Raw genomic sequence first — 60948 nt, forward strand, 5'->3', positions numbered from 1 at the left:
TCTCCCAAATCATTTTCCAAAACCACTTATGTGCACCTTCCATGTGGCCATTTTGGGTTGTTGTTGTGTCAACTGTCCTCCAGCCAGGAGGGGGCGTCCACATTGGGGTTGTTGAGGTGGTTGCTGGCCTGCCGGATGTTTTGCTCCAGGAAGCTGTGACATGATAGACTGTGAGCGGCGACGGCGCTGTGGAGCAGCCACAGCTGGTTGTGGAGGACTTTGACCTGGAAATGAAATTGTAAACTGTGATATTTAGGCCCGAGCATCAAACATCAGTAACGAGATATCTTCATGGCTCTCACCCTGTTCTCCTCCAGCATCTTGACTTTGACAGACAGGTCGTCTCTGATGTTCTGGTACCGCTCCCTCTGGCCCTGAAAGTCTTTCTGGGCCCGCTCCAGTTTGGGCACGGTGACGGCGTCCCGAGGTCCCAGGTTCAGCTCCTCCATGTCGACTCGGTACGCATCATACTCGATCCTGGAAGTTAAAGAAGTTTTCTGATCGTCAACACTGTGGAGCATTTTTGTGGTCGGGTGTCATAACTGAAATGGACGTCAGATTTGATGACTAATGATTTGATGGACCTGGTAGCAGCTCCACTGATCAAACAGCAGAATTTATTGGCAAAACTTTAAGGACTTGAAGTCTCTGTTGACTGTAAAATGTTGAAATAATGAAAATGATCTTTGTTGTGACTGGCTGACCTCCCAGCTGACAGGAAACAGGAAGTGTGTTTTCCACGCACCTGGCAGCCTCGTACTTCTTGGCGTTGAGCATGGTGTCCTCGATGGTTTTGTTGACCAGAGTGTTCATGTCGGCCGTGAAGGTAATAATGGCCTCCGACAGAGTTTTTCCACTCTTAGACAGAAACTTCTGAGCCTCTGCATTCAGACCAAACTCCACCTGACAGAGACCAAACGAGAGAGCACCACCGTTTTATGTGCAAGTACGTCCTGGATCTTGGACAAACAACACACAGAACTGAGTAAAAGCAGAAATTTGTGAAGTTTGTGAAGACGATCTCCAAACTAAAATTAAGAACCAAGCCATAGCTACAGTTGCTAAGCTCTGATTGGCCAGTCTCAGTTTGGGGGAGGGTCTTAGCAAACAGTCAGTAGCAGCAGTGACAGTACAGCCGAGACTCACATGCAGCGTTGGTGTTTTGAGGCTGAGCTCGCTGAAGGCGTCCCCCAGGGTCTTCTGGGTTTCTGTGAACTGAGCCAGCTGAGTGGCCAGCGTCTGAGCCAGCTTGGTCATGTTCTCGTAGCGCTGTCGGTCGTCTTTGAGCAGCTCGAGGCGAGGCTCCAGGTCCAGATCCACCGTACGAGATCCACGACCGAGCTTCTCTGACAGAGCCTGCCTGGTGCACTGCAGGGAGAGAGAGAGTGCTGCTATTGATCGGACTGATCGTTTTTGATTATATCATCTAATTAACAACAATTAAAATGAAAACCAGTCTCACTTTGTAGGTGGTGATGCTCCACTTGCGGACTCTCTCTATCTTCTCACTGGCTGCGTTCTTGTTGCTGCCTTGAACAACCACAGGTCCACTTGCTGGTTTCTGTGGTGTCATGGGAAGGTCTGGAGCTGGGGTCAAAGGTCAGTGGAGGGTTACCACGACGACATAAATTCAAATGTAGTGTACAAATACAAATACATTTTTGGTATTAATGTATTACGTATTCAGATTCACACAAATAAAGTGAAAGTTAGCTTCACGTTCAGTTTTAAAGCACCTTCACTACTTTACCTTTACTCTGCCCCGTTTCCGTGGTGACCTCCGGCGTGGCCTCAGCCGGACAGGAAGTGACACTGTTGCTGACGTGGTTGCGGTTGCTGTTTTCTTCCTGTAAAGAAATAAAAGCATATAAACTTGTCAGATCTTTTGTTTGTCCCATTTACGAGATTAAGTGATCGTAAGAGTCCAGTTCAGGTTTTTCGCGGCTCTGTTTTGGATCTGAAGCCCTCTACAGAACCTGTGACGTCTCCACGAAAGAGCTTGACAGTAGCAGGCTGGATAAGCTGGTTCTGATTGCAGGTTCAAATCCAGCTCTCCTTCACTCGTCTGCTGCTGCCAAGAAGCACTTAAACAAGTGATGTGGATCACAAACAACTTTTAAGAAGTTGAGATTTCCGGACGAGCTTCAGGGGCTTTCTAGACACATTTTTCCAAGTTGTAATTTCAAATTTCCAACAGTCCTTGAATGCAGCACGTGCCTAAATACCACTAACCGACAGTAAAGAGGTCAAAGGTCAGGAGTCAAAGCACCGTGAAAACACTCGGACGGATCGCCGTGGGAAACGGAGCTTACGGGGGCCAATCAGAACCCGGATCAAAAGGTTGTGAGGTTGCCACGGAGATGATGGCTCCCTGTTGTGATTGGCGGCAGGTAGAGAGGTCGGAGGTCACCGGAACACTCAAGACAGGAAGCAGCCACCTGACGCAGACGAGCCGTAACGACACACACACACCGACACACACGGATACGACTGTCGTCCTCCATTAAGTGAGACTACAGCCAGGAGACGTCAACAGGTGTGTGTGTGCGTGCGTGTGTGCGTGCGTTACATCCCCCTCTCTGTCACTCTTCCTCAATGTTTTCATTTTGTTTTCTAGGAAGTGAACACACACACACACACACACACACACACACGCAGACACACACACCTGTGGAGGGCTCACCGGACCGGAGGAATTTGGCTCAAAGTTGTTGTGTCGCATTAAAGAGACAGCGAGGCATGTAGTGACGCAAAGCAGACACACACACACACACACACACACACACACACACACACGCACACACACACACACACACACACACACACACATACACACAGTATCCACCTTTGCCCTCTCCAAAGGTTAGGGAAGCTGGTGTGTGACAGGAAGGCTGCTGGTTTGTTCACTGAGCTCATAAAAAGGACAATCTGCTTTATAAACACTGATTTATTTGTTGATTTTGCGTCTGTAAATGAGTTCAGTGTCAGTTTTTGAAGTTTGCTTCAGATGAAACCAAACCTGAAGTCCAGAAGAGGAGGAGGTCTGATCCTCTCCTGCACTGAAGCGATGTTCGGCTGCCTGAACTACTTCTGTTGGACGATAAATTGTCCCAGAAAAATGATATTCTCCTTTTAAAGACCACTTTCTGTCTCTGATATGATGAAATAAAATACTCACTCAGTCATTATCAAACTTTATGTTCTCTGTGTTTATGCTCTTAATCTGAAGGCTGACTGGACTAAACCTTCTGTCCTCTTTATTGCTGCTCTGCACGCAGGTGAGTCACCTGATGACATCACCGCTCCTGTTACCTGCCGTCACTCGATCACCTTTCTACTAAAACAATGGGCGTCTTATCAGACAAACACTGCAGCGTCCGTTTCATCTGCGTGTGTCACACCGGTTCTCTATTGTTGTCGTGACAACAGCTGATAACATTGTCGAGGCTGTTAGCTCGCCGCCGCTCTTTCTCTTTTATTTAGCCGGTTACGTAATGTGTGTTTGTGTGAGGAGTCCCTGTAAAGGACAAATAAATCAAACGTCTGTTTTATAATAAACTGATAACGCGCTCGGTCAGTCGATGACGCGGACACGCAGCAGGAACAAGGAGCTTGTAATGCTACACGGCTAACTGCTGGTTAGCTGCACCGACTGAATGAACACTGTTTTGTACTTCCTGAAGTTTAAATGAGGTTCAGTTTGAAAGATTTTGTACGTTAAGTAGTGAAAATCAAACACCTGGTGCTTTATAAGCAGATAATTACAGAGCTTCAATTAGAGCTGCAGCTAATGATTATTTTAATGATCAATTAATCTGCCATTTACGTCAGAAATGACAAAGAGAAGCAGCACATCCTCACATTTAAGAGGCTGAAACAGACGATGTTTCACATTTCTGCTTGAAAAATGACTCAAACTATAAAGTTATTATCAGAAAAGTTGAGGATTGATAACACATCGTTGCAGCTCTAGTTAAAATCGTGAGATTGTATTTCCTGGTCACACAGCTGACAGTAATAATCAGCATGTTTCTGTCTGCAGCTGATGAAGCAGCCACATCAGATGAACAGTAACTGGTCGTCTCACCGTGGGCGGAGTCTCCTCCTCTGTGACGTCTCCTCTCTGCCCCGCCCCCTCCATCCTCTGGCTCCGCCCTCAGCTCTTCTTCTACTTCCTGCGATGGAGAAAAACAGGAAACATCAATGTACAACTTTTCTCTGTGTTTTCATGTGAGATCATAGAGAGAAGTAGAGTTCAGGTGTTCAGCTGCTGCAAGGATCAACAGAGATCAAGTGACGACATCATTTATGTTTCTTGATTCATTAGATTTGTGTCGTTTATATGTGTCGGGAAAAGCAACAAATTCAAGACATTCTCAGCAATTTGTTGGACGGCTTCATCCAGCACAATGTTCACTAACACTGCTGTTTATTCATAATTACCTCAGCTGACATTAGATGGAGTTTCACCTTCACCCTGTCAGGTTTGGTGCCTTTTAACACAGAAGTTAACTTTAAGACTTTAGCAGGTTTTGTTGCATATTAACTCAGTTTTAGAGACACATTTTTGTTTACATGTTTCCTAAAAGCTGCCTGCTCCTGCATGAAACTCATCTGAACCGAGGAGCTCAGTGTTTTGGTTCTTGTTGTGGTTGAACAGCGCCACCTAGTGACAGAAAGGCAGAAGCACAGGGATGTGACAACACAGATTTTTATTTGTTGCTGCTGGATTAAGTTATCCTGAATAACAGTGCGCTCTTATTTTGAAATAAAGGCAAAATGAGCAGCGAGGTGAAACCATGAATAGCTCCGACTGCACCAGTGGACTTTTTACTATGATACAGTTGTTATAACAGTGATAATGATAATAAAATATACAGAGAAATAAAAGGTTGCACACTATAAAAGAACCAAAGGGCTGTAAATGTTAGACGACAATGTTCCCCACAATGAATAATTAACGCGGCCCAGCCCTGTCTTTGTGTTGCATCAGAGGTTGTTTTTAATCATCTGTCTGTTATTCAGCTGATTAATGCCTCAAAATTTAAATAAACACTATTCGACACAACCACGCGAGTCACTGTCAGTCTCCATTATCATAAGAATATTACAGATTTTAAGTTTGTTGTTGCAGAAGTTGAGATTTCTGCTACAACTTCACCACTTTACGGTCACAAGTCGTTAAATCATTTCCTTAAAACTTACTGTCAGTGCAAAGTACAAACGCATCACCTCCAGTTTATGATGCTGTAACACAGACACACTGTGTGAGGCTGAACTTTGACCTCTCACAGTTTAACAAGCAGAGTGAATCACACACACGTCCTCTGATACAAGTTAGAGACGTCTGATATGCGACGCTCGGCCTCCGAACATGACACCATAAGTTTCTCTAAATATTAAAATGTGGTTATCTCAACTTCTGCTTATTGAAGAGGAACATATGTTTCACTTCTGCATAGAAAAGAGTAAACTACAACATATAACATGATGCTGCACCTGAGCTCCAGGAATAAACTCTGTCCACCATCATTTCTGTTGTTCTGTTGTCCAGCTGATGTTAATAACTGCAGACACCAGCTTGATCGTTTTATGTTTACACATTATATTGTGAATAAGTCTGTACTGCAGTGTATTAAAACAAAGGTTGAATGATTTGCATACATGTGCAATATTGTGATTTATATCTATGGCAGTCGAATCTACCGGTAACTTTGTTTAGTGTGTGTTTTGTCTTATTTTTGGGCAAATAAATGACCCTCAAAGTACAAGAGTAGGTTCGTGGAGAGAGTCTGTAACCATTAAAAACATTACACTCAGTTGGTGAAGATGCAACCAGATGAACTCACAAACTAAAGATGCACAAGGCCGAAACATTTAAGTGCTAAAGATCTCGATATTGTGACACAGCACATCATAGGACGGGTCGACAAAATCTAATATCACGATATTTTGTTACCAAATATCTCGATATCAGTATTGTAGTGTTGACTGTTGGTACTTTGACGAAAGATTAACACGATGAGATTATTGATCAATGACCATCTGTAATGTTGACACAATGACTGAGTGAGTAAAGACAAGTATTACAACATGTAGCTCAGTTTGGTAAGTTCAGATAATTACATCACTTCACTGTAATTCAGCCTTTCAAACCAGGAAAAGACACTTATGTCATATCATGATGCGACAATTATATGTTACAGTGTTCAGGACGGGGCGACAAACTCAAACATCACAATATATTTGATCAAATACTTAAATATTGATGTTTAGACAATATTGTAGGATGAGTATCGGTGCTTTGACAAAATACGAACACAATGACATTTTTCATAAACAGGCTCATTAAAGACACTTATGTCATTTAACCACAATGACAATCTAAGACAACACATAGTCTCATATCACAGTTACAGTATAACATCAGCTTTACCTGGCTGATACACCTGTCCTTCAATAAACCCTCCTCCATGAAGGTTATAATGCTCAGCACCAGTTCAATTAATATAAATATATAAATATACAATGAGCTCACAGCTGATATAATGAGCTCTCAGCTGATTAGTTTCAGCTTCATGTTGATAACAAGCTGTTTTAGTGTTCAGATTTAAGCTCACGCACCTGGAGACACTGTGTCCTGTCAGCCAGGTGAACTCTGCTCGTTTCAACACGTAACAAACCGACTCAACTGTGTTTTAAAGTCAATAAATCTGCAGTTTTCTCAGTTTGAAGGCAGATAAACGGTGTTAAAGCGTCTGTTGGTGACATTAAAGAGGTTAAACCAGAGCCCAGAGGTGACAGCTCAGACTGACTTTACCTTCACAGCGTTGAAAACAAACTCCTCCTCCTGCTCGTTTTCTCCTTGTTTCTCCTTCTCCTCCTGAGCGTCAGAAGTTCCTCCTCCTGTCTCTGTCTTCACTCAGCTCCTCATTCAAATGTTAGAAAAACTTTAAACTGAACCAGGCTGTGGTTAAAAGTTGTGAGGCTGCAGCCCGGAAGAGTCAAACACACCCGGAAGTGTTTTCTACACAATTGTTTCTGGAGTGGATGCTCGATTTTCACCCTCGTTCCCGCCGGAGGGGCGGTGACATCTACGAGTCAGACCGGATGTGATCAGAACAGAAGATCGATTAACCAGCTGTTCCAACTTTATAACTGAGGAGTTAAATCTGATTTTTATTGTATTTTGTGGATATGTACAGGCTTGATTTTCAAAATAAAACATTATATAAAAGGCTAACATTAATATTAAAGGAGCAGTTCACTCAAAAGTGTTAATCCAGTCATCGTCTCCTCCCTCCTGATGATATAAAGTCAGGTGAAGTCTGCAACTCTGTTTCACTGTGAAGCTCCAGAAATGTTTGGTGGACGACGACACTTCACCTGATTTTTAGGTGAACTGTTCCTTTAATCATCTTTAGGTCATTTTTCAAGGTTTAAGGTTCAAATTAATCGTCCCCTCCATCACGTCAAACACAGAAGACCTGTCAAGAAGTATTCAATCAGAATACAACAATAAAATAATCAGTTAATAGGACAGAGTTTGTGAAAGTGCACAAAGTAGCAAAAGAGGGGAAACTGTTACACACATGTACACACTGTTAACAAAGTCCCGTCTCTCTTCCATCTCTGTCGTTAACACCAGAGTGTGCTGTTTGCTCAGTTATGATATCTGAGCAGATGCATGTGAAGGGTGCGGTTTCTCACATTAAACTGCCAGTAGACAAGTTTTCTGCTTCTTTGTATCATCATGAAGTAAATCGTGATTGTACATTGTGATGGATACATGTGTGTAACAATGAAACATCAGTGTCTACATTGGTTCCCGTTAAACCTCAAGATTGTCACACAGTCGCTTGAGATAAGGAGGTTATTATAGACTAAATGACTAAATAAAGTCATGTTTTGTGCCGTGTTGTGTTGTTGTATTTGTGATCCAGTTTGTCTTTGCAACACACAGCCAACAATAATACCACATGGAAACACCAGGGGGGAAATTCTGTCTGTTTCCACTTTAAATAAGATATGAATCAGAAAGTTACAGGCCTGTCATGACTGATTAAAATATATATAAATGCAGAAGAGCTGTTTCACATAGATTTCTCTTCAAAGAATCAAAAAGCAGCTTTATTTTATTTTGAAGTGTTCAATCATGACGACTGAAAAGACAAATGACTTATATCGACTGTAACTGGGTCTGGTTTAGTAAAAAAAGGAGAGATACACTTAAATAAAACATTTTAAAGACCATTCACAATCAGATTAAGCTTCACTGGACAGGAAGTTTAATCCGCTTTTAAGTTTTTCTCATTGTTACACAGTTCAGAGAGCAACTGTCAGGAGGATATAAATATATATACAATTATAAACAAGGACATCAAAGCTGAACAGAGATATTAAATGTTTATTGTTTATAAAACAACACAACAACAGGCCAAGTCTCCTGTGAGCTGTCAATCACCAGCACCTCCTTCCTGTTGCCAGGCAGCCGTTGTGGAGGAGGGGTTTGTTTGAATTCTGCCGCCGCGGAGATGATTGGTCACTTCGAATTGTCTTCCTCCAATAGTTGATCAGCTACAGCGCGCGCTTTTCTCCGCCCTGACCAATCAGCGCCGCCGTCGCTCCGGCGCTTCCTTTATAAACCCGCTGCTCGCAGGGGAACTTCACTCCTTCACTGACTCCAGAGAAGAACTTCTGACATGGCCCGAACCAAGCAGACCGCCCGCAAGTCCACCGGAGGAAAAGCTCCCAGGAAGCAGCTGGCCACCAAGGCTGCCCGCAAGAGCGCCCCGGCCACCGGCGGCGTGAAGAAGCCCCACCGCTACAGGCCCGGTACCGTGGCTCTCAGAGAGATCCGTCGCTACCAGAAGTCCACCGAGCTGCTCATCCGCAAGCTGCCCTTCCAGCGCCTGGTCCGGGAGATCGCCCAGGACTTCAAGACCGACCTGCGCTTCCAGAGCTCCGCCGTCATGGCGCTGCAGGAGTCCAGCGAGGCGTATCTGGTCGGCCTGTTCGAGGACACCAACCTGTGCGCCATCCACGCCAAGAGGGTCACCATCATGCCCAAAGACATCCAGCTGGCCCGCCGCATCCGTGGGGAGAGAGCTTAGACTGACCCGCACCTGTTCAACAACACAACGGCTCTTTTAAGAGCCACATACCTGCACTGAGAGCTGCGTGTTCCTGCATCACACCTCCAGAGAACATATACAACATTATTTATAACATTTATAATCTATAGTTTCTGCAGGATCAGGTACAAGACGAGTTCTGAGCCAAAGGTGCTGCTAACTGACACCAGACCCAACATTACACATTAAATATATAAAAGATGGTTAACAGTGAGTAACATACTGTGAATAGTATATTTAACTAGTTTCCCCTAATCTGAGCAATTATAATAGCTTGAGGTGACCTCCACATCACCCAGGTCACACTTGTTTGAGAAACATGGGTGAACATCTTAGCAACAAGATGTTTTACCCTTCACCTCTGAAACACACTATCAGGGTTTGTGTATGTGTCAGGGCAGCGTTTGTACAGAAAACTTGTAAATAAAATAACACATGGTGAAATGTTCTTGTACTGCTTTTGAACAAGCTTTTATTTTGAAGGTTAAACAAACATCTGTATGTACGGTACATACTGTGTGTTTACAGAACAACAAATGTTTCTGTTCATGCCAGCAGTCAACACCAGTGCCCAGGTAATAAACACACTTATAATAAAAGATGCATACGTGTACATGTGTAAAATCTTCATGTGCAAAACCTCCATAGAAAATATACATTTATATACATATCCATTTAAACATCAGAACAATAGACAAATATATGTGTATGCAGCATCTTAATAATGGATCAAATGAAAAGACAGCCTCCAAAAAGTAAAAAAAAATATCCACCCAAAGAAACACTGGTAGGTTTGGTTTATTATTGCTATTTTTTGTTCTATATCATTCTGTAATTAATTTTTCCTGTGAGTTGATTCAATATAATTGTATTTAAAACCACATACTGCTGTGAAGTCTGTGTTTCCCTGTTAGGATCAATGGTCACTCACAGTGAACTGAAATGGCCTGTATGAGTACTTTTGGTACTTTGATGCTCATACTAATACTTCTGCTTCAATTTGACAGCTACACTGTGATGTTACTTAAATCCATTATCATTATTATTATTTTGTGTGTGTTTCAGATGTTGTGACATCATTATGTAGGTTTAGTAGCAGAACAAGGTACAAACGTGTAAACAAAAGGCCAGGAGGAGATCACAAACAAGAGAAAGAGAATAACAAGTTAAACAGGTATGGATCCTCCTGCACTGTCTTTATAGGAGTATAAAACCCGGTCCGACAGGAACAGCTGATCCTCCTGTAGCGTCTGTGGTCCAATCCGTGAGCAGTGACGTCACTGTGTTTACTAACGGCTGAGGGCGTGTCCGTCTGAAGCCGGAAGATGAACCCGCTCCTTTGATCTGAACGCGTCTGTTTGAAAAGTTCACGCGGGACCTTCACATCAACCAGACATTCAAACAAACTTTATTTATAAAACAGCTTCCAAACTAATCTAAATGCATCAGAGTGCTTAACACAGAATTACACAGGGAGACTGATGCACTACTGTTACAATAAGTACAAGCATTTTGGTTGTTTACTCACCTTGTGTTCATGTAGATTAACCAGCCCAGAATTTACATGCATTGTGTTTGTTTACAGGACTACGTGGTATGCAAACATGCTGTTAGTTATTTGTTTATGTATGGATTTTTATCTTGCATTAACTGTACACAAGTGAGTTGTTCTGCATGTAGAGCCACTAGATCACACTAGCTGCGTGTTGACGGGCGCCATGTAAAACTGGTTAAAGTGTTAATAAAGTGACTGTTTACTGGAACAGCTGTCTCCGGATACAACCGGCTCTCATACTAAACTACACGCTGTGTTTCTACTGTAAGTGCGGCAGGAACTCGTCTTTAGATGCTGTGGGTGGCTCTTAAAAGAGCCGTTTTGTGTGAAGGTTTCCGGGTCCGGGTCTTTACTTCTTGGCCTTCTCCGCCTTCTTGGGCAGCAGCACGGCCTGGATGTTGGGCAGCACGCCGCCCTGAGCGATGGTGACTCCGCCGAGCAGCTTGTTGAGCTCCTCGTCGTTGCGGACCGCTAGCTGCAGGTGGCGGGGGATGATCCTGGTCTTCTTGTTGTCGCGGGCAGCGTTTCCGGCCAACTCCAGGATCTCAGCGGTCAGATACTCCAGCACTGCGGCCAGGTACACCGGGGCTCCGGCACCGACACGCTGGGCGTAGTTGCCCTTCCTCAGCAGCCTGTGGACACGACCCACCGGGAACTGGAGCCCGGCTCGGGAGGAGCGGCTCTTCGCCTTGGCCTTCACCTTTCCGGTCTTTCCACGTCCAGACATTTTCTTGCTTGTTTCTCGAGAGAGTCGAAGAAGAATAACTTCTCGACGTCAACATCCGCGCTTATATGGAAACCCTGCCGCTCGTTCATTGGTCCGCTGGAACGTTACTGTGATCGGCCAATCAGATGAGAGCTGCTCTCAGCTTCCTGTATTCACTACAACGCTTCCGCTATGCGCTGTTTGGGAGTTTCAGAATAAGACACGGCAGCTCAAAAGTGTGATTCACTGGCAATTTTTTCATCCCTTTCAAATTAAACTCAACCCACAGTGTGTGTAGAGGAGAAACACACACACACACACACACACACACACACACACACACACACTCCCACACGTACATGTGTTATAATTTTCTGTAATTGAATGTCTTTACTAAGATTATATTAATTAAAATACTATAATAAATCATACATAAATTATCTATAAGAAATAAGAGGGCAACTTCTCTTTTTACAAAATAAGAAAAACATATATTTTTAACTTGAGTTGAGAAAATCAGGACAAAAACGCTGTTCGTCTCACTTATAAGAATTATTTTTATTAACAACATTTCCGTATAAAGACCTTCATCTCAAGATAGCGTTGAGACAGTCACTTTGGTTTGTAGTCAGTATAAAATGGTTGCTTTCATTTTCAATGTGCATAATTGCAATTGTGCTGCTTTTAAACATGTTTTAATTTTGAGGTCAAACACTGACCTCACTATCATTTATTTATTTTAACACAGTGGAGTTGCTTGGTGGTGTAGACATCATACATCTATTCATCTGGAAACAAGTTGTATCTTAAATAAAGATGATATAACTAATAACTTGTTTAAAATGCTTTAATTTTGAAGGTTAAACTCAACCCTGTATGTATGTATATACAGTGAATTTGCTCCCATCACATGAAAGTGGTGTAGATTTCAAACATCTTTGGAAATATGTTTGTTTTTTTTGCTAGTTTTTATGCCGTCATTGAGTGTTTAAAATAAACAACCTTTGTGTTTAAAGCAACATTTTTATTCAGAAACAGTCAAAGGCAACAGAAAACACAACAGACCTAAAACATCTCAGCAGTGTGTTGACCGGCCTCGTTCAGCCTGTTGTCACCTCCAGAGATCTTTCCCTCCAAAACAAACCGTTCAGTGGGTGCGGTGGCAGTTTCATCACAGTCACCACACAACTGCACTTCAGCTGCCATCTTCAACAGGATGTTTGCAAAATCAAGGACAGTTAAAACTTGACCGCATGTGTTTGAGTGTAACATGTCCTGTAGTAACTTGTTCCCTAATTATCAGCACCTTGAAGATAAACATTAAAATATGTAGGAAAATAACTAAAATGACCATGCATGTGTACTAGTAGATGGCTGTAACACACTTTGCAATCTAAAGAGGCATTTTCAGTAAAACTTTTGCTAAAAACAGATCAGATAAAATTAAACCCTGGGACAGTTGGATGATTGTCAGGTAGTTTGACCTGCAGTCAAACAAACATTTAACATGTCTCAGTGATGGATGTGTCATGTAACTTAGTGAGGTAACAGGATCAGAGCTCTCAGAGGAAGTGTGTGGCCCTGAAAAGGACCTTTGTGTTGTTGGTAGTCAGCAGCAGTTTACTTGGAGCTGGTGTACTTGGTCACGGCCTTGGTGCCCTCGGACACGGCGTGCTTGGCCAGCTCCCCGGGCAGCAGCAGGCGGACGGCGGTCTGGATCTCCCTGGAGGTGATGGTGGAGCGCTTGTTGTACTGAGCCAGGCGGGAGGACTCGCCGGCGATGCGCTCGAAGATGTCGCTCACAAAGGAGTTCATGATGCCCATCGCCTTGGAGGAGATGCCGGTGTCGGGGTGGACCTGCTTCAGCACCTTGTAGACGTAGATGGCGTAGCTCTCCTTCCTGGTCCTCCTCCTCTTCTTGCCGGCCTTGGAGACCTTGGTCACGGCCTTCTTGGAGCCCTTCTTCGGCGCTTTTCCTGGTTCAGGCATTTTGCTTCAGTTTGGATTTTCTGAAACGAGTAGTGAGGCGGTGTTGGCACGCTCAGCTTATATGCACACGATTCAAACGGCAGTGTGCTGTTGCGTGCACATGATTGGCCAAGCGCGGCGCCTCGCACAATACAAGCCACGCCCATGGGCGGGGCGAAGCTTTCGGCGCCAAAATGTGAAAGTAACAAAGAGAAAGAGGCGGCAGCAGCACAGGGCCACTTATTGTTAATACACAAATACTACATTCACAAATATAAATAAAGATATAGATACAATTGCTCCAAACTTTATAGCACTACAACAAGACTTTAAAATCTCTCTTTCAATCAAAAAATGACTCTGAATTACTGGAGTTTTATATTGATTAAACCCCCTAATTTAATTCATTTATCATTAACTGTTGTTGTTGTTTATTTGTTGCTGTTTGTTTTTATTTCCTCGTTTAAGCGTGCTGCTTGGAAATACTATGAGGTATGTTCAGCAGTGACAATGAAATGTGGAAATAAAAACAAAAGGCCTGTGATGGAAAATATTTGAATACAAGATATCATGTCACCCATATGAATAGTTTCTTGAGTAAAAGTCTTAAAGTGTCTGATATTAAATGTACTTAAGTATCAAAAGTATGAGTTAAAGTACATTATACATGTCTTTAAATGTACAGTATGATTTTACATGTCTTCGGATTAGCAGAATCAGTGTTTCGAAATAAATTCAATTTAAAAATGTTGCTTCAGCTCTGACACAGATGTAATATGCAAAGTAATTAGTATCTAAAGTTATCAAATAAATGTAGTGGGGTGAAGTCAAATGTACAATATTTGCCTCCAAATTGTTGTAGAGAGGCAGAATAAAGTACAAGTACTTGTACTTTGAGGTACATACTTAGTAAATGTAGTTTTATTCCATCACTGCTAAAAACATCAGAGGACTTTGTCACAAACACTGAACACATCCGCCATCTTGTGGCGCTCCGCGAGCAGCGCAGCCGAGAGGACAGGCAGCTCTCGCGAGACTTGAGTGGCCCAGAGGTTTTCACGCTATGGCTTCCTCTCAGCCCAAACAGCGGTCACAAGTTGGTTTTGAGCCCAGAAACCTGCTTTTTCTGCCGGTAAGAGCCGCCGTTAAACCTCCACAGTGGTGAAAAAGTGTTGGATCATGTTCACTTTATGTCACATGAAGCCGTTTTGTGACGTTTGAGGCTTCACTCGTGTCAACAAACCAGCAGTAACGGGTTGAACGCTAACGGCTGTCAGCACCAGATGAAGTGAGTCTGATTAAAACTTCACTTTATTTAGTTTAAACTCACCGGTATTCAGTTATAATGAGGCTGGTCGTTTCATAATGAATGTTATTGTATGTTACTGACGTGTTTTTGTTTCCTTGCTACGCATTTTAATGTGACAGCTGCTGTAACAAACAGTGACCACATGTCCTCCATGTTGAAATACTCCACAGGCCCAGAATACTGCAGTACACGTGTATTTATACTCCTGTGTGGATGTATTCAGGCCCTGAGGAGGATGATGGTGATGATGAAGGAGCCAGCAGACAGTTGATGTGTCCTGAGGAAGATGCATGAAGATGAGGAGGATGAAGCTGAGGGTGAACCACAGACAGCTGCTGTTTCTGTCCAGAGAGGAAACATCTGGACACTTCCAGAGAGAAGGAGCGCTGCGGGTGGGCCGACAGCAGAGAGGTCAGACAGGTTCTGTTCGGTTCTGTTCACGCTACACGTCCCCGTCTCTTCCCTTTTGTCCTCTATGTCCTCCTCTTCCCTCGCTCTCAGCTGCCTTGCTCCACGGCTCCTCGGCAGCGCTCGTCCTCTCATCATCTCCGTCTATTTCCGTCCCCTGACTCACTCTGACTTTACTTCCTGGAACGTCTGTGTGACCGACAGGAGAACGGCCTCTAATAGAACGTAAAGGTTCCTCTGTGTGTGTTCTAACGTGCTCCTCTGTGTCAGATCTCAGCGAGAAGTTCTGCCGGCTGAGAGGAAACCTGCTGTTCGTCCTCAGCAAACAGGTGAGAGAGACGGAGATGGAGACGAGGGAGGAACCAGTGTTTTTGTTCTGCAACATGAGAGGAGAACGTGGAACATTAACCCAAAGTGTGTGTGTGTGTGTGTGTGTGTGTGTGTGCAGGGTGGCAGGCTCGAGGAGGTTCTGCTGTTGGAGAGATGTGAAGTCATGAAGCTCCCAGATGATGACAGACGACTGGCCGTCAGTGAGTAACACACACCGATACTCTGCTCTGCTGTCTGATGTCTGGTTCTCATGTGTTCCCTTATGTTCTCCTCTGTTCTCGTTTGTGTTCCCTTCAGTTCTGTTTCATTTTGTTGTGTTTCATTCTCTTCTGCTCTCTTGGTTTATTTTCAGTTCAGTGTTCTTTCCTCTGCTCCTTTATTGTTCCCTTCTGTTCCCTTGTGTTCTGTTCTCCTCTCTTATGCTCCTTTATTGTTCCCTTCTGTTCCCTTCTGTTCCCTTGTGTTCTGTTCTCCTCTCTTATGCTCCTTTATTGTTCCCTTATGTTTTCCTCTGTTCCCTTTGGTTTTGTTCTGTGCTATTGTTTCGTTCTGGTTCTTTCTCCTCTCTTTCTCTTTCGCTGTTTTGTTCTACTCTGCTCCTTTATCGTTCTCTTCTGTTCCCCTTTTTGTTCTTTTCGGTTCCCTTTTTTTTGTTTTCTACCGTTCTCTATTGTTTGTAGCTGCTATTAGCTACTTAGCTCAGTTAGCTGTGTAGCTAGTGGTCCTATTAGCTGCCTCGAGTCTGTCCGCACTGTGTGCTAGCATGCTAACTCATAGACATATCTGTCATAACCAAACTGCTATTTCTTCACATTCTGTTGATCATCGCAGTTAATTTTTTAATGTTTTAAAGTAAAATTCTTACATATTGTACTTTTAAGCAAAGGTGTGTGTGTGTGTGTGTCTGTGTGTGTGTCCAGGCTTTGAGAGTGGTGACCCTCGTGTCTTCATCGAGTGCAGCAGCTCTGCAGATTGTGTTTCCTGGCTCGGCGTCCTGAGAGACGCCAACACCGAGATGCTGAGACGACGCATCACACACCTCCGCACACTCATCGACACACACACCTCCCGGCACACACAGCAACAACAGCAACAACACACACACACTACTTCTGTCTGTGGGCGAGACAGAAGCCTGGAGGATGCTGAAGCTGAAGCTGCAGGTCAGTGTCAGTTTGATGATTAGAAACATGTTATATGTTTTATTATTGGTGTCCATCAGCAGATTGTAACGTTAAATATTGTCCTGTTTTCTTCTTTGTTTACAAATAAAACTCTTCTGTAAACATCAATAATGTAGATGTAGTTGTCGTCCAGTCGTAGATCTTTTATTTAAACACCAGTCAGTCAGTTTGGTGACAACCACAGTTTCTAAACAGTTTATTTGGTCATTTAATGATAATATCTGTTTTTATGTGTCAATAATAGACTTAGCAGATAAGATATAGATGATAATAGTCTGGATTATAAGTGTTCTGATCTTGAGGTCTGAGGGTGAAGCAGCTGAACCTCGACTGGAGTTTCTAGAAGTGTAAAAACTGCTGCTGGTATTTTTAGAGTCGTCACAGGAAACACTGCAGTCATTTGTAGAAAACACCCCACATGTGCAGTTGGGGACAAAATCGACTTCCTGTTGAGTTTTGCAGAAGTAAACACACAAAACAAGAAAAGTTAATGTCAACCGAACCCACACACGCACACACACACACACACACACACACACACACACACACACACACAACAAGATATAATCTCTGGAATGAGTTTACAAGATGAATCATACAACAAAATGTCCATCAGCTCCTGACAGCAGGGTTTGAATTAAGGCCACAACATTATAACTGTATGTTCTTCATAACATGTTGAGACAAATACAACCTGACAGGCAGGTTCACACAACAGTTAACAAACATCTTGCACATTTAGTTATAAGTTACAAGATGTTTGAAAGTGACCTTTGTGTCAGGATAGTTTATAACCTTCAGTTGTCGACAGATAAAATGTTTGTGACCGGTCAACACGTTTTATTAGAGTTCAGTGTTTTCAGCCTGCGTGTTGATGTCATGTTGTTTTGTGGCCACAAGGTGGAGCCGGACCTGCTGCTAAAGTCACCCCACTGCACCTGAGAGTGGGTATGTGACAGACACACACACACACACACACACACACACACACACAGTGTGTCAGTTTGTTGTTATCAACAGACTATAAAGATATAACAGCGTTGATGTTGTGCTGAAGACGTCTTTTATTGCATTGCAGAGAAAAATAGCAGTTAGCATGCTAACCAGTTAGCCCCCGGCTAGTTTGTAAGCTAGAAAGTTGGCAGGGTCCGCCAAATACAAACAAAGTGAAACAGGATGAAATTGTGTTTTCCTTTTCCTACACACACAAACACACACACACACACACACACACACACACTTTCCTATGTCAACACACTCTCTCTCTCTCTGTAGGTGTGGTTACCGTGGCAGCCAGAGTCCAGGTTCAAGTGTCAGTGATCGACACACACACACACACACTCAGGAAATACCCCAGTGCTGAGGCAGTTCAGGTACACACACACACACACACACACAAACAAACAAACAAACAAACAAACAAACAAACAAACACAAACAATAGGACGTTGTAAAAACAGATTGTATTTAAAAGTGTGTGTGTGTGTGTGTGTGTGTGTGTGTGTGTTTCAGGGGGCGGATGTTGACGGTGTGTTTCTAACATCAGTGAGTTTCTGTGGCGACTGTCCTCTCCACCATCACAGCAGAATCAAAGTTACCGTTTACCACGCAGAGGAGCCGACAACACACACCGCGGTGAGTGTGTGTGTGTGTGTGTGTGAGTGTGTGTGTCTGAAAAATAGTGTATATAAGAGGATTAGAGCAAAGGATGTGTTCATGTGTAATACCAGTGGTGGTAGCTTTCCAACACACACACTCTCTCTCTCTCAATTCAGTTAATCTCCACACACACACACACACACTCACACACACAAAGAGAGAGAGAGAGAGAGAGAGAGAGAAGGTAAAACGAGGACAGCCACAGAGAGAAAGAGGTTTTAGATAAATGGTTATTTCCGTTTTTTCTTCTTTTTTTCGCCTCTTTTCTTTTCTGTAAATCTGCCCCGAGCTGCCCACCGGGCGCTTCGCTAATCTGCATATTTCCCATGATGCCAGCGGGGGTTTAATCCTGTCGGCCATGACCGAAGAGGAGGAGGAAAAGGTGATGGAGGGAGCAGAGATACTGGGCCGGTGTGTGTTAGTCTTCTGCAGAGGAGACGGCCGGAGGATTTTTCAGCATTAATGGATTATTTTGTCCGGATTCTTCGGTTTCCTCGGTTTTCGCTTTTCTTCTTCTTCGTCTCTCTTTTATTTTCTCTGCATTGTTACTGTCTGTTAATCCGTTATGTGGCAGGAAGAGAGCAAGAGAAATCGTCTTTTAGCTGCAGCTGCCGACAGATTTCACTTCACACTCGGCTGTTGTTTGACTCTCTGAGATCGTAGAGTAAGATTTCATTTCATCGGTGCGTGAAGATTTAGATCTGAGAACTTTTTCTCCTTTTTGTTTAACGAAAAATATTATAATTCACAAGACAAGTGCTGGTGTGGTAGCATTGTGTCTGCAACGGTAATCGTATCCTCTCTCGCTCTGCTCGTAGACCTGTGATCTTCAACATTTTCTAATGTAACTATATGAAAGTGTTTATAACTGCAGGTTAAAAGATGCAGCAGTGAGCGGAGGATTGAACAAACTTTATAGGACAAAGTAGACGTACTTTCACTCTGATGAAGTGTCGTAAACGGATAAAGGAATAAAGTCAGTGTTGATATCGAGTTGCTGCACTTTGTGGGATGATTTTTTTAATGCGTCTTAAACTATTTTAAACTCTCTGACACTTTATTTTCTTAACACACGTCTTAAATATTAAGCTTCAGGTCTGTTTTCCCTTCAGCTCACTTTGTTTTCTATCTAATTGTTACCTGAAGCAGTTTGTGTTTGTTCAAACTTCCTGCGCCTGTTTTTATTTTGTAGGATCGGCTTTGAAACCTGCAGGCAGCACCGTGTGAGCTTTACATTCTCCAGCTGCTATTTAAAAAAAAATATGTGTCAGCTGATGTAAGAAAACAGGAAATACAGCAGGAAGTAAACAGGAAGGAAGTGGGTTTTTTTTTTGTTTCTGAATTTTTCCGGAGATGCAGAAAGCGATGATCTCGTGCACCAAATGTTTCTGTCCACCAGGAGAGAACAGCTCCTCTGCTGGACAGGTAGAGAAGTGTGTGTGTGTGTGTGTGTGTGTGTGTGTGTGTGTGTGTGTGTGTGTGTGTGTGTGTGTGTGTGTGTGTGTGTGTGTGTGCGTGTGTGTGCAGGTTTGTTTGGGATTAACATTTAATCTTAAAGCCTCTTGTTTTGTTCAAGAACTCAGTGAGACAGATTAGCTCACTGTGTGTGTGTGTTACCTAAACCTTCAGCTGCAAACCAGGAAATGTGGCAAGTGTGTGTGTGTGTGTGTGTGTGTGTGTGTGGTGTTAACATCTCAACATCCTGTTTGTTTGTTTCGTGGTTCTGTGTTTGAGGATCTCACGCTGACGCGGCAGCTGAATGTTTCCCCTCCAGGCTGCAGCGAGCTGATCAATGAGCTGATTAACAGATCAGAGAGAAGAAAATCAGCTGCAATCATTTGATGATGAGTTCAACTTCAGCGAACAAAAAGACCCAAAAAGTTGTTGATTTGTTACAAAGGAAGAAATTTGAGGTTGTCACGATGAGTGAAATTCACAGCTGGGACAAATCCTACTGACTCTACCTTTAACTTTAATAGTCTTTGAATTATATTAATATGACGTGAGCTTCAGTTAGCTTTGACCACAAATGTCCTTCAGAGGGAGACTTTTTACTCTGATACTCTTAAATATCAGGATCGTTTAACAGGAATGAAATAAACACAATAGAAATACAAGAGTAAAAGAAGTTGAGTGTGTTTTGGCTCAGTTTGATGAACCGTTGGTGACAACGAGTGAATCTGGTGGCTGATGAGTGCTTTTCACTAACAAGGTTAATCCTCTGAGCTTCTGATTATCCTCATGGCAACAGAGTGATGAGTTTAATGCCTCCACTGTGCCCATCGTCAGCGTGGCCTTGACGAGTCTGTGTGTGTGTGTGTGTGTGTGTGTGTGTGTGTGTGTGTGTGTGTGTGTGTGTGTGTGTGAGAGAGTCGGACAGAATGGGACATTCATTAATTAATATTACAGGACATTAAGAGGAGTTTAAACCTGCGTGACAGCCCTTTATGTAACCTGCAGTTTGATTCCTCCTGCATGTTGTTTGAGGCCGTTCAGTCCGTCAGCGGTGAACTCGTACGTGTTTCTAACAAACAAGGAAACGCAACTGTTTTCCTACGAATGTTCTGATGCGACTCTACGCTGTCTGGATACATCTCATAGCTGGATTATGTCTGGATTAGAGCAGTTAAATGTGCCAAAAACATCAGAATGTCCCCGTTTGATGTGAGATAAAACGTCTCTCTCTTTCTCTTTCTTAGAGGAGCTTTCTGGGCTTCACCTCGTTCTCCATCAGAGATCTGCTCAGGTCCAAGGAGCCTCACATCTCCATGAGCCTCAGGTAACACAGCACCCATCACCACCCATCATCACCCATCACCTTACATCCTTTATCATTTGTTCTTAGCTTTATTCACAGCAGAAACAGCTCCTAGCTCCTCCTCCAAGCTAACATTGTCTACATAGCTTCATCTCTAGGTAAAGTTGTCCAGCAGGTTAGTTTGTGTTTCGGTGTTGTCCTGCTAGTTATCTTGCCTCTAGTTAGCTTTGTCCTGCTGGTTATCTTGTTTAAGAGGAGGCCGCCAACAATACGTCCTGAATGCATATCATGCAACACATACATGTTGACTGTGTGCATCTTCAGCCACCACACATGTCCTGCACGCTCTGTCCTGTAGTGACATGAATGAGAGTCGTGTCACAGAGATTTCACACAGTTGTCAGCGTCACCTGATCGTCTGTTGCTTGGATACCTGTCGCCACATGGGGAAGTGAGATGGGGAGTGTGCTGCTCCACCTCCGCAGAGAGTAGAAAAATCAATCTCTTCCTGCTTTCACATGACAACACCTCCGGAGGATGAGACAGAAGGACGGGGCGGACAGAGAGTGTGAGGTGTCTCTAGCGTCGGTCCGTTGGTGTTTCAGTAGGTGTGTCCGTGCTGGCACGGTTCATCCAGGTGTGTCTGATTGTTAATACATACCTCTGGGACAGGTTGGCAGTTATGGAGCTTCATGCTGCTGCTTGATATGTTCTCAGACAGGATACACGAGGTACTTTTGTCTCTTTTCTTTTCTGATCTTTGACAACATCACAACAGAGTCAGATACCTCAGTGTGCTGGCAGAGGAGTTAAGATGTATGTGAACTTGTTAGTTTGCTCTGCTGGTTATCTGCTCTGTGGTTAATGTGTCTTGCTCGTTATCCTGTTTCTGTTTAACCTCGTCCTACTAGTCATCTTTTCTAGTTAGCATTGTGTTGCTAGTTGTCTTGTTCTTGTTAACTTTGTCCTGTTAGTTACCTCATTTGTAGTTAGCTAAGTTGTTTCTAGTTTTTTTCCACTTGCTAGCTTGTTCTGGTTCGTGTTGTCTTGCTAGTTATCTTTTATCTGTTAGCCTGGTTTTGCAAGTTATGTTGTTTCTAGTTAATAGTGCAGCGATGACCTGCTTTGTCCTACATTTTGTCCCCTGTAATTTGTCTTGCTAGTTGTCTTTTATGTAGTTTGTCAGCTTTTTAGTGATGCTAATAGCTCTCTCTAGTTCTCTCTTCACTAGTGAGACAGCCACTGTCTGAGGTAGCTGGTTATATAGCTGTATTTCTTGTTAGATAGGGTAGTTAGTTTAGCAGTGCTAGTTTATTTTTTAAGTTATATTTTACTTGGATTTTTTTTTGTCTCAGAAGCTTTTTTTTATTTAAAAAGAAAAAAACAAATGGACAGGAAGAGGAAGTGAAAGAGTGAAGTTATTAGATGAATTAACATCAGTCAAACACAGGAGTCAATTCATCGTCCTGCTGAAGGTGAACATCTTCCTCAGCATTCAGCCACGTTTGTGTCTTTTCTGTCTTCTCATCAGGACGATGGACGGAGTGAACGAGGTCGGGGAGGTGAAGGTGTCCCGTCTGCAGATGGAGGGAGAGGGCGAGGACAAGACTCCTCCTGAACACAAGGTGAGACGAGAGGAGAAGTTCGACTGTAGATGACAGGAAACACTGAGCTGAGGGGTAAAGGGGAAGAATGAGGTCAAGAAGAAGGAACTAGAGAAGTATTTCTAAACATTTCACCTACTCTATACGTCTTCCTGTCCTCAGTGTCCTGCGCTGTGCGACAGCCTTCACAGCTCTTTCCACGACAAAGAAAACAGTCCGATGATGAGAGCAGGTGAGACACCAACACACACACACACACACACACACACACACACTGATGCTCTGCAGTGAAGCAACTTTATGAGATGAGTCCATGTTAATGTGTGTGTGTGTGTGTGCGTGCAGTGCTGTGTGCTCAGGTGTGTAAGGTGTACAGGTTTCAGACGGAGGATCAAAGATGGCTGCTGGTCCGGGAACAGATGTCAGAGACGCCGCTGTCGTTCTCTTTACCCAGACAGCTGCTGAGCGCGCTCGTGCACGAGCACACGAGCAGGTTCGTGTTTGTCTTCTCACCAAAGTCGTCTGTTGTCTCAGGTCAAATTCATCTCAAACCAGCCCGTGTTCGTCTCTTCCTCAGGGTCCAGGAAGTGAAGGAGCTCGGCGACCTTTCACCCCACTGGAGCGGGCTCCGCCGTGACGTCATCAATCACTGTAACCACCTGATTGGCTGTTATCAGGAAACACTCGCTGAGCTCGACAAACTCTCAGGTGAGGTTGATTAAAGGGCCACGACATCAGAGCGAGAGGAGCAACGATTAATTGATTGTTTGTTTGTTCATTTGTTTATGTTTACTGATATGTTTGTTTACAGTCTCGTCCTGCTTCAAGTCGAGCAGCAGTAAATCTGACAAACACCTTCAGTTTGTTCCAACCAACCTGCACTCACAGAGGATGGAGGCCACCAGTCCTGACAGCTCAGGTTCAGACTCTCTTCTTCTTCTTCTTCTTCCTCTTCTTCTTCTTCTTCTTCAGTGTTCTTGTCTGTAACTGTAGCAGCGTCTCTCTGCAGGTGTTTGGTACGAGGTGATAACGTTCGGAGCTCCGGCTGATCATCATCAAGCCTTCAAACATGGAGGCCTGAAGAGACTGCTGAGCAAACACACGAACCACAGAGACAGGTGTGTGTGTGTGTGTGTGTGTCACTCTGCAGTGTTTCTCTTCACATCCTCTTCTTCTTCATCCTCTCTTCATACTGTTGCCTGTAGATTATAATCTCTATAATCTCTGTCAGGATTAGTGACGCTGTTGTAGATCAGATCACATGTGACGTTTGTTGAGACGATTTTTATCAGGATCCTCTAAACGTTTAAATACAACAGGAAGATGTTGAAGAGGAAACAGTGATGTCATCAGATGCTCCTTTTAGTGACGATGTAATTAAACTCCCCTCCCCTCTCTCTCCCCCCCTCCCCCTCAGCTCTGTCTCTTACTCCCGGGACGAGAGCTCCAGGGCGAGGGAGGTTCTGTCCAGCGTGGCCCAGCTGCAGCCTCTGGTGTTCGGCCTGGCTGAGGAGCTGCTGTCGGTCTCTCTGGAGCTGAACGTGTCCCGGCTGCAGCAGGTTCTGGACGGCCTGACGCAGCAGGTGAGGAGAGAAGAAGAAGAACACAGGTGACGTCCTGAAGAGACGGAGATGTGACGCAAAGTGTTTCCCTCCCTCTCACTCAGACAGAGCTGTTTGTTCACGCGCTCAAAGACGAGCTGGTGAAAAGCGCCCTGGTGCTGATCCACAACCAGCGCTCGGACGACAGCAGCAGCCACGTGCACAGCAACGGGTCGCTGTGTGACAGCACGACAGCCAATCAGGAGGGACAGACCTCGCTACGGCAACAGGACGAGTACGACGAGGAGGAGTGGGCAAGTTGGAGTGTTTGTTGATGATGTTCTCGTATCGGACCCAAAGATCAGTCAGAGTTTGGTTTTAACACGTGTGTGTTTGTGTAGGACAGGGCGTGGGCGAACGTCGCCATGAGCCTCAACTGCATCATCGCCATGGGCGACCGGCTGCAGGGGCGGGAGGAGCACCCGCAGGTGATGACATCATCATCATCAGAGCAGCAGGAAACCACCGGGGACACAAACTCTCAGAACACCGGTGAGACTTTATTGTTGTGTGTTATAATAAAATGACGCTGACTGGATTGAACCTGGTAATGAACCGGTCGTCTCCTGCAGCCTCCCCGTCCTCCTCCTCTGCCTCCTCCTGGCAGGAGCAGCTGCTCCCCCTGGTGGTCACTCTCAGGGACTGTGTGCGCGAGGCGGTGGATAAGGCCCGGACCGCCATGACCTTCGTGGTCCTGCAGGGGGCGGCGACGGGGACTGTCGCTCAGGGACCTGCACACATCGTGCAGAGACGCCACGCCGTCTTCAGCCAGGCGGTGAGAGAGAGTTACTGGCATAACTGTCTTTGATAGATTATTTACATGAGGCATCTTTTTCACAGGCCGGAGGAAAAACTCTGTTTATCTGCTTGAATCAACTCCTGACACTCACTATACAGCAGATTACAGATCCGTCCACCTCTGGTTACCTTCAGCAGACACTGTGGAAACTCTTGAAGGATTTCAAGATGAGGCTGCTGAAAGCTGTTCAGGAACCATCCTGTAACTTCCTGTAACTCCCTGTAACTTCCTGTGTGTGTGTGTGTGTGTGTGTGTGTGTGTGTGTGTGTGTGCGTGTGTGTCTCAGCTGTCAGCAGTGGTGTGTGGCTTCGTGTTGAAGCTGTACGGAGGTCTGGAGGATCCGGACTTCCTGCAGCAGCTTCACTCTGTTGGAGTCCTGGCTCAGCTTGAAGGCCTGCTCAGCACCTACGGTACACACACACACACACACACACACTAACCTGCTCTACATACTATATATAGACTTACATGATGTGTGTGTGTGTCAGGTGACGAGGTGGGGATGCTGGAGGACATGGAGGTGGGTGTGGCTGACCTGAGCAGTGTTGCGTTCACTGTCACCGAGGCCAGAACAGAACAACCAGACGACCTGCTGCCGACGCTCAGGGGAGCATGGTGAGACGCACACACACACACACACACACACACACGCACACACACACACACACACACACACACACCAGGAAGCGTCTGTAAACTGTGTTGGATAATTTTTTCGGGGCATCACATCCACCAATTTTCTCCCCGGAGGTCAAACCTTCTTGACTTCCACTGAGCAGCTCTCATAGGAATGAGGAAGCTCCGCCTCCGGCGCTGTATCCATATCTTCATTAACAGATCTCTGGTCTTCATCTCCCTGCAGGGGCAGTTTGGTTGTCGAGGTCCCGTTGCCCCCGGAGACCTTCGGGTCGTTGCCCCGGGAACTGAGAGAGGGACGTTTGATACGAGTTCATCCTGTTCTGTTCAACATTGGAATCAACCAGCAGCAGAGTCTGGCTGAGAGGTGCACACACACACACACACACACACACACACACACACACACACACACACACACACACAGACACACATACACACACACACACACGCACGCACACACACACACACACACACACACACCGACACACCAACACACAGGTTACAGTCTGCAGACTGTAACCTGCTGACTGTAACCTGCAGACGTCGTGTGGATAAACGTCATGTCAGTTTACAGAAGTGACTGTTTGTTTGCTTCAGGTTTGGCGACAGCTCGCTGCAGGAGAGAGTGAACCAGCAGAGCTGTGAGCGTCTCAGAGCTTACTGTCACAGTCTGAGAGACGCACTGCCTCACATGGGTGAGACTTTGTTTGTTTTAAAGCTTTTACAGTGTTTTCAGTCCCTGGAGATATTATACTTCCTGATTTCTTTCACCTTGTTGTCTTGATAATGATGTGAGACCAAATTGATCAGATTTTCTCCCATTTTGACCTGGATGTCAGCTGAAACAAAGGATTTCAATAGTCAAACGTATATTCACACCGCTGACATCGAGGTCCGTCAGGATATATTTTCCTCTGCATGAATGTTCGGTGGTGTTGAAACCTCTCTGACTGAACCTCTCTCTGTCTCTGTCAGCTGGTATCCAGTCACTATCGGACCTGTTGTCCTCTTTGGATCGCAGCGTAGAAACCAGGAAGAGGAAGAACGTGGAGGTTCTGTGGATCGCTGCTATGGTAAGACGAGTCGACGGTCTGTCAGAGACCAGCTGGAGAACAAAGTGGAGCCCAAAAACTGAGCTAACAGAGAGAAATGTTTCTCCTAATGAAATGTGTCTGTGTGTGTGTGCAGGTGTGTCGTAAGGTGAACGGCGTGCGTCTGACGAGCTGTAAGAGTGCGAAGGACCGCACGGCGATGTCGGTGACGCTGGAGCAGTGTGTGTTACTGAGGGAGCGACACACACTCAGCCAGCAGCACTTCAGCACCGCCCTCGACTGCATGAGGAGGTTCGTTTACACCTGAAACACACGACCGGACTCTTCCTCACTTCTTCCTCCTCACCTTCCTCCTTTGTCCTTATTTCCTTCCCTCTTATTTTTCTGTTCTCAGTTTAACCTTTCTTTTGTTTTTTGTTTCCTTGTTCTTTCTTCTTTTTCTTTCATCCACGTTCTTTTCTTTTCTTTTCTCTTCTTCCTGTCTTCTTCTCTTCATCACACACACTCCTCCAGGTCTCGTCTGTCCTTGGGGCAGATGCTGGGTTGTTATACCCAGTCAGGGTTCACAGTCTGTGGGTTAGAGCCCGGGGAGCCTCCCTCTGGGGTCCCGCTGTGTCTGGCCCCTAAAGCTCCCAGACGACACCTGTACCCGGTGGCCTTCCTCCTGGTGACCTCTCACCTGCTGGTGGTTTGGCTCATCCTCAGCCTGGTTATACTGATGGCCAAATACCAGTAGAGCAGCACAGACTGGGAACACTGGGAACAAAGTGTATAGACGACACTGACATCTGCTTTTATTAATGAACAAGACACTTTCCCAAAATGTTAAAGGGCCTCATGCAGGAACGGGGCCAGATACTTCAGTTGTTAAGCAGAACGCTGCAACTCTGTTTTACTGTGAAGCTCCAGAAATGTTTTGTGGACGACGAGACTTCACCTGACTTTACATCAGCATGGAGGAGGAGATGATGGCTGGATTGTTTATTTTTGGGTGAACTGTTCCTTAAATTTATTATGCATGCATGTCTGTGTGTGTCAACTCACTGTTGACTGTGTGCACGTCTTTCTACACTGTGTGTGTGTGTGTGTGTGTGTGTGTGTGTGTGTGTGTGTGTGTGTGTGTGTGTGTGTGTGTGTGCAGGGATGGTTGCAGGATGGAGAACGTGCAGAAGAACGTGGGCAGCAGGAAGTTCGCCTTCAGCGGCGTTCAGCTCCTCACCTTCCCCAAACTGTACCGACCTCCAGACGGCAGCTTCGGATCGTCGACACACTGACACTTTATTTTTTAGGGTTTTTTTTATTATAAGATTGTTTTATCATGTAAAGCGTGTGTTTGTTTTATAAACGTGTAAATGTTGTTTTTATGTTCACTGGCTGCAGGTGTTTGATTTGCAAACATGTTTCTGCAACAAATGACCACTTGATTTCTGTCAAATATAAAAAAGTTTAAAACAACAGTGTACTGATGCAGGGCCGGATCGGACCTGTAGGGTCTCAGAACCAGGCAGTATTATATTCTTATGCTGGATTAAAACCCTGCCTAAGGTTTGTTGCATGTCTCTTATTTTGTGATTTATAATGATGGTTGTTGTGTTTTACAACGCAAACACAGGAGCGTTGGACCAGAACAGGCTGTTGCTAGCTGGTTAGCATGTTACTTCATTAGATATTTCTAAAATAATACATAAATGTCGTAATGTCAAAGGTCTTATTTCTTCACATTCTGGTCAATTTTTGAATGTTTTCAACTAAATTTCTTACATGGCACCTTGAAAAACCAAATATATATATATAAGAAAATGTCGCTGTCGTCTTTCCCACACAAATAAACACGCTAACTACATCAACATCTTTATGACATCGAGCTGTGGCGTTCGCACTGCTTTTGTCCACAGGGGGCGCCAGAACAGAGAAAACAAACGTTCCTTGTAGCTGCTTTAAGTTTCATTATAGTCATTGTTGCAACAGATTTATAATCCAGTTTTTCACAAACTAGTTCAGTAACATAAAGAAACAAAATTATGTTTCCGCTTGTTCCCAAACAACAAGAGTGAACGATGCAGCGTTCAGGTAAATACGAAAAAACACAAACCGAGGTTCAAACAGGGTACAAATACATGGTGCAGTAAGAAGGATGATACACAGGAGTTAGAAAAATAAAAGTATTGAAAATAAAAAAGGCACCAGTAATTATAATGCAGGGAAATAAAACATAGACATGAGTACTTTTACTTTTTTACTTTATATATTTTTCTATGCTTAAGTATTTAAATATATTACAGTAAAAGGTCTCCATACTTTGTACCCCCTTCTTTTATTCATTTTTTATTTATTTTTAAATAACAAAAGGTGTATTTAAAGCTTGAATTATGTAAACTTAGATGCCATGAAGTGTTTGTTTGGGGCTACAGCGGCAGCAGTGTCTCCGCCGGGCCGCCAGGTGGCGCCGCTCGGGATCACCTCACACACACAGCTGCGTCAAGTCACACAGAATCAGAGAGGCGCACAGCGGAAATACAACAATCTGTCCTTCAAATTAAGACAAAAACGGGCACTCACTTGTTAAATATAATTAATAGGGCGTTTTAATAACAGACATCTGATGAAGGTTGTGTTGACGTCATCACGCGGAGAGTAATTAAAGCTGTAATTTCGTAATATACGCGTTTAATCAGACAGCGCGGCTTTTATTTTAGATTGACCAACCGGAAGTGCGGTGCCCGCTTCGCGCTGGCTTGACGCGGGTCCGCTCGGGCCCAGTCAAAACAAAGCGCTGTAGCATGTAGCGGTGTAGCGGGCCTGCTGCGGGTAGCTAGCTGTAAACATTCAGCCTTTATTCTCTCATAACTCGGTCGAAAAGTGAATCCACTGCCTGGTGTTTTCTACCTCGGCTTGGTTTAGTCGTGTCGTCCCCGCGGCGGGGTCGTGTCCTCGGCTGTGTGCGTGTGCGGGCTCGTCCCGCGGGTGTTTGTGTTGTGCGGGAAATGGAGACGGCTAATGTGTGTGTGCGGCTCGGCGGCCTGACGGCGGCGGCGGGGAGCGGCTGAAAACACGGAGACGAGAGCGCAGGAGACGAGCAGCGGAGAGGGCGTCGACGTTCACACGGAAGGCGGATTCAGCAGAGCTCCGGGTCGGTCGGCTGGCGGCATGGAGGAGTAGGCGTCCCCCGACTGGATCCACCGACCGACGGCTCGCTCTCACCATGGCCCCGGGCTCTCTCGTGGCGGCCTGCCGCAGCCTGGCCCTCTCCACCTGGCTGCTCTCCTTCTGCTTCGTGCACCTGCTGTGCCTGGACTTCACCGTGGCCGAGCGGGAGGAGTGGTACACCGCCTTCGTCAACATCACCTACGTGGACCCGGCCACCTCGGAGCTCCGCACCGAGAAGACGGAGTGCGGGCGCTACGGGGAGCACTCTCCGAAGCGGGACGCCAAGGGGGTGGTGGTCCTGCCCGCCGCCCCGCACGACCGCCACGCCTGCGACCCCAACACCCGGTTCGCTGTGCCCGCACAGGCCGGGGCCTGGGTCGCGCTCATAGCCCGGGGCAACTGCACCTACAAGGACAAGATCCGCCACGCAGCAGCGCACAACGCCTCGGCCGTGGTGATCTTCAACGTGGGCTCGGCCAATGCGAACGACACCATCACGATGCCCCATCCAGGTAACCGGTGCTTTATTATAGTGCGCAATATTACAGATGTCGGTCCGAACTGGGGCCGGGCGATATATACGATATGTATCGTATCGCGATACGAGGCTGTGTATCGTCTTAGATTGTGGATATCGTGATAAGTTTTGTCTGTTACTGGTTATAAAGTCTGTATTACAGGTAAATGATGCCATTTTCTAAACTTATGAGACTGATATGCTCATTTTAATACTTCACTTTAGTCATTATATCCTTATTGCTGATGATTATTGTTAAGATGCCAAAATATCAAGGTATATATTGCGATATGGGCTAAAAATATCATGATATTATTTTAAGGCCATACCACCCAGCCCAAGTCTAAACTGTGATAAAGAAAGCTAATAATATTATTTTCTATATCGTATATTATATATATGAACTGAAGGTACACAGCTGCAGATAAACACCATTTTCTGAACTTGCTTCACTGTTTTCACTCAAACATTCATCATGTGATGTCCTCAGTTTCTTCATCTGCCCCCAAATTATCACCACGTTATCAACATGGAGGTGTCTGTGATCATCATCGGCTAATCAGTCAAGTACTTTCCCGATTAATCGATCAGTTGTTTGGTCAATAAAATGACAGAAAATGGTGACACATTTAGATTTCCTCCACAGTGAGTCCAGTTGAAAACCGGGCCCGGGCTTTTATTAGATATTATAGAATATCGCGATATTTGCGATCATAAACAATATTTTTCCCAACAACAAACAGTCATGTGATTCTTCTCTGACTGTATTTTAATTTATAACAAGGTTATTTGTCACCTGGCGGACCATCTGGAGTTTAAAGAGAAGCGACCCAGTGACAGACCATCTGCATCTTTAACACTATTCGTTTATGTTTGTAATTCATTCTTCTCGCTTAAACTCTTATTTAATATTATTTAGTTATTTAAAAGTGTTGCTCTTTCCAGGTTTTTCGACTGTTAGTCAGACAGAACGAGACATTTGAAGATGTAACTCAGGAGTTTAAGGAAGTAAACTGTCATTTTTTATTATTTCTGACATCTTAAAGACTGATTGATTGATTGAATGATAAAAGAACTGGCAGATTGATCACTAATGAGAATAATACACAGCTGCAGCTGTAATATTTACATTCAGCAGAGCAAACTTAGTAATAATATAACACAAGAGAAGAGTAGATTTTGAAGCTGAAGCTGTAATGGATTTGATTTCACCTCCAGCTGCAACTGATAATCATTTGCATCATTACATAAAATGTAAATTCTCTGTAAATAGATTGAATTGAATGATTTTATCTCGAATATATTGAAACCTGACCGTCACACTGATGTGACGTCTGTTTTCACATCACGACAAGTTATAATTTTATTCTGTTGCTCAGACAGAAAATAATGATGGACATTTTTCAGTATTGTCAGACCTTTTTAAAGATGAACTATTAACGGATAAATGAAGATTAATCGATCATTAGAATAATGCAGAGTTGCAGAATAGTGCTGAGTCAAGTGAGCCAGCGGCCTGAACTGATCCCAGTCTGTCTGAACTGGTTATCAGACCAGTTCCCGGTGCCAGCAGACAAACTGCTGACTGCGGCTCTCCGTCCCTGCTGGACCAGTTTCCTGCTGTGCCGCTGTGTCGTAACAGCATCTGACTTTATCTGATCCAGTCACATGTTGGATGTGCTCCTGCTCGGTGACATCCAGGGGAGTCCCTGAGCGACCGTGTCCACATCCAGCGACATGAAACGCTCGGCTGAGTGGATTGTGTTTGTCAGCAGCTCCGATGAAGTGTTGAGTTACATAACAGAGTGAACTGAGCCGTAGTAGCTCCTCCAGCCTCGACTCCTTTTTATTCAGCGTGTCAGAGAGCGAACAGACTCACAGCTGCTTGTCTGTCAGCTGGAGACTCTGTCAGGATCTCCGGACATCCTCAGACTCAGAAACACTGTTTACTTTTAACTCAACTTTCTCAGGACGTTCTCAGTGTCGGGGTCGTCTTCTGACCCGAGCGTCCATGTGAACCTCCTGGGAGTCTCTCTGCAGACACGCTAAATCATTTCCCCCAGAAATAGACTGTGTGCTGCGTTCAGACCCAGATTTAGTTTCTCTGATGTTGATCAGAGCTGCAGCGGTTCATCATGAAGTTTTTAATCAGTTTGAGTCATTTTTTAGAAAAGTTAGTGAATGTTTTCTGATTCCAGCTTGTTAAAAGTGAATATTTCCTGGTTTCTTTCCTCCTCAATGACATTAAACTGAATTCTTGAGGTTGTGGATAAATCGTCCTACAAACCTACCCTTTTTTCACCATTTTCTGACATTTTAGAAGCCAAACAACTGACTGATTAATCAAGATAATAATAAACAATGACATTAATCATTTGTTTGCAGCCCGATTTTGCATAAAAAGTTATCGTCACTTTAACATTTTGAGAAATTCACTTACTCAGAATCAGAATCAGGTTTTCCTGCAAACAAAGGCTTCAACACACAAAGAATATTCTTTGATATTTTGGTCAATAACTGTCAAAATAAAGTAACAATCTAGACGTAGACCTGTGCAATAAAAATATGGAAAATATGTGCTGTTAGATTGTTTTATATTCTTGATGAATTGTCTAAAAGTCTAAAAACAGTCAAAAATGTTGAGTGTCATCTTTGTTTTAATCTGACAATCAGTCAAAAACCATAAAATATACAGTTTACTATCAATTATGAGGAAGAAAAGCAGTAAATCTTTACATGTGAGAAACAGAAACCAGCAAATATTTAGATTTTTTGCTTGAAAAATGACTAAAACGATCAGTGTTGAGTTTATAAAATGTCCCCGTCACAAGTTCAGAAGAACCAGATGATTAATCGAGCAGCTTTTGGACGGAGGAGAGTTTAAACGGGAGGCGAGGGAGCAGAATCAGTACCGGGAGCTTCACTGGTCCAGTCAGACCCGGCGGCTGTGAATGAGTGTTAATCCACAGTGTGTGTGGAATCAGCCGGGTTTATCATTCCTCACTTCATCCCACAGATTAGTTCAGAGCTGCTCACAACAACAAACCTCCACTCTGTTTTATAAATACTGACACGTAGGGTGTTTCACGTTTAACATGAGGCTGAGAGAGAGAGAGAGAGAGGTGTTCTGGGTAAATGATCCACCTCCAACACAGATTAATAAACATAAATACAAAGGTATAAAGGACTTTCCACGATACGGCATCCTCTGGCTTTTATTTTGAAAAGACAGCGTACTAGAGTTTGGGAGCCAGTGACAGACCGAATGTTGTAGGCTCTTCTGTTTGTTCCCAATTCATTCTTTGCACTAAACCTTTTATTTTTTATTATTTTAGTATAAAACCCTCCAGACCCCTGAGCACCCACTTTGTATTTCACTAAAGCGCCCGTGAGCGTCCGTCATTTCAGAACGATTACCAGTAAAGAAACATGAAGAAGAGGAAGCTCTCGCACCGAGTGGAGGGAAACATGGAAGTGTGTTTCTTCTTCCTGGGACCTTTTGTAGACTGAAGACTCCCTTTTGGTTTGTATCACTATTAAATCAGGAGATAAATGTGAGACATTACCGATCGGGAGCACAGCGAGAGAAAAACACAATCTTTTCTGGTCAATTTTGGTTAAAAATAGAAAGAAAAACACCTTAAATAAACATTTGAAGTGTTTCTTTTAGTTGAGGTTTGTGTGTCTGTTGATCTAACCAGGAATTAAGAACGAGCGACTGAAAGTGTTGAATGAGGAGTTTGGAGGAGGAAAAGCAGAAGCAGAAGGAAAAAGAAGAAGTAAAACGTGTTTGTGTCGTATTTTAGAAACAGCTCTCGCGCCTACGTATGTTAATCAGAGGTCAAAGGTCAGCGCGTGCAGCTGCTCTCTCTGAGGCTGCCGGTGAAAAATGCATCACACATAAACACCGTCTGTGTTTACGGAGACGTGTGAACGCGAGTCGCTGCAGCCCTGCAGGTGTGAGGAGGAAACATGTGTCGCTGCTTTGATTCAACAGTTTGAGGTTTTCCTTGTGACGGAGACGTCCTCACCGAACCTCAGCGGCGGAGGAAAACACTCCAGAAGGGCCGAGACGAAACTATTGATTTTCATATTTGATATTTATCATGAAAACAGTTTTATCAGCAGCAGTCGAGTGTTTGATTTGATGTGAATGGATCTCAAAGTCTTCAGGATCTGGATCAGATTGACATCATTAAGCTCATCTCACTGAGAGATGCAGGATTTAATAAACGACACCAGACTCCAGTGTTGGATCAGTTCCCTCGCGGCCGACACTGAACTCTCATCAACCCCCTCAAACGCAGCCAACAACAGAATCGATTAGTCTCTGCCTAAAAATACACCCCAGGGATCAATATCTCCCTCACACACGCCTGATGTTCGGTAGCTGTGAGGAACCGTCGCTCAAATTACGCACCGCCGAGCCTTTAATGTTGATGTAAAATCATAGAAGTGCCAGGTAGCAGCATTGTCCTGAACACCTGAAACAGCTGGGGACGTAAAAAAACAACCAAAAGAACATAAGATGATCACATCACTTGATGATGATCACATTGACTTTGATCACAACAGACGAGCTGTATGGAGCCCATACAGCTCGTCTGATGTGATCAAAGTCTCCTGAAGATGTCAGACTGATCTGAAAAGACGATATTTACACCCTCGACGAGCGGTCGAGCTCGTGAACCCACTTCAGACGGGGTCACAAAATCCTTAATACGATGTTTAAATAACATTTTTTCCAAATCAGTTTGGGACCTCCGGACTTCTGGAGACTTGGGCGAGCTGTATGGAGCCATTTAATGTTACGTTTGGATGTTTTTTACATTTTAAATCAAGTCTCCAGCTTCTTCAGTTGTTTAGCAGAATGCTGCAACTTCTTCATCTCTGATATAAATGAAAGACAAGAGAAGATAAATGTTTATTTCTGCTGTGTGATGGTGCAACTATAATAACTCTGTAGTATCTGAACAGTGATCATGGAGCCACTTATATAATCTGGACTCGGGCTGAGCGACACGTCACCACCATGTCGGGGTTTACTGTTTATTTTTAGAGAGGCCGTCTCTGGTGGGTGGGCGAGGAGCTGGTCGTCATAGTGATCGGGGGGGGCGGGGTTGATGAGCAGAAGTTTTCATTGGATCAATAATCAGCCTACAGAAGCTGAATACCATCTGTATTTATTACATTACTCAAAGATTATCTCACAGAAACACAGGTTTCACTTCACAATCAGGAAAATGAAGATGTTTCCAGATGTTTGTGGGAATGTGAGGATGTGCTGGTTTGTTTGTTGTTTGTTGTTTGTGGTCTCTGACAGTAAACGTTCAGTGTTGTTCAGTTGTTCAGGCAATAAATACAAGTAAACGACACAGTTTAAATATCAGGGCTCTTTTCCGTCCTCTCCAGGTACAGGCGAGGTCGTCGCCATCATGATCCCGGAGCCGAAAGGCCGCGAGGTGGCGTCGCTGCTGGAGCGCAACGTGACGGTCACCATGACGATCACCATCGGGACCAGGAACCTGCAGAAATACGTCAGCCGGACGTCGGTGGTGTTCGTGTCCATCTCCTTCATCGTGCTGATGATCATCTCGCTCGCCTGGCTCGTCTTCTACTACATCCAGAGGTTCAGATACGCCAACGCACGGGACAGGAACCAGGTACGCAAACAAACAAACAAACAAACAATCGTCTTCCTTCTTTTCGCTGCAGAAAGCGAAGAATTAACACTGTTCACTCTGATATGATTTCATTTTATACAACTGATCAATTAATCGAGACAATGATCTCCGCCTCCCTCTCCTCTCTCTCTCCATCCCACAGCGTCGTCTCGGCGACGCGGCGAAGAAAGCCATCAGCAAGCTGCAAGTCCGCACCATCAGGAAGGGCGACCAGGAGACGGAGGCCGACTTCGACAACTGTGCCGTCTGCATCGAGGGCTACAAGGCCAACGACGTGGTCCGCATCCTGCCCTGCAGGTAAACACTCGCATACAGACAGAAACTAAATCTGGGTTTTGACTGAAGGATCAGGGATTTGATTGAGTATCTGTAGGATCTTGTGTAAGTGGCCCCTCATGGTTCAGGGACCTCAGAGGTTCAGTTGGCAGCATGAAACCTCACCTCTGATCTGTCAGTCGTGTCTTTTGTCTGAGTTTTGCACTTTGTCTGTGACCGACAGTCTGTGTTTATAGTGTTTGAAGAAAGTGCAGTTTCAAACAGCTTCCTTAAAAAGTCCTCAAAATTATGAGGAAGATGTTAAAAATAACAAAGTGTCGGTTTAGCAGTAAACTTTTTAAAACCTTTTTTTGAGACGTCGTCACATTTTAAAAAAATGGAAGAAAAACCAGGAGACTTTGTTCTCGTGTCTTTGACTCCTCAACAGGCTTCAAAACATAAAACTTAAGTATTTGATTACATTTATGATCCTGTTTGTGAACAGAGGGACTTTGTGTACTTGTTGTCGTCTTCTTTGTTTGCATGTGATCACACGTTGACGCTGTGATGATGGAAGCAGCTCTCTGTTTACAGGAGTTCAGCTCAGGACAAACTGTTTCTCCTGACGAGAAGGAAAATCTCTCAGGGTTAAGTGGAAAGAAGAAGGTTGTGACTACAATGACTTTTTGTTTTTCCTGAAGTCGGCGGTCGTTACGCACCAGATTACAAAATGAGTTCCATGAGATAAAAAATAAAAAGGGTGTTTACTCAGATTCTTTGTGGCCTTGTGCAACAACACAAACTGAAAGCAGATGTGGACGTGTTTCTCCTGCAGCAGTTTCCTAACGTGTGAATGCAGAATAACAGATTTCTTCTGTGCTTTCTCTCTTTGCAGACATTTGTTCCATAAGAGCTGCGTCGATCCGTGGCTGCTGGATCATCGCACGTGTCCCATGTGCAAGATGAACATCCTCAAAGCTCTCGGCATCGCTGTGAGTCTCACTGGAAACATGGGAGGCTGTTTTTAACTTGTGTTTGTCAGGAAGGTGGAGCAGCACGGCGCGATATGAAGCCTTGAGCATTATTATTACATATTAAGGGTTGAATATTCTGCTCAAAGAGTTTACATACTTTAAAAAACACTTTCAGACTGTCTGCAGCTCCTGACTGCAAACTATAAGTATAATGTCAGAGTGTAGAAGCTGTCCCACCCACATGAAAGTAGCCCAATTTCAATCAATCAGTCTTTATTTGTTCAGCGCCAACTCACAACACAAGTCATCTCATCACACTTTCCAACTTGAGCAGCTCTGAACCAAACTCCTTGACTGATTTATTTATTTACAGAGACCCAATATTTCCCCTCTGAGCAAACACTTGGCGACAGTGGCGAGAAAAAAACTGCCTTTAACAGGAAGAAACCTCGAGCAGAACCGGTTAAAATGAGCTTTCAATTTTGATTATTGAAATTAAAGCAGGACCTTTTTCCACAAAGATGATCAGCTGACTGAAAAAGAAAATGGACCTTAATGCTTGTCAGAGTTTATATAGAATATTATTTGAACTTGTCGAACACAAACCTGCAAAAAGTCAAGCTGTTGTTGTAAAATACCTCTGTCCTGTGAAAGAAGAGTTTGACAATATGAATGACGTTCGTCGGGACATAAAACCAACGATCTGTTGATGTTTACTGATCCAGATGTGACAGTGACAAAGAAAGAACCGTCGGTGCTGAAGAGATATTTAAATTGAGAATCGTGAGACCTCATCATGAAAGTTTCTGGTAACTTTAGAGCAAAAATCTTCAGTTGTAATAAACTGAAAGGACATTTGGTTGTAACACTTTTCATCAAGACTCCTGAATTCTGACATTTTATTGTAAAATAGTCACATTGATTTATTAACGATGTTGTTATAATGTCTTCTGACTCGTCTTCTTCTTCTCTTGTCTGCAGCTGAACGCAGATTGCCTGGACGACCTCCCGCTGGACTACGACCTGGCCCTGGGCGGCGTGGGCGGGGTCGGTGGGGTGGGTGTGGGCGGAGTCGGGGCTCTGGCGCTGGAGGCCGTGGTGTCGGGGGCGTCCAGCGACGGCACGCTGAGCGAGGGCAGCTCCTCGGTGGTGCTGGACCCCGGCGTGAGACGGGTGGGACTCCCGCAGGACTACCAGGACCCCGACACCCTGAGAGACAGCCCTGTGACGGCCACCACCGACACACACACAGGTAACACACACACACACACACACACACACACACACACACACACACAGTCGGAGTTGCTCTGTGAACAGTGAGTGTTGGTGTTACACTGACACCTGGTGGTGATCCGGTCACACAACACTTCATCAAAAGTCACAACAAAAAAACATTTTTCCTCTTTTATGGGAATCGTGTTTTTCAGAGATCCTTTATTGATTTGTTTGGGGAGAGGGTTCACTCTGGACGGGTTTGAGAAACCGAATTTGTTACAGTTCTGGTTCTTGACTCCGGTGCCGACTCGTTTAGTAAAGTCAATTAAATGGGGCTCAAAGCGACTGAAGTCTTGTTTGGGTCGAGTCTTTCAACAGAACCCTGTCTTCTCTCTTCCAGGTGAGCTGCAGCCAATGGCGAGCAGCGCCTCGGTGGCGTCCTTGGTCATCACCGTGGAAACGGGTCTCTCAGACGAGGAGGGGTCCATGGAGCAGTCTCAGCTGGGGGACAAGTCCTGAGAGGAGCCCAACAGAACCGAACCAGAACCCCGGGCCAAAACAGACTCAGATCAGGTTCAGATTATAACAGACTGACCCAGTACCTGGTTCTGGTCTTACCTGGGCTTTTCCTCTTTGGACGTGTGTGTTGGTTCTAATCTGGACCTGGTTTGGCTTCGTTTTTTGTCTCCTCTTGGACCGGTTGGACCCAGGACCGGACCTGGGCTAACACGGGTGTCTTCCAGTGTGTCTCACCTGTGGCTCTCCTCGGTCTGACCAGGTGGTTCTGAGGATGTAACTGCCTACCTGTTGTTCATGCTGTTTTAGACGTAGACGACCCGACTTCTTTTTGGTCTCCTCAGCTGTCTTTGCTCCGGAAGCGACGGAGAGACGTCCTTCATTTCAAATATTGTGGATCTTTTCTGGACGTCCGTCTCCTGAGATGATGGACTGAAACTCACCTCGTGTCAAACAGGGTCGACCTCGAGGACGTCGGCTGCCAAAAGAGGATTCAGACTCATCTTCATCAGCAAATCCGGAGGAATCACGACGAACGCTTCAGCGAGCGGCTGGTGTGTTTTTAGAGCGTGTCCAGTCCAGGAATCGAGATTTACCTGCGTATTTCTACCTGTTCTACTTCTCGTCTCGGGACGTTTGTGGAATATTCTGTTACCCGGTCTTCAGGTGGAGCGGCACAACATCTGAACAGAACCTGACGGGCCGCTGATCCTGGAAGGATTCCATCTGGTTACTTTAACTCTTTTTTTTTTTTTGCCTGCCGGGCGCCGTTTTTCTGACATGTGTGACGTCTGCGGTGACTGACTTTTGTTTTTTGGAAAGGAAGACTTTTATTTTGAAAGGACACACAAGCTACAGAGGATCCGGTTAGTTTATTTTGGCAGTATTACAGCTACAGTTTGACTGCAGTATTGAACAGCGACGACAGTGTTTTGTTTTTTCTCTTTTTGCCTGTCTGTATAAATCGAGGCTCCTTTATCTTTAAAATACTCCGACAGTATTTGGTTTGGACGCTTTGTTTCCACACAGGGTTCCTATGTGCGTCTGGATCACTGGTGTCTCCTGACTGTTTGCAGGACTGTACAGAATATAAATTAATAGAGAGCTCGACATAATGTAGAAATCACTACAACCAATAATGCAGATTTTGAAGTAAACTCGTAACAAACCTTCGCTGCACCTCCATCTTTTTACTCCTCTTTCAGTAGTTTCTCTCTTTACGTGACGCTGAGCAGACACTGCATGTTTTTATCCATCTCGTGCATTTAAATCGGCCAGAAGCTCAAACATTTACGATCACAGTCGACCTAACAGCAAATTATCTCCCCGTGGAATCGTTTTTTTTGTTTTTTGTGTCCGTTTGCCATTAAAATAGATGAATAATCTGAATCTTGTCATCAATAAATGTACCAAAGTAAAAAAGAAACCTGAAATTATACTTAATTTATTATTCTGAAAACAAGATTTTAATTTTTAATGCAAAATATCAGTTATCGATCTCCTTGGTTACTAATAATCGGTGTCGTATCGGCTCTGAAAAAACATCCCGATCGACACGTCTGCGTCCTCAGCATTATCCAGGTCTGCATCCAAAATTGGCAAAAAATTACAAACTAGAATAGCACTCAGTAGAGCGCATACCTCCACCAAGGCCAACAACAGATTGATTCGTTAAGTCTGTTTTTTTGTGATATTTCACGTTTTTTTCCCCGAAGTTTGTATCGAAAAGAAAACATGACATGAGCTTATTTTTAATATTACTTGCGTAGTGTTTTACAGCGGCCATTTTGGGACATCGGACTGTGGAGACAACCGATCACAAGGTCTGACAGCCGGCTCGTTAAACATTCAGGTGATTAATCAGTGAAACGATCTAAAACGGGTCGAGATGACCGAGAACATGGTGTTTCAGAGCGTTCAGTGTCTGCTCAGCTGAAGCTGGAGGTCGGACTCCTCCTCAGTCTTCCATCTTGTTCAGTCTGCATTAACACCATGTAGGAACCCTGTCTACGTCCATAGTGTTGCCTTGTTGTTGTTTTATGTCCGTCCATGCGTCCGTCTGCCTGATGACCACACGTGTCCGTCACCGTGGCCTCGCGCTGCCTTGTTACAAACATTGACCTTTAACTCTGACAATCAAGGATCAGATCTTTCACTCGCTGGTTCTCCGAACTTCAGCGTTATTCACCCCTGCATGTGTGAACACTACAGGCTGTTAGCTGCCATCACCACCTCCACGGTTTGAACTGAAACTGAGCCGAGAGACGAGAAGTTACAGTCGTAGAATCCCGTTAAGATCCGAGTCCAGTGACGAGTCCCTCCCGGCTGCAGCTCAGAGCCGAGCGTGTAAATATAAAAGCGTGTCCACAGACTCACGACGCCGAGAGGCTTTGCTGACCGGCGTGCAGACTGCGTGGGGCTAAGGTCGCGTCGCCAGGCGCCCGTGAAGCTTCCTGAAAACTAAGAGAGATAAAGATTGTCGTCTATTTTGATACCAGAGGAGACGTTTATTTTTGTAATGAAGACACCCAGCAGCAAAGACTGACCCCCCCCCCTCCCTTCACCTGCTGATTCTCAATGTGATTGAGTATTGATCGGGCAGATTAACTGTTGATTATTTGTGTGATTGTACAGACGTTCAGAACACCTTGATGATCTGAAGCTAAACTAACGTTTGTCAGTGAACGTTCAGCGTTCGATCGATGCGGCTTGTTGAAAACCGACCTGAGAGAAGTGAAGCTCGGTGACGGCTGGAGGACCGACGCTGCTCTGGTTCAAACCTTCACTCCAACAGCAGAGCGGCAACGATTAGTCGATTAATCGATTAGTCGATCAAAAGAAAATTAATCGGCAACTGTTTTATAATCGATTCAAACATTTTTTCAGCTGTTAAAGTTTTTTTTATCGGCTTTTGTTTGTTTCACCTTCAAATTGAAAATCAACATAAAAGCAGGAAGATGGAAACATTTAATCTTTAGAGAATAATTAGTTGATTAATCGATTAATCGATTGAAAGAAAATTATTTTGATGGATTTTATTCTTTGGGTTTTGGACAAAAGAATTGTTCTGAAGACGTCACTTTGTGTTTCCATCCAAATGTAGCAGATACTTGAACAACATGTCAAGAAAAACTGGCAAAAGAAAATGAGATTGAACGTAGCTGGTGACGTTAAACCATCGCAGATATGATTAATTCACTTTCTTTTATTGATGCATAAACTTTCCAGCCAAGCGTAAAAATTGTAATTTCGAATATCCATGTTTTTTGTTTAAATTAAAAACACAGGAGGACGTAAACACTTAATGTTGAAGAGGTCCTCTGTGAAAAAAAAGAACAAGTTCAGACTTTTTTTCTGTCTTGATTTTTTTTGAGTTCAAAGTCAAAATTTTGCGGAAAAAAGTCAGAACTCAATTTTTGTTTTTAACATTTTTTAAAAATTATTTTTATGTTTATTTTTTTTTTTTTAATGATGCTCAAATTGACAGTGCACATAACAACAGGAAGATGGAAACACTTTGCAATGTGTCGATTTTTTTTAAGCGAAATTGCCAAAATCGTCTGTTCGAGCTTCTTAAATGTGAAGATTTGATGCTTTTCTTTGTCGTTTCTGACATTTTTCAGACTAAAAGATTAATCAATTAATCATGAAAATGAAACGTTTCATGACATTTGACTTCCGAAACTGAATTAAAGACACTAAACCATAAATTAACAACAAGACCTTTGAACGGTTTTGCATTCACGTAGCTTTAAAAAGAAAAGTTTCCACGACCTGCAGACTCGATTTAAGCAAATCCAACAACTTCCCTCCAAAATAAATAAAACCCGTCAGAGACGCGATGAAGCCGCAGCGCTGGCGTTGGTGTTTCCAGTCCTACCAGTGACTTCACTTCCTCTCAGACACCAGAAAGACTTTCTTCAGTTGCTTCCTGACTTTCCTCTCCTCACAGTTCACTCTCAGTTCAGTCAGTTACCAAGTAAATATACGACGAACACTAGTTAATTTAAACTGCTGGGTCGTGAGAGTAAATGTGCTGTAATATATGAATGATGACGATGGATTTGTACGCCTTGTCTTGGCCAATTTTCAGTGAATAATGTTTTAATTAAAGTCACTTCTTTGTGTTATAAGCTTTATTTTCAAGGGATTTAATTGAGTATGGTGTTATTTTCATGTTTGCACTGTTTCATCCTCTCACTTTGTTTATGTGACTGCAATTCTGCCGCCGACGCAGCTGAACTGAACCCGACCCTCGTCTGAACCCGTTTCTCTTGTTCTGCTGGTTGAGACCGAGGCTGCGGTGGCATGTTGGTCCCTCGTTAGTGTCGTTAGTAACTAGTTTGTTAATTAGTGAAGCAACGAGGATCGAAAGTTGAATTTAAAGTCAGATTTGTGATCTCAGAAATGTTTTCTTCAGTTTCAGTTCAGTGCGTCTGCTTGTGTTTAGATGAAATTTAACATTTAAGAACGTCGACGTCTTTGTTGCAGCTTTGTTTTTAAAACTTAAAGGAACTATTTCTTAACGATACCACATTAATACAGAGGCCGGTGATGAACGTTTGTGAAGACGAGTTAAGTATTCGTGCTCTTCCTTCAAACTTTAAAGGTGCAGTCACAGAGCCAGTCGTGATCCAGCTCCTGTGCAACACCAACACTCCCCTGTTGCCCTGAGCTCCCAGTCTGAACCGCTAGCTACAGTTAGCGGCTACTGTGGTGAAATGAATTCTTACATACTGCATCTTTAAGGTGTTGTTAACGGACGGTAACTCATTAGAAATCTTTAGCGTTCAGGGTTGTGTAAAGTATCGTCACCACTTGTTTAAAATGTTAAATATCCGCCTGTGATAGTTTCCAAAGAGCTGAAGCTATAAAACAGAAAACAGACTTTTATCAGATATTCAGTTCACTCAGAAATGTAAATCCAGTCATCATCTCCTCCCTCCATGCTGATGAAAGTCAGGTGAAGTTTCCACACAACATTTCTGGAGCTTCACAGTAAAACAGAGTTGCAGCGTTCTGCTAAACATCTGAAGTAGCTGGAGACAAAACGTAAAATATCTCCATGCAGCTCGTCTCCATTATGGGTTTCATAAACTATTCTGAAAATACGTCATTTATTTTTACCCTCAACGCTCGAGCTCGTGCACCCTCCTCAGACGGGATGAGTGCTAACACTTTTAGCGTAGCTGCTAAAGTGATATCGGGGCTGGATTATGTCGGACGAGCTGTATGGAGCCTCTTAATTTTTTATTTTATTTTTAAAAAAATGTTTGTTTTTATTTGTTGTTTTTTACATCCCCGGCTATTTCAACTACTACAGCTGGTATCAATGATAGTTTTGTTGTACTGGTTTTATTTTGAAGCTTTAAATTCTGGTATCGTGACAAAGTTATTAGCAGAACATCTCATGTTCTCTTTACAGGCCAGTGTTTATTTTGTGCCGACGCTATAAATGTGATGACGCTTCGTAGGACAGAACTGGACTTCTCTGAAAATTAAATTTATCAAAGAAAGTAAAAGAAGAACTTATCATTATTATGTTAATTATTATTATTAGGTCTTTTTAGATGTCCTCGGTAAGCTAATGTGGGACCCTCGTGTCACTGCCAGTAATGACGTCTGATTGGTTCTTTCCAGTGCTCTTCTCCCTGGATGCTGTGTTTTGATTGGTTGCTCCGCCTCTTTTGTTAATGCACTTTAATTCTGTTTCTCTGGAAGGTTCTGGACGAGTCTTTTGTTGCTTTACTTCTTTTTTCTCGCATTGATTTTTGTTGTTTTCTACATTTTTCTCTCTACTACGTTGGAAATGTTCGATTGTTTTTTTGAGATGTAAAAAAAAAAGATGTGGAAAATGTTTGCTGGTCCATATTAAACTACAAACCACATGTGTTTGTAGACCGACTGCCATATATTTTGCCATATATTGTGATTTTTGTTGTAGTTTCTGATCTCTCTCCTGAAGCAGGTGAATCCTCAGCCACGTAATCTCACTGGGATGATACATTTTAATCCCATCACAGCCTGTTTGTAGGTGGATTTAAATGCATTTCAGTAACTGTGGGAGGATTTAATCACTGCTGAGAGAAAGTTAACGAAGAGTGAAACAATAAGTTCAGATCCTTCCAGAGAGACGACGACAGTTGAGACGATCTGATGTGTTTGTAGCGATGTTAACCCCTCTGCTACCGTAACAACAGGGTGTGAAACGGTGTCGTGTGTGTTTCTACAATATTAATTGTTTTACAGAGCGTCTGTTTGTGTGGTTGTCCTGTGCACGCAAACACAAAAATACCTACATACACACGTGTAAATACAATGTTGTTTCTGTGTTTCAGTTGTTGCACGTGTTCTGATTCAGGACAGAATTTAAATAAAATTTTATTGCAAGTTTTTGTTTTTACTGTAGCCTGGTGGTGTCTTATCTTTAAAGAGGAGATGAGGGGGAATGTTGGATTTTGTTTGTTTTCCCAATTTAATTAACGATATTAATAGTCTGCATTTTTATGTTCATACTTTCTTCCAGATTCTCAGAAAGAGAAAAGGAAAAAAAGACAACGTTTTGAGAAAAACAGCCAAAATTTTCAAGGAAAAACTCCAAAATGAAAAGAGAGAAAAAAATCTGAATTTTAAGGAAAGGTCAACATATTTAGAAAAAAAGTTAAAAGTTTTAATTGAAAAAAGTCTTCTTTTTTTTTTAAAAAAATGTCCAACTTTAGAGGAAAAAAGAAAAAATTTAGAGAATAAAAAGAATGTTGAGGGAGAAAAGTGTAATTTTTTATTTAAAAAATAGTCCAAATTTTGAGGCAAATGATAAATTTGAATTTTGAGGGAAAAAGAAGCGGAAAGCAAAAAAAAAATCTATATTTTTAGAGGAAAAAGTCAAACATTTTGGGGAACAAATAATTTCAAAGAAAAAAAGTGTGAATTTTGATTTTACAAAAAGTCTCAATTTTAAGGTAAAAACACCAAAATTTAGAGGGCAATCAATTTAAAAAATTTTAAGGGGAAATTTTTTTTTTTAGGTAAAATGTCAGAATTATGACAGAAAAACGTGAGAATTTAGATTTTAAAAATAGTCCAAATTTTAAGGCAAATAAGAATTTTGAGAAAATAGTCTTTTTTAAAAAAACAAAAAACAATCTGTATAGCAAAAAAAGTCAAAATTTTAGGAAAAAGTAAAAAAAAAAAAAAAATGTTTTTAAAGGTCAAATTTAGAGGAGTCAAAATCTTAAGGGAGCAGAAAAATAATTCCCCCCCACCAAAAAAAAAGTGTGAATTTTGATGGGAAAAAAAGGCAAATTTTTAAGGGGAAAAAGTAAAAAAAAATTACAGTAATAGAGAAATAATTTCAAAGAAAAAAAAAGTGAATTTTAAGGCAAAAATTAGAGGGGAATAAATTTCAAAAATTATAAGGGGAAAGTTATTTTTTTAGGAAAAAACTCAGAATTCTGCAGGAAAAACGTATAAATTTAGATGAAAAAGTAAGAACTTTAAGGGAACAGATAAATAATTTCAAAGAAAAAAGAATACATTTTGAATTTAAAAATAGTCAAAATTTTAAGCCCCCCCAAATTTTTTTGGGGAAAAAAAAATAGATTTTTAGGAAAAAGAAGCGAAAGGCAAAAAAAAAATAAAAAATTAAGACTTTTTTTTAAAGGAAAAAGTCAAGTTTTTAGGAGAAAAAGTAAAACAGAACAGAGAAATAATTTCAAAGAAAAAGTGTGAATTTTGATTTTACAAAAAGTCTGAATTTTAAGGCAAAAACTGCTAAATTTTAAGGGGAGAATGATTTTTTTTTTAAAAATTCAGAATTATGAGGGAAAACAATGAATTTAGACGAAAAAATTAAGAATTGTGAGAAAAAAGTAAGAATTTTGAGGGAAATCCAGAACCTCTTCATTGATGCTCATATATATTTTTTTAATTGATTCAAGGAGGATTAAGAGGTTTAAGCATCCACTGGTCAAGATGAAGGTACAGTACATGATGAGGAGACTCAGAACTGAGGAATGAAAAAGCAAACTTCAGAGTTGTTGTCTTCATGTGGTGTTTTTATTAATAATGGAGCAGAACAGAAACTACACAACAGAACTACAACAAATGGATCACAGCTACTGTCAGATTTACTGTCAGTCTAAGATTTGGAGGCTTAAACTCGAGACATCAGCAGCTGAAGGATGAAGAGGGAAATGAAACCGGAGACTTGTTCTGTCTTCAGTTCAGACGGAGTCGGGTCAGAATCTGGAGAGAAAAACCTAAGAGAGAGAAAGTGTTCGATCAACAATCATGAAGGTTGAAGAGTTCACTCATGGTGCAAAAACTTATTTTACAGACAATACAAATATTTAAAGTCAGTCATATTAGTCATATAAATTGATTATCATGTGTATATTTTATAAACCTGCTTTAACCTTTCAGTCATTACACACATGACCAACATGGACAGTGTGTTCAATGAGTGAAAGGATGACGCGCCCCCTGCTGGAGCCCCCTGGTAACTGCTACTGTTGGTGTTATAAAGGTGGTACCGACCTGTAACTGACTGTAAACATTATAACCATAAACTATGATGTAACATAAAGACGCTCATATATCAGGATGTTCCTGTTGATCTGATGATTCTCAATAATCCAGCGAGACCCTGACGGCAGATTAACACCGATTCTAACGCATTTCTCTCAAAAACAAAGACAGTAACGTGACAAAACCTGCTGACACACAATAAATGTATGTTGTGTTAATTAAAACTCCCCTGAGAGAAAACGTGAATGATTCAGGGTGAGGTAGGTGAGGTAGTGGAGCGCTTCAGCCTCTTGTGGTCAAAATGAGTATTACAATAACAAACATTTAGAAAAAGGAGGCTTACAAAAAAAAGGTTTCTCCTGAAAAACAAAACAAAATTTCACATGAAAAAAAAAAACATTCTCGTGAGATTTTTTTCAAAAAAAAAGAAAAGAAAAAAAAAATCATTTCATACATTTTTTTTCTCCAGAAAAAGTTTCAACAATTGACTTGAAATTTTTTTTTCCTCAGGAGATTTTTTCATTTTTTTTTTTTTTCCCCAGGAGAAAAAAGATTTTACTCACTTTTACACAAAAACAAACAAACAAAAAATTCTCTAGAAAGACATTATTTTCACTTGGTTTCACACATGGAAGATTTTTTTCTCCTGATGGAAAATAATAATTATTATTAATTAATGATTCTGGCAAAACGCTGTGTTCCACCAGTTATCAGGTCATAAAACCAGGAGAGAAAACAATTTAGATCAAACTTAAAAAATGGATCACCAGAAAAAAACTATTCTCTTCTTTCCCCTCTGGGCCTCCGTAGAACAGCATCAGAACTTTTGCTTAAATAAACAATGGTCAGCGCTACATGTCGTGTGTATGTATGTGTTTAGATAAAGTTTTACCTGCAGCCTTCACTGTGAGAGAGAGTTGGAGCTGAAGAGAGAACAGAGGACATCTGAGGTTACACCGACCGGACCAAAGACAGTCGACAGTGTTTAATGTTTACTGAGTGTTTTACCTCCTGGTTTCTCTTCTGGCTTCAGCAAACTTGTGTCTCTGCAGGAAGGAGGCCACGACTTCAGCCACCTAGTGACCAGTGTTATCAAATGAATGTGGTGGAATTAAAGTATAAAGTAACAGAAAGCAGAAATACTCAAAATAAACATATTTAGTTACTTCTCGCCTGATGAGGACATGAACAGTTTTCTTACCCTTTCTGGTTTGTCTTCTTGCACTGCGTGGCCACAGGGGGGCAGCACCTGCATCATGAATTTACCTGGAGACAAAGAGTGAGACAGGTACACACCCTGAACTGTCTGTCTCTCTCTCTCTCTCTCACACACACACACACACACACACACAGACACACACACACTCCCATGCTGTCACTTCCAGCGTGGTCGTTGACTGACAGGACCAGCTGTCTCTGGAGAGGAACTGCCGCCTCAAGGTGTGTGTGTCTGTGTATATCTGACTGTGAATGTGTGTGTGTGTGTGTGTGTGTGTGTGTGTGTCTGAAGACGTCCTATCACCTTTTCCCTCACAGTTAGTGTTGAAACACAGTGTGAAATATGTCAACTATTCCCAAAATCACAGTGTTTCTCTGCGTGAGGCGTTTTGTTTCTCTGAGACTACATTTCCCATCAGTCCTGTTAACCTCTTCTTCTTTCTCCCTCCATCTTTGTAGAGGACCAACATATTTCATGAATGTCTTTGCTCCCTGTCAGGGCTGAGAAAATAAATAAAAATAATCTTTTGTACTGATTGTGTCTGAATTTTGATTTATGTCGGGTCTTCGTCAGTTCATGCTGCCTCCAGGAAAGCTAGATTTTTGCCCATAAGCTTACATGTTAAAAGAAAGAAGTGGTGGATACATTATTTGTTGAGTCGGCTTCTCACCTTGCATCTGGCCGATAGTCAGATCTCTGTCTAGTCGGTCGATTCCTAGAAAATCAGAAGCAGCTTCAGGTTAGTGAAGATACTTTTTAATGAAAACTTGCACAAAACAAAAACTTACTGCTGATTATTAAAGTCATAAACCATATTCAAGGTAACATTTGACACCAGCGAGAATACAAACAGTAGTACTTTGATGTTTTTTAAATACATACCAGCCAAAAGCAGAAGTTTGGGCAGGTTGCAAGCCAGGAAGAGGTTGGAGGTTCCTCTAAACCAGCCGTCCCAATACTTCTCTGACTTTGACAGGTCTATACGCCACTTGTACACAGTCTGACATACGTACACATGCAGACACAATGTGGTTGGTTGATCATCTTCATAATAATGTGGACAACAGCAGGAAGAAGACATTAAGACATTCATGTGTGCATGTAAACAAGTTATACTGTGGTGAGGGCAAAAAATGTGAGTCAATGGTCCACTGTTGTAGACCTCAAGAGTTCGGGTAGGATTTAGATGTTTGAGGATTAATGGAAGTCAATGGAAGTGCTGCATGTATGTAAAGATGTGTTTTTATTTAAAAGTTTAGATGGGTTGGAATGAATGCAAGTCATTGGCAGGTCTTCTCAAGTAAGGAGAAGAAAATCTGCCTATTTAGATGTTACTGTTTTACTTTGCAAATGAATGCAAGTCAATGATGCTCTTGCAGGTACAAATGATTATGGATGTGTTTGAGATTGACATCAAGGGGATTAATGAAAGTCATAGGAAGATGGAAAAAAGTATTTGCAGTTTTAATGGTACTGGTTCATGTTAAGTTTGGTGTTTCATAATGAATGTAAGTCAATGGATTTGTTGAACGTGTCACAACACATAAAATGACCACTTTGATAAAATAAGTTCTTCAATAATGGATATGATACATCCTCGAAAGCATAAAACACACTGTATAAAACAGATTGACATCAAGAGGATTAATGAGAGTCAATGGGAGTGCTGTTATTTATGTTTATGTGGGTGAGTTTTTTTATGTAGAAAGTTGTTGGGATGAATGAATTAATGTATTTACTATTTCAATGGTCGTAGTTCATGTTAAAGTTTGAGGTTCCATAATGAATGTAAGTCAATGGATTGGCTTAAAGTGTCACAACACAACAATACTTAATATATTAAGTTCTTTGGTAATGAATATGATGCATCCTCAAAAGCATTAATGACACAGTATAACACAAAGATTGACGTCAAGGGTTAAAAAGGGTGAAAGTTGGATACTTGGTAATGAATGGAAGTCAATTACCATTAGTGTTTCTGTGCGGTCGTTTTCATACCTGGCCTTCGCTGAGGCTCACCTCTGAGGCAGCGTTTTCTTTGTCGTTGACGTAGCTCTGACCGCAGAACTCTTCGTTGCGTTCAACGACCACGTCCGTTACCGGGCTGGCCTGCTCCAGAGTGTCGGCCTCCTCCACCTCACATCTAACAGACAGGAAGTGAGTGAACACAGTGTAATCTAATAATAATCTGAAAAGACAGTATGAGACATAAGCCAATCAATAGCCAGCCTACCTTTTGATCTGACCAACCACTGACACTCTGGCAGACTCCAGGTTCCTGATTTGTCCACTCTTCACACTAGAAGGAGAAGAAAAAGGACTTGTTAGCGCTCCAGTTCTTTAATCTTTGGGTCGTCACTGACAGCAGACAACGGTTGAAGGGACTGTTTGTGTCGGCCTGGTGTGAATTTAAATGCTCACGTCCACTCTATGGCGTGGTCCATGGACTTGAAGGACTTGGGTCTTCCCTTCAGGAAGTTCTGTATGCTGTGAAGTGCCTCCATTGCACTGCCTTCAGGAGGAGAACAAGGCAAGAAAATGTTAAAATTATAAAACAAGATGTCTGTCTCTGTATGTGAGCTGCAGGGCCTCCGCTGCTCGTACTTGTTCTTACCTTCCACGACGTCTATAGCCACCAGGCCCACAGTGGTCGGGAGCAGCATGTTGCCGATCGTATGCACTGCGATCGCCCCACCAACTCCGTGGCCAATCAGGACGATGGGGGGAGGAGTCTCACCGTAGCAGGCTTGAATCACATTGGCTACATCGCTGAAGGGGGGGAGCAAACAGGACAGAAGCAGGTAGTAACGGTACTGGTCAATGGAGTGGCAGCATTTGTAGCATCATCAGTCCTGACCTCATCAGGAAACAACCAGTGCTGAGTCATTGAGGTAAAAGGATCAGTCAGACAAGTATGTGTGAGCGCGTCACGTGATGTTACCTGGACATAGTTTGAGTTGAGAAGTCGTCGGACTGGCGAACCAGGGTGTCGCCTTAACAAAGAAAAGAAAAAAAATTCTCTTAAAAAAACACAAACTCAGTCTCTATTCAGTAGTAGGTAAAAACAAATAAAAACATTAACACTAAGAGTAAACCACAGAAACCAGACTGATAACATAAATGAATATTAAAGCAGGGAAACCCTCCTCGCCTTCTCAGTGAACCTTGACCTGATCACTGATTTTAGAGTAATTAAAGATTGAATTAATAGATTTAGTATGTGGTGCCAAGTCCAGTACAATTAAAACAAGAATGCTGGCAAATTATTCCCCAAACCACTAACACCAGACCCGATCAAACACAATCTACTATCTCGAAAACCCAACTAATTTGGATACACGTGACTGAGTCCATCAGACAACGACTACTTTGAAGATAACCAAAACTCATTTTTATTTATATTGCCTCACCATGACCCCTGAGGTCCATGGCGAGCACCCTGCAGTTCACTCTGCGGGCGATGGCTGTCTGCAACACAGAAAAACACCGATATTATTCAGGATGTAGCCGCCGTTAATCAATCGACCTGTGAGGCGAGCCGACTGTACAGATACTCACGGTGAAGACGGCCCAGGACAGGCCCGAGTGTCCTCCTCCATGCAGCAGAACCAGCAGTGGTCCTTCACTTCCTGCTTTATAAATCCTGAAGACGTCCCTGCTGTCAGCCGGCCCCACGTTCACGTCCTCCATCTCGTCATAATACTCCCGCCAGGACACCGGCGAGTAGTCGAGCTTATCGCCAACCTCACTGGTCGACATGTAGACACACAGAGACACGCACACTTTATAATAAATACACAAACTGTATTCTGTCAGCAAGAATAAACCCAAACACACCAGCAGATAGTCTATTTTGTTAACTTCTACGTTAGCTAACTAGCAAAGCAGCATGACAGGAATTTTGACAGTTTCATCTTTTACCATTTATAACAGGGTATTTTTGATGTTAGATGACGAATCTAAATTTAAAGAGCTAGGCTAACAAGCTAACCCATAACTTTTCAGTGGGTAGTAGAGCACGAGACTACGTTTATTGAATGTTAATGTTATTTCTTAAAGTACGCAAGTTAAAGGTGCAACATGTGAGAACTGGCTGCCTGTTGCATTCATATCAAAACAACTAGGATGCAGCGTATCTTCTATCACAGTAACCACTAACTACTGCCAACTGTGCTAGCTCGCTGCTATTAGCTAGTTAGCAATGCAGCTAGCAGATGGTGTTCACACCACTAGCTCAGAAGCTTTTGCTGGTTAGCATGCTAACTTCAGTAGATATCTCTGCAACACAAAACATAGCTATCACAACGTCAAAACTGTAATTTGTTCACATTTTGTTGTAGATTTTAAGCATTTAAAAAAAATGTTTTTCAGCTAAAAAAAACTCACATATTGCACCTTTAGGAACAGACAATAAAGACAGACAAAGTTTATGTAGGTGGGATATGTTTTCTGTGTAAAGGCGTCGTTAATAAAATATGTCCAGAATTCAAATGTAGCTCCAAACACGGAGGGTGCAGCGTTTAACCAGAGTAACCGACAACTGCTGCTCTTTGCTAGCTATGCTAGGCTTTAGCTAGCAGCCATTTGCTAATTAGCTCTGTCAGTTAGCTGTGGAGCCAGTGGCCCTAAAGTTTAGTGATTGTGGAAAAAGACAAACCAAGAATGTTTTGGTGAGTTTTTAATTTGGCTTGTCGAGTTTTAATGACGTGTGTTTTACGATGAGTTAACGAGGCGATTAAGCTCATCTTAGTTTGGTAAAAGAGAGAAACCTGCATGCTAACTTCAGTACATAACTTTTCAACACAATACAAATAATAGTCAGAACTATTATTTGGTAAAGTTTTTGGTAAGTTTTCAACTGAAATTCTTACATATTGCACCTTCTTATAAATTGCTCCTTTAACTTGCAACAAGTTTTTCTTCTGTCCTCCGACATTGTTAAATATCCTGCGATTGTCAGCAGAAACAGAAAAACAAATGTGGCTCTGGGAGACTCACAACCACAGCTGCAAACATCAGATTCAGTCAGTAATTGTTCCCAGTGTTGTGGGTGACTTACTGCTCTGTATCGAAGCTCTCCTCCCACATGCTTCGTCTCAGCAGAAAGACGTCCAACCAGCCTTCAGTCTCCTGTATATATACGTGTTGTATATATTCAGCCTGTCTGTTGAGCAGGTTCTTCTCAATAAGAACTACACGGCACCAAGAGCTGCTCCGACATCCACCAGCCAAATAACAAGACCGACTGCTGATGTAAACACAAACACACAATCAGACAATACCCTGTCAGCTGTTGTTGTCAGGTAGCATCACTGTTGCGGCGTCCGGTTGGCTGAGAGCGCTGAAGGGGGCGTGACAGGAGAGTCGAAACTGTGTCCGTAGTTACGTCACTGTTGTGCTGACAGCATCAGTCGGTGACGTGTTGGCAGAAATTTGGAGAAGTTTCTGGTAGTTAGTGGTGCGACGTGTCTCCACCGGTAAAGCAAGTCAGTGTTGTCGTGGTCGAAGGCCCGTTCTCCAAAGAGTCCTGGGTTAGCCCAGAACTGACCGAGGGCTTTAATTCCTACATCTGGGACATCGAAAGTTTCCATTATTAATGTCACTATTACCTCCGCCAAGGAGGTTATGATTTGACCTGCGTTCATTTTTTAAATTTTTTTTTTTTTCAGCAGGAAAACACAAAAATTAGATCCACACGTCACTTTCCTGTCGCCACAACAACCACGTTTGAGTTTATTGTCAGATACATCAGTGACATTAATCATTTGTTAATAATTTCAACCGCACATACAAAAGCTCCAAATGTCAGATCTTTTAAGAGCTGTAGATTTTCAGGGTTGTTGCATTTTACAGAACAAAATATATAAACATGGTTTCACTCAAAAGAGAAAAGGTCACTTCCTTCAGATTTTTACACTGAAAACTTCACATTTGGTTTATAAATATCTGATGAGAACATTTCAAGCTGCTATCACTCTCTCTGACCCACACACACATACACACACACACACACACACACACACACACACACACACACACACACCCTCAGGTGGCGATGACAGACAGTTTCAGTATCCAGGTAACCAGCAACGTGCTGTTGTGGATAAATGAGATTAACTGTCATTCAGAAAAACACACTTCTGTCTCACAATTCAGTAAATATACATGATAAAAGCAGGTGAATTACAATTAACATTTGATTTGATTAGAAATGACAGTGTTATTAATCTATCTGTCTTTGTTAATAAGAGGAAGATGATGTCAGTGTTCGGACTAAAAATAAAATTTAATTTCTAATTATTGTCTCCTTGATTACTAATATCAGCCCTGAAAAAAACCCCCACATGAGTCGACCACTAATCACTAGTTCTCCCCTTTGACGACGTGACACCTGAAATGTGACTTCAGGACTACAGACTTGGTGAAGTCTGTAGTCCTGAACCCTGGAAATCAGTTAGCATGTTTGCACATCCAGTTCCCTCGTCTCAAAGTCTGAGTGTTTTAAATTGGTTTCCGGTTACATGTCTGAAAAACATTTACACGCTCTGTTCTCCGACATAAACTCCATCATTAAATGTCCCACAGTTTAATTATAAAGCTCTTCCGTGTGTTAAAGACGGTTAGCGGTTGCTAACAAGTGTCTAAATGAGACGACATGGAGACTCATCTACTCACTAGTCAAAGTATTCTGGAGATAAAAGATCAGACAGACTATGCAGCTATTTTTATACGCTACTGTGAACATTTATGTTAAAACCTTCACTAAATGAAGTTTGGGCGTCCAGTGAGGAGGTGCCTGTCCTCAGTGGGTCTGCCAGCTTGGTCCAGAGCTCGCCGTATGTTCTCCCAGAAGACTCCGGTGTGTTGAGCGGCTTGTGGCCAGCTCAGGTAGCTGCGTCTCTTCACCAGACTCCTCATCCGGTAGTACGGAGACAGCTGATGGGCCGGGATGTCCTCCATAAACAGCAGGATCAACACGTCCTCCTGCTCATCAAACAGACGGTAGCTGCGGACACCACACACAGGAAGTCAGCTGGAGTGATGCAAGTGTGATGAGCGCATGAAGTGTACAGATAGAGAGGCGGCGCCCCCACCTGGCCATCTGGATCTCTCTGGAGCACCACTCGCTCTGCAGGTAGTGCTGGCTGATCACACAGATGGTCTTCCTGCTGCCATAGATGGCGTCTGTGATGTTCTCCACGATGGGCTTACCTGTGAAAACAACAGAAAAAGGAGCCCTTTGTTGTTGTTTAAGGCGGTACTGTTTTCTGTCTGAAAGTGTGAACTGAAGTTCAGATGGACCCTAAAGGGGAAGTGAAATTCAAACTATGGAGGAACTATGAAAAACGGGGCAACAGTCAAAGTTGGCAAATGACTTTAAGGGGAAGAAGATGACACTGAAGAGGGAAGTGAGAGAGGAAGCAGAGAAAAGAGAAAAGACCAGGGCAAACACAGTGATCGGTCTTGTTGCTGCTTCATGACAGAGTTTAAAGACAGGTTGTGTCTGTACCTGGTTCAAAGTCTCTGTGGTGCAGACACAGTCTCCAGCCTTGCTCCCCCTCCAGAACAGGAAGCATCTCTCTGTAGACCCAGGCCTCATCGTGAATGTTGTAGGAGACAAAAGCATCATAGCGGTGAGGTGAGGCCTTCCTCTTCTTATCATAGAGGAAGGCCAGGAAGAGGTAGTAGGAGTAGGCCAAGTGCCATCTGAGGAAGTGGTAGATGAAGGATGCGAGCAGAGTAAACACAACCAGACAAGTGCTAGAAAGGAAGTAAAGAAAGCTGGCGTCTATCCAACAGGAGTGTGTGTCAAAGTCCAGGAACTTGTTTCCCTGTTGGCTCAGAGGAAAGGCACAAGTATACTGGTGGCCGTTGACAACCTGTGTCTGGTTGTTACTCTGCACCCATTGGTTAAAGCCAGAGTTAGAGCATTCACATGTTAAAGGGTTACCAGTCAGGTCCAGATACGTCAAGGCGGGGAGGGATTGGAAGACTGTCTCGTTTATAGTTGACAACTCATTCTCACTGATTTTTAGCCAGCTGAGTGCTGCCAGCTCGGCCCCGGCCAGGAAGTCCAAAGACCTGAAGTTATTGTTGGAGAGGTCAAGCACCTGCAGGTTTGGGATTGGCCAGAACAGCTCAGGGGTTAAATCTGACAGATCACTGTCGACTATATGAAGATCCTTCAGTTTAGGAGTGTATTTAAATGTGTCTGGGTGCAATGATCTCATTTGTAATTGCTCAACCCAGAAGTACTCCAGAAAATTCAGACCTTGGAGCAGATCTGGTGAAAAAATTTCAATGGGATCATCGTAAACTTTAAATACAAGCTTCTTCAAGTTGGGTAAATTTGAGAAAGCTGGATCATCGTTTTGTCCTGAACTCTTCTGGATCGAGTTAAGAACTATTGTCAGACTTTCTAATTGTGGCATTCCTATGAAAAGCTCTTCATAGAAATCATGAACTGAAAAACTGAGAGTTTGGAGATGACCAAGTCCTTCAAAAGCCCCTTCTTGTACAATGTAACGTGATGTTTCTGATTCTAAATCCAAAACACAAAGGGAAGAAAGATTCCTAAAGGCTGCGTACCGAAGACTTAAAAGACGATTATTGTGCAAGTTCAGAGATTCTAATTTGTGCAAATTAACTTTGAAGGCGCTGTCAAAAGTGAAAACAGAATTATCTGCAACATTAAGGACTTTCAAATTGGTCAGATTTTGAAAAACACATCCTTGAAGTTTTAAAATGTAATTGTTTTCGAGATTAAGTTTTGTAAGTTTTGTCAAATACAGGAAGTCGTGACAGTCGAGCTCAGTGATCATGTTGGAGCTCAGATCCAAGATTTCCAGCGTGGAGAGTCCTCGGAGTGCAAGTGGCACTTGAGATAAAGCATTATTGTTCAGTGCCAGACGCCTGAGCTGTGTCATTGATCTGAGTGAATGCTCCGACAGCTCTGACAGGGTATCGTAAGAAAAACCGAGCTCAGTTACCTGAGAACAAGACTGCAGCAGGGTGTCGTTGATGGCGTGAATACCACTAAACACCACACTAAGAAGTCTTAGAGAGGGGATTTGGCAGGCAATGTCTATGAGACCTTTTTCTATCAACACCTTCATGAATTGCAGCTGAAGTACTTTGAGTGATTCAGTGGTCTGCAGCACCGCGCTGTACGGCTGAAAGCTGCCATCAGCTTGGCTCAGTGACAAACTAGTTAAGCTCCTCAGAAAGGTCTTGTTTGCTACGTCCCACTCCATCTCACATCCGTAACTGCACAGGTTAAGAAACTGCAGATGAGGGAAGATGTCGTTTCTAATGCTGAACTTCCTCACTGGGTTCATATTTAGCTCCAGAGACCTCAGGTTTGAGACATTAAGAGGCAGGTCGTCTGAGTGAAAAGAGGTGAACTTGTTGCAAGCAATGGACAATTTATGTAAAGTTGGTAGTTTTAAGATCGGAGTAATGTCTGTAATTCGATGTAGGTGATTGTTATTGAGCTCTACACTCTGTATGCTGACCAGGGACTGAAAGGCCACCGGGGAGATATATGAGATACGGTTACTGGACAGAGTAAGTGTGACCAGTTTGAAGAGCCCTGTAAAGATGTTGTCTGTCAGGTTTGTGAGTTCATTCTTAACAATGCTCAGGGTCCTCAACTCAACCAAGTCGACAAAAGCTCCATCGTCAATGTGCGAAATAGAATTAAAGTCAAGTTGTACGGAGATGAGCTTTGATAAACATCTCAAATCTGTGCCGGTGATCTTTAAAATCTGATTTGTGCTGAGATCGAGTGATGTCGCATTTATGGGAATGTCATCTGGAACAGCCGTGAGGTCACGCTTGATGCACGTAACCGTAAGATTATTTGCACTTTGAGGAAAGACAATCATGCAGTTTTTCAGTGAGAAAGCCAGTGAAGGATGAAGATGAAGCAGGCAAGAGAAAAGAAACACAAGGAGCAGAGGACGACTTCCTGCAGCTGGCATGTTGAAGTTTGGGAGGAGCGTTCACTTTCTTCAGTCAGTGGTGGAGATTATCCACATCTGAGGAGGATGAGAGAAGAAAGTAATGAACAAAGCTTTACTATACAGCACATTTTTTAGCCATTCTAGAGGCAATCTCTTTGGACTTGTTCTGGGACATCCCACAGGTGCTCGATGAGGTTGAGATCTGGGGAATTTGAGCTTTTTGTCACAACAGATCAAAGTTTTCAATTATCTTGTGAGATATCTCAACATTGTCAGAGGAGGAGGAGTATAAGACACGCACCTTTACATATTTCTATTTCTAGCAGTATTTATATCAGCCATCAAAGACGAGTTTAATGCACATATTTCTAAATTGCATTTTAATATACTTTCTAATATTTCAAATCATTTCTCTGTAGAAGCACTTGAGGATCAATGAAGTATTTCTGATTCACCAAACTAAACATAATGGTAAACATCACATCTGCTTGACATCGGCATGTTAACATTGTGAGCATGTTAGCTTGCTGATGTTAGCATTTAGCTCAAAGCACCACTGTGTCTAACCACAGCCTCCCACAGCTGCGAGCAGCCTGGAGACATCTTGTTTCTAAGCTTCTTTTACAGAATAATTCTTCTCAGCACCATCAGACTTCACCTCATGACTTTATATTATTACTTAAAGATACTTATCTTATCCCCAGGGGTAATTTCATGTTACAGCAGCAGAAAAAAAACAGGCTAAAGATACAAAAAAATCTTTGCAAAAAAGACAGAAAAATGTTTTATTATTATAATATATTAGATCTTTGTAGTCAGAGCTCCAACAAAAAGCTGCTAACTGAAAGTGCCAGCGTTAAACAGTAATACTTAACAAAAAGAAGCTATCATGGACATTAACTCAAGTACTCTAAATTAAGTAAGTACTATAGTACTTGTACTACATTTCAGAGGTGAATTCTGTACTCGACAACTTGTTCTGGTCACTTTGCTGATTAATATTTTACATTAAATACTTTAAATGGTATTAAAAGTGTATAAAAACACTCATTCTGGACTTATTTTTCTGAGTTCCTTTTACTGATAACGCTTCTCTAGGTTAAGATTTTCAATGCAGAACAAAGGGAGTATGTACACGCTGCTTTTATTTAAGTAATCTGAATACTTCTGCCACTGTATGATTAACTGAAGAGCTTTACGTACCTTTTAGTCACACAGAGGAACACAAATACATCCTCAAGGTCCAAAACAATCTCCAGTCTTGTTGGTGGATGAAATTATCCTGACATCAAGGAGGTAGTGAGAAGAAGAGTTAAAAGTTAATTTGATGCTGCAGACTTAAATAATGTAAACGTATGGATTATCTGTCGTAATGATGTTTGGCTCCGTAGAGATGATTTTTACCAGCCAAGTTTCATGAGTTTGACAGAAAAGGATTCAGGTGACTATCGGACTCCTGTTTCCCTCTGCTCAGCTAAAACTTTGGACTGACAAGAAGTGAAATGTGGAAGAGTGGTCTACTTTTAACTTTGACCTGTAAGGCAACAAAAATAGAGGAACTCTTGACTATTAAGGCAGCAGCAGCAGCATAGAGCCAACATTTTAGTCAATGAGTTTTCCTTCTGTCGAAACATTCAGATGAATTGCAACAGAGCCACCATTAAGACTGAAATGGACCTTTTTCCAGAGGAAATTAATTAAAATGTTTGGGTAGATTGTTATTTTAGAAGCATTTTTGGTCTATTTCTAGAAAATCTCTTCACATCCTGACAGCAGTCAATAAATCAAATGCTCCATCAAAAAATAAAAAAAACAAAACATGGCTGGACGGCTGTACTGCTAAAGGTATTAGCGAGCTAGTTACAAGAATGGCCAAGACAGTGCAGCCAAAGTTTCCCCAAGCTGACCTGCTAGCTTGACAGCGGTGAGTGCTAACAATAGTTGTTTACATTCATTCATGATAATGATAACAGCAGTGAGCAGTAAGTGCTGGCCGGGTTGCCTTTTCAGACTGAGCTATGTTTGCATGTATCACTACGTGGCAGTCAGTATACGTTCACGTGTTTCGGAGGAATTTCTTCAGGAGGCCCGAGAGGAGGAGGTGGGATTTTTTCCATCGGATTACTACAAAAGTCTCGCCAGTTTCTCCAATCTCACCAACCCTGGCATTGAAGTCAATGAATTACACAAACCTTGAGTGATTTTGAGAGGTCCAAAACGG

General features: G+C 42.9%; 8 protein-coding genes across 12 annotated transcripts in view; 3 read left to right on the forward strand and 5 right to left on the reverse strand.

Moving 5' to 3' along the window:
- LOC141004118 (arfaptin-1-like) overlaps positions 1-4111 on the reverse strand; it is an 8191-nt gene extending 4080 nt beyond the window's left edge. The window contains exons 1-7 of the mRNA XM_073475614.1: positions 4088-4111; positions 1751-1847; positions 1463-1587; positions 1147-1368; positions 746-903; positions 303-477; positions 1-224 (exon numbers count right to left, since the gene is read on the reverse strand). The exon at positions 1-224 is cut by the window's left edge and continues 4080 nt beyond it. Coding sequence (XP_073331715.1) covers positions 69-224; positions 303-477; positions 746-903; positions 1147-1368; positions 1463-1573 — 822 coding nt within the window. The 5' untranslated portion in view covers positions 1574-1587; positions 1751-1847; positions 4088-4111 and the 3' untranslated portion in view covers positions 1-68. The remainder of the gene's footprint in view (positions 225-302; positions 478-745; positions 904-1146; positions 1369-1462; positions 1588-1750; positions 1848-4087) is intronic.
- A 4345-nt stretch (positions 4112-8456) lies between these two features.
- LOC141003860 (histone H3) lies at positions 8457-9737 on the forward strand. Its single transcript, XM_073475337.1, has one exon. It carries the CDS (start codon positions 8703-8705, stop codon positions 9111-9113), a length of 411 nt encoding a protein of 136 aa, XP_073331438.1. The 5' UTR covers positions 8457-8702; the 3' UTR covers positions 9114-9737.
- LOC141003861 (histone H2A-like) lies at positions 9576-11446 on the reverse strand. Its single transcript, XM_073475338.1, has one exon. The coding sequence runs from the start codon at positions 11414-11416 to the stop codon at positions 11039-11041; it is 378 nt and encodes a 125-aa protein (XP_073331439.1). The 5' UTR covers positions 11417-11446; the 3' UTR covers positions 9576-11038.
- A 488-nt stretch (positions 11447-11934) lies between these two features.
- LOC141003634 (histone H2B 1/2-like) lies at positions 11935-13399 on the reverse strand. Its single transcript, XM_073475028.1, has one exon. The coding sequence runs from the start codon at positions 13382-13384 to the stop codon at positions 13016-13018; it is 369 nt and encodes a 122-aa protein (XP_073331129.1). The 5' UTR covers positions 13385-13399; the 3' UTR covers positions 11935-13015.
- Positions 13400-14402: 1003 nt separating this feature from the next.
- Positions 14403-28257, forward strand: LOC141003771 (type II inositol 3,4-bisphosphate 4-phosphatase-like). Of its 3 annotated transcripts, none has more exons than XM_073475213.1 (26): positions 14403-14651; positions 14896-15083; positions 15351-15409; positions 15529-15610; positions 16331-16573; positions 17495-17542; positions 17870-17967; positions 18107-18229; positions 20953-21032; positions 22543-22636; positions 22778-22847; positions 22961-23108; positions 23193-23323; positions 23427-23534; positions 23625-23733; positions 24033-24198; positions 24282-24470; positions 24558-24708; positions 24789-24991; positions 25302-25425; positions 25504-25630; positions 25878-26018; positions 26252-26349; positions 26630-26727; positions 26843-26997; positions 27220-28257. In XM_073475213.1, exons 2-26 carry the CDS (start codon positions 14963-14965, stop codon positions 27440-27442), a joined length of 3189 nt encoding a protein of 1062 aa, XP_073331314.1. In that variant the 5' UTR covers positions 14403-14651; positions 14896-14962; the 3' UTR covers positions 27443-28257. The 3 variants fall into 3 exon arrangements, with proteins under 3 accessions (XP_073331314.1, XP_073331315.1, XP_073331316.1); XM_073475214.1 differs by having other exon boundaries at positions 27848-28257; XM_073475215.1 differs by having other exon boundaries at positions 27860-28070.
- Positions 28258-29713: 1456 nt separating this feature from the next.
- LOC141003396 (RING finger protein 150-like) lies at positions 29714-45407 on the forward strand. Its single transcript, XM_073474724.1, has 6 exons — positions 29714-30365; positions 35783-36033; positions 36197-36351; positions 37205-37301; positions 38265-38535; positions 38902-45407. The coding sequence occupies exons 1-6, from the start codon at positions 29909-29911 to the stop codon at positions 39018-39020; spliced, it is 1350 nt and encodes a 449-aa protein (XP_073330825.1). The 5' UTR covers positions 29714-29908; the 3' UTR covers positions 39021-45407.
- Positions 45408-47050: 1643 nt separating this feature from the next.
- On the reverse strand, positions 47051-54741 carry LOC141003544 (protein phosphatase methylesterase 1-like). Of its 2 annotated transcripts, none has more exons than XM_073474909.1 (14): positions 53822-54741; positions 52321-52510; positions 52173-52230; positions 51704-51755; positions 51377-51531; positions 51184-51274; positions 50996-51061; positions 50782-50905; positions 49645-49762; positions 49433-49477; positions 48745-48809; positions 48552-48619; positions 48436-48466; positions 47051-47275 (listed from the first exon to the last, which is right to left on the reverse strand). In XM_073474909.1, the coding sequence occupies exons 1-13, from the start codon at positions 53848-53850 to the stop codon at positions 48445-48447; spliced, it is 1083 nt and encodes a 360-aa protein (XP_073331010.1). In that variant the 5' UTR covers positions 53851-54741; the 3' UTR covers positions 47051-47275; positions 48436-48444. The 2 variants fall into 2 exon arrangements, with proteins under 2 accessions (XP_073331010.1, XP_073331009.1); XM_073474908.1 differs by having other exon boundaries at positions 50761-50905.
- Positions 54742-55272: 531 nt separating this feature from the next.
- On the reverse strand, positions 55273-60702 carry LOC141003543 (uncharacterized). Of its 2 annotated transcripts, XM_073474906.1 has the most exons (4): positions 59931-60702; positions 56273-58802; positions 55857-55974; positions 55273-55768 (listed from the first exon to the last, which is right to left on the reverse strand). In XM_073474906.1, the coding sequence occupies exons 2-4, from the start codon at positions 58743-58745 to the stop codon at positions 55525-55527; spliced, it is 2835 nt and encodes a 944-aa protein (XP_073331007.1). In that variant the 5' UTR covers positions 58746-58802; positions 59931-60702; the 3' UTR covers positions 55273-55524. The 2 variants fall into 2 exon arrangements, with proteins under 2 accessions (XP_073331007.1, XP_073331008.1); XM_073474907.1 differs by lacking the exon at positions 59931-60702 and having other exon boundaries at positions 56273-59589.
- Positions 60703-60948: the final 246 nt, after the last annotated feature.

Source organism: Pagrus major, chromosome 10 (assembly GCF_040436345.1).
Source record: "Pagrus major chromosome 10, Pma_NU_1.0".
Classification (NCBI taxonomy): domain Eukaryota; kingdom Metazoa; phylum Chordata; class Actinopteri; order Spariformes; family Sparidae; genus Pagrus; species Pagrus major.

Bases quoted from the DNA above. Each gene is read 5' to 3' on its own strand.
- LOC141003396 (XM_073474724.1), top strand. From the start codon at position 29,909: ATGGCCCCGGGCTCTCTCGTGGCGGCCTGCCGCAGCCTGGCCCTCTCC. The intron at 36,034-36,196 runs GTACGCAAACAA...TCCATCCCACAG, and splicing joins ACGCACGGGACAGGAACCAG to CGTCGTCTCGGCGACGCGGC. The intron at 37,302-38,264 runs GTGAGTCTCACT...TCTTGTCTGCAG, and splicing joins TCAAAGCTCTCGGCATCGCT to CTGAACGCAGATTGCCTGGA.
- LOC141003634 (XM_073475028.1), bottom strand. From the start codon at position 13,384: ATGCCTGAACCAGGAAAAGCGCCGAAGAAGGGCTCCAAGAAGGCCGTG.
- LOC141003544 (XM_073474908.1), bottom strand. From the start codon at position 53,850: ATGTGGGAGGAGAGCTTCGATACAGAGCA. The intron at 52,511-53,821 runs GTAAGTCACCCA...CATGTCGACCAG, and splicing joins GAGAGCTTCGATACAGAGCA to TGAGGTTGGCGATAAGCTCG. The intron at 49,478-49,644 runs GTATGTATTTAA...CTGATTTTCTAG, and splicing joins CAAACTTCTGCTTTTGGCTG to GAATCGACCGACTAGACAGA.
- LOC141003771 (XM_073475213.1), top strand. From the start codon at position 14,963: ATGAAGATGAGGAGGATGAAGCTGAGGGTGAACCACAGACAGCTGCTG. The intron at 22,637-22,777 runs GTGAGACGAGAG...TCCTGTCCTCAG, and splicing joins AGACTCCTCCTGAACACAAG to TGTCCTGCGCTGTGCGACAG. The intron at 23,535-23,624 runs GTTCAGACTCTC...GTCTCTCTGCAG, and splicing joins CACCAGTCCTGACAGCTCAG to GTGTTTGGTACGAGGTGATA.
- LOC141003543 (XM_073474906.1), bottom strand. From the start codon at position 58,745: ATGCCAGCTGCAGGAAGTCGTCCTCTGCTCCTTGTGTTTCTTTTCTCT. The intron at 55,975-56,272 runs GTACAGACACAA...TTGTTTTCACAG, and splicing joins CCACAGAGACTTTGAACCAG to GTAAGCCCATCGTGGAGAAC. The intron at 55,769-55,856 runs GTGGGGGCGCCG...TGGTGTCCGCAG, and splicing joins AGAGAGATCCAGATGGCCAG to CTACCGTCTGTTTGATGAGC.
- LOC141003860 (XM_073475337.1), top strand. From the start codon at position 8,703: ATGGCCCGAACCAAGCAGACCGCCCGCAAGTCCACCGGAGGAAAAGCT.
- LOC141003861 (XM_073475338.1), bottom strand. From the start codon at position 11,416: ATGTCTGGACGTGGAAAGACCGGAAAGGTGAAGGCCAAGGCGAAGAGC.